This window comes from Coloeus monedula, assembly GCF_965178545.1.
Source record: "Coloeus monedula genome assembly, chromosome: 5".
Taxonomy (NCBI): Eukaryota; Metazoa; Chordata; class Aves; order Passeriformes; family Corvidae; genus Coloeus; species Coloeus monedula.
The window spans coordinates 26,506,917-26,579,005 of NC_138785.1; the positions used below are offsets into that span (position 1 = coordinate 26,506,917).

General features: G+C 37.5%; 2 protein-coding genes across 2 annotated transcripts in view; both read right to left on the reverse strand.

The window, feature by feature from the left end:
* Positions 1-1,883: 1,883 nt before the first annotated feature.
* GUCY1B1 (guanylate cyclase 1 soluble subunit beta 1) lies at positions 1,884-44,334 on the reverse strand. Its single transcript, XM_082282248.1, has 14 exons — positions 44,271-44,334; positions 43,949-44,022; positions 28,336-28,436; positions 27,197-27,315; positions 22,544-22,741; positions 13,694-13,924; positions 13,090-13,206; positions 12,121-12,254; positions 11,123-11,320; positions 9,223-9,460; positions 8,261-8,401; positions 6,959-7,113; positions 6,516-6,642; positions 1,884-3,203 (listed from the first exon to the last, which is right to left on the reverse strand). Exons 1-14 carry the CDS (start codon positions 44,271-44,273, stop codon positions 3,180-3,182), a joined length of 1,860 nt encoding a protein of 619 aa, XP_082138374.1. The 5' UTR covers positions 44,274-44,334; the 3' UTR covers positions 1,884-3,179.
* Positions 44,335-51,350: 7,016 nt separating this feature from the next.
* Positions 51,351-72,089, reverse strand: part of GUCY1A1 (guanylate cyclase 1 soluble subunit alpha 1) — a 35,844-nt gene continuing 15,105 nt past the window's right edge. Inside the window, exons 2-9 of the mRNA XM_082281242.1 lie at positions 64,988-65,403; positions 61,956-62,017; positions 60,328-60,386; positions 58,805-59,514; positions 56,883-57,368; positions 56,231-56,374; positions 54,216-54,370; positions 51,351-52,274 (exon numbers count right to left, since the gene is read on the reverse strand). Coding sequence (XP_082137368.1) covers positions 52,073-52,274; positions 54,216-54,370; positions 56,231-56,374; positions 56,883-57,368; positions 58,805-59,514; positions 60,328-60,386; positions 61,956-62,017; positions 64,988-65,236 — 2,067 coding nt within the window. The 5' untranslated portion in view covers positions 65,237-65,403 and the 3' untranslated portion in view covers positions 51,351-52,072. The remainder of the gene's footprint in view (positions 52,275-54,215; positions 54,371-56,230; positions 56,375-56,882; positions 57,369-58,804; positions 59,515-60,327; positions 60,387-61,955; positions 62,018-64,987; positions 65,404-72,089) is intronic.

A 72,089-nucleotide genomic window follows, 5' to 3' on the forward strand; every position in this document is an offset into this window, starting at 1 on the left:
ATTGTAGTGCACAACTGCCTGCAGCACACTCATTTAATAGCTTTAGATTTTACTAGAGGTTTGTTCAAAGCAAAGGTTCTGGGGCCTCCAGCATCACCCACTTTTTATTCATATCAGATGCTAGCACATCCCTTCCTATTTCCTTCTTGTACATACGATTGTCTTTCAAAAGTGAGCTTGGAACCAGTCAGTTCATATGCAAATCATATGATTTGCACTACCACCTTAAACACTGGAACCAAGTAATAAAAAAACCTCACATGTGTCCCTCCTGGAGGATGGCCTGTACAGAGAATCACAGTTTGGAAAACAACTCTAAGACCATTGAGTCCAGCTGTTAATTTAGCACTGCTGTGTTCACTGCTAAACCACACTCCCAAGTGCTGCATCTGTGTGCCCTTTGAACATTTCCAGGGATGGTGATTCCACCATGTCCCTGGGCAGCCTGTTCCAGTGCCTGACCACCCTTTCAGTGAAGACATTTTTGTGATAATCCTGTAAGCAGATATCCAAATGAGCATCTCATCCATTGTTTATCATTTTGTTTAAAAAAAAAAAATCAAAGATGAAGTTATGTTCCCAGAGGTTGTTCCTACCAAACACTGAATCAGCAGTTTGGAAGCCGACTGCAGGGCCCACTTTAAGACAACAGTGGAGTCACAGAGTCCCCTGCACAGCCAAAGCACAAACACCACCGAAAATCAATTTGCCTTGCCTGTCTGAATTCAAAGGAATGCATAAGATCCAGGAGACTGAAAATAACTAAGCATTCCATAATTTGCAATTTCATGGCTGATTTCCCCTTTCTTCTCCTTGTTCCTTTTTTTTTTTACAAAAAATACCAGAATAAAATACATCCATTTATAAAGACCTTTGAAACAGACTTTGGTAATTGCTCTGCCTCATGTTTCAGCTGGAGAGCTTCTATTGGAAAGGCAAATCTCTACAATTAAATATAAGAGGCAGTAGAACACACATAAAAGAACTAAATACCTGCAGAAGTGTTTAACTGTTAGCTGAGAGTAATATTTAACCAAACTATAAATTTAGTAGTTGAATGCAGCATTTAAGACCAGTTTTAGTAACAGAAGTGGTTAAGCGCCTAAACTGAACTGAGATAAAAAGCTCCTACATGAACACAATATGAGCTATTATTCTATGCTTTAAGAAACTGGTTACGTTACAAAGTAGCTTAATAGGAGCATTAATATTTTGAAATTATTAAGAAGGTACAATATAAACCCAGAGCATTATTTAAGTTTTCTGGCACACCATCTTCCATTAGCTTGAAGTGCGATACAGAATTTCAGTTTCTTCAGAGGCATTTGCATGAATTACATCAACACACAACCACAGCTGTCACAAATCCCATGTACTTCAGAGTTTTTGTAAGCTTGAACAACTTGATCAATCCAAATTACTCCTGTGTATCTATCTGAGTGAGGGCAACCTCTGATGGTGTGCTGGGATGTGTTGCTGTCCGACAGTGAGACGATGGGGAAGCAAGTATGTGGTTTCCTCTCTTCATTTCCCATTCCTAAAGGAAATCTGGTTGATAAAGTACATCCTGCTCCCAAGTGTATGGCTAATCATTTTTGATTGTTAAATATCATCCAAGAGTTTCAAAGGAAGGTGTATGGATTTTTGTCACTTCAACTACTATTTCTGAAGCATTAACCTAAACATTTTGAACACTACTTTAATTTGAGGATGTGATCCATTAACCTGAATGTGTGAGACACTTGGTAATTTACAAACATCGGAATGATGACTCAACAATTTATTTAAATTCAAACTGCAAATTATTTAATGGAGAAAATACTTGCTTTTGATATCAAACAATGAAGTTTTTTACCAAAAGAAAATCCCAAGATTTCTAGAAGTCAGTGGAAAAAATAATTTATTGCAATTTCTTTTGCACATTAACATGAAACATTTATACATATATATTCTGTGCTAGTAAGATATACTAGATATAGACAATTTTTATACACAAAGTAATTGCACTATCCTATTTTATAATGCAAATATTCAGAAATGATCAGTCATATAAGAACAGATACTATTCACATAAAAATGTACTATATATTAAAGTTATGGAAGGTCTATGCATCTGAAACCTTGTCCACTTTTACTAACTATCAGCTGATGAAACACACCATGTCCCTTTCCAAGCTTTACATCCCTTAATTATGTCATGATGCCTAGAACATTACCAGGTCCTCTCAAGGAATAAAATTAGATCATTTCTGAAATTAGAGAGACCAAACCAAAAGGCAACCATGTCAACCACGTCCCAGCAGCATGCCTTTCAACTCCAGGGGCTACATCAGATGAGAATCAATGCACTACAAGTGGTCTGAAATTGTCCAGTAATCTATTATTAATATGACAATTTAATTTAGTTTATATAAATCAATGAGAAATACATTGCAAGTGAACAGCATTTCAGTAGAAGTACATTGGCACATGCTTCAAATGGCAGTATCAGAAACACAGCCGTCCCCTTTCAATACAGAAGATGTCTACAGTGTCCACAAAGGGAAAATGCAGGATGATATCAAATGAGAACCCTTTTTCTAACCAGGAATTTAAAGAGCATCAAGTGTTATTCACAAAACGAATGGGAAGCATGGTAATAGCAGAACTAAATCTGATAACATTTATACAATAATTTTTATAATGCCACTTCAGGTATTATTATTAAATACAGTTCCTTAGGTTCATTGTTCTGCCTATCAACTGAAATACCTATCTTTCCAGAAATGTCATTAATTCACATAACCACAGTACTTCAGAGATGAAGATGAAGATACGAAGCATCAGATTGAAGTCATTAGTTGTGGTGTGCATACTACATGGTTTCGTTCAATATTATCTGGTGGTAGGAATGGTCACATGACTGACATGCAAAAATGCATATCAAAAAAAGGAAAGCTTGAAATACATGCTCATAGCAGAGATATAACAGTACCAAACAATAAGGACAAAAAATTAGCAAGCAAGCCTGGAGAAAAATGGTAAGTATGACTTCAGGAGTAGGGCAAAAGACAATGGTATTGCACATGGCAGTGGGAGATATAATGTGAAATAACATCCATAACACAACCTTACTGCCTGGCACTCTATTTGGAGACAGTATTGCACCCTATCCAGCATCCTCTTCCTCTTCCCTCAGCTCAGGAAGCATCTTGCTTTGTTTCCTTGAGAGCATGCAAGCAGAATTTGAGAAGTAAGGAATTTTCTTTGAAGCAACAAGGTGGGTTAATGCAGTGACAAAATACATTTTACAACTTGCAACCAGTATCGATAAATAATAATAATAATAATAAAAAAAGCATAGGTAGTGCATGTATTTCTTTCGTATGTATTTTATGTAGGAATGAAACAATTCCTACATGCCCTGGTGAACTATCAACTCTGACAGAGACATTTCAACTTGATCCCAACAGTAACATGGGAACGGGGCAGAAGAGAAAGATACTAGAAAATGGAGAGGAATGAAAATTGCAGTCATACATTTGAGGCTCTCGGCAAGATTTATTTTTTACAACAAATCTGTTTCTCAAGAGAGAAACTTCAGCTGAACCTCTGTTAAAATAATAAAGATGGTAATAAATCTTATAACACGCAAACAAGCAGATGCAAAATGAGTAATTGGTCACAGCTGCTTTGTTCTATGTGCTTCTGATGCAATTCTACATTTTGCTGTACTGGTATCATGGAAGAGATAGAAGTGGCAAAGAAGTGAAGGAGCAGCACTCCAAACCAACACTTATTCTTGTAAATTAGGTCTTTCTCAGAAATAACTGCTGTTCATGGGGACTGATATTAGAGATGTCAACCCAGGAATCAAGTTTGAGGCATGCTGAGCTGCTTCAACCCTACCATTTCCTACAGGCCTAGTAGAGCAAAAGCATATTTTAAGCCTTGGTTTCACATCTCTTATGGCATCTGTAAATATTTTGTCCTTTTTCCTCACCATGTATTTATTACCAGTCTTCAGAGCAAAAGATTACTCTGATAGATTTGCAAATGCTGAGCTAATAACTCTAAAGGATATAATGAAAAGAAAAATACATCACTAATGTGCATTGATCCTAGACTAAAGGTAATGGAGGTAGAAAACTTCACAGTAAAAGCATAATTATTAGAAGTATCTTTAGGATGATTTAAGAAGTATTTTCATATTTACTTCTATATGGCACTTCTTGCAATATTCTGGAGTGACCTCTCAGAAGTTTACAATTAGTTTCTGAATATATGGTAACATGCCATATTTATTGTTATGTACAGTCCCCCTGAAATAAATGGTACTGCACACAATAATATATTAGCATTCTGAAAAACTTCTGGAAAGAAAATCAAGACTACATCTGTGACTAAAGCAAAGTGATTACTTTAAAGCGATCAAATATAGAAAGCTGGTTATCTGATTTCTGCTTTTGGATTAAAACTATTATGCACAGCCTTTAAAGTACCAGAAAAAAAAACATTGTGAGTACCTTCACACAAGAAATTGCAAACAGTTCAGAAAATCTTAAAAGAATAAAACTTTGTGCATTTTTTGTGTATGGACAGATTAAATTGTGCAGGGAATGAAAAAGAATCGAAAGATTAGAGGATTGTATTATTTCACTTTTCAAAATCACCTCTGACAAAATGATTATCAGTTCACATCGTCACATCAATGCATTTTTCTAATCTATGCTCCAAAACTTAGTACACTTTAGAAGAGACACCTGTCACGGGGGAAGTCGTTCTGCCTCTAAGAATTACATCTATATCTGAATTTCAGAATTAACAAAAACTAACAAAATTAGAAAGACCTTTTGAGTGTGCTCAAACTGTGAGTCTTAAGTGCTCCTGAAAATCAGGCTCACAGTGTTTCTTGGTCAGGTTTATTCCTGCCCCCATGTCTCCCGCTACAAAGCTCAATTACTGGATAATTGTATTAGCAAGTGCCTCTCAGGACTGCTGTGAGGATTAACAAAACCAACTGTTGTACAAGATCTCTGAAAGGCAATTGCAATATTTAAAGTCTTAAACTACACAAACCTTATATTCATATTAAACATGTGTTAGGCTGAAACAAGGAAAATACCCACCTGACTCAGTACCTCTCTGAAACTTACATTTAAAATTATAACGTGCCTTGCTACAAATGATAGGACATTTATATTGCAGAAAAAAAGGTGAAAGGTGTTTAATTAAAATATATTTTAAATACAACAATAGATTTGAAATAATGGTAGCCATGTGAAATTATAGTTATCTTACTGCAGAATAAGAATAGAAAAGTATTCTCAAAAGTGGCACCCAGAATATAATTTTAAGTAATATATATTAAAATACAGGATTAAAATGCAGGGTTAATACTGGGAGTTACCATTAAAAAGTCAGTGTTCATATACTTGGGTACCAGTAGTAATAAATCTGGATTAAATCTCCTAAAAAGCCTAAAGGTTTAACAGCCTAAATTATTTTTTCAGAAGTACATGAGTATTCGGACACATAATTAATTTCCTCTGACTTACAAGAATTATTTCAGCCAAGGTAATTGATGACTTTCATTATTTTAGTCAAGTGTGTTTTTAAGATTAAATACATTAGCTGAAAACTCATTCTTTTTGTATTGCTTCAGGGCAAAATTCAAGCTATGTAAATCACTTTTATCTTTTTTTCTTCCTGTTGACAATGGATGGAATGTATGCACCCGCTCAGCTATGGCAAAGCAGCTGGCATACCGTAACCTCATTGTCTAAGTTTGTAACACACTTTGAGTCTAGATCTCACTGGCTTTTACTGAAATTCTGCATAATACATGCCCACAATTCTGAAACTGAGGCACAAGCTTAAAGGGCCCTCAGTGCTTGAAGAGCTTTGCCCTCAGTGCTTGAAGAGCTTTACCCTACCTCATTTTGAGGACTTTGGCTCATATGTCATTTACAAGAAGTAGTTTTCACCCTGTGTATTTCTGAAGTGGGACCTCTGCCATGCAACAGTCTGAACAAGCAGATGCCATCTGGGGTTAAGAGACCACCATACACATTAGGTGTAAATTTGCTTGCAAGTAGTTGCTTGACTGTTGCCTAAATATTTGAAGGCACATTTTTTCACCCACTGCAAGAAAGCACATGGCAAATTTTGAAGTGCTGATAACCAGACATGTCAGCTAAACAGAAACTGACATTATACTGCAAAATCTAGTACAGTGCAGAAATCTGTAAGAGGGAGATATAAATATTTAAACACTTGGCATTCCCTCAAGGACTTTTGAAATCAAAAGTATTCTTTCAGGAACCGCACAAACTGCAAAGACAAATAATCAAGGACTTTCAAGTACTGTCAAGATAGTAAATGTGTTAATGAAAGAGCGTTGCACAAAACTCTTCATTTTTTTTCTACGGAACATTTAGTTTTGAAAATGTAAATGGATCTCAGTGGTTTAGATTAAATTTTTAATGTTTACACCTTGTTTGAAAAGAACAAAATTACACTCTAGTTACTCATACCTCTGTCTCTGTACTCTTTCTGGACAAAAACCAAACCTGCATTGGCTCTTTTTTGCCCTTCATAGAAACTGGACCCCTGTACTCCAGGTGGAACTGAGGATCTGAATTTTCTGGTGTCATGAGACACCTGAAATTGAAAGAGAAAACATGTAAATGAATGCACTTTACATGTACACCACACACTATGTAAAATATTAAACTTGCTACAGGTATGTGAGCAAACTATCAAAAGATTCAAATCTATCTCTACATCATTATTATGTTTGCATGCCAGTAATTGTGTATCATAATGCAGTTTGCCAAACAGTTTCATGAGAAGTCAGATACTTAAATAATGTTTGCAAGAGGACTGTCACTTTCAACTCCAAAAAAACTTTTATGGTATGCTGACAAAGTGAATTATTTTAAGATGTCAACACCAATAAAAATAATACATCACTCACCTGTAAGTATATTCAGAGACATTGATCTTTCCCTTTTCTCCAGTAGTTTCTGTCCTGCTTGTTAGATTCACAGTATTTCCAAAGAGACAGTACCGTGGCATCCTTTGACCTATGACACCTGTGACTACCTCACCAGTATGGATTCCTATTGTTATCTTTAGAGAGAAAAAATTAAGTTTGAATATTCAAAATTGATGTAAGTAATCTGATGCTTCTGACTATATACAGGGTATATGTCATTTTTATCTATTAGAGTTTATTTTTCCAATGTGCTACTCCTGCTTCTTCAAAGCCTTTCATTCTGTGGGTTTTGTCACTTCTTTGTTTTTTAACTTTAGTACAGTGTCGTGCCTCTGACTTCCACATGAATAATCAAACTCTGTAATTTTCCAGCATGCACCCTGCTGTTATTATGTACTGTGAAAACAAAGAAAAAAGGTGGGCAGAGAGGCATACTCTGAAGGTCTGTGTTTAGTGAGTGCTCAGAAGGTGCAGAAATGGATGGCATAGGTCAAGAAAAAAAGATGTTTCTCAAAGGAAAAATCATGGTATTTTGTATTCAGAAGCTCAAGAGATAGGACAGGGAGAAGCTTGTTCTTGTAGCATGGTACAGTTAATGTAAAGCCCCAAATCACTTCTCACTGCTTTCCTCCATGATAAGTGAACTACACAGCTCTAAGCTAGGTGATAGAATGGTAACATTCATGTAAATAGAAATATGCATTGCAATCAATCATTTTCTGCTCACAACCTTCTGATGAGGACAGTCAATGCTGCTTGCCCAGTTCTGTTATCAGTGCCACAACATCTCCGTAAAGTCCCACAATGTGTGAACTTCCACTAATACACACTAGTGTCAGCAGTCATTGCTGTAACTGTCTATGGAACTGTACTGCTCTTTTTAATGCAATAATTTCTCATTCTGACAGGAGGATCTGAGATGTAATCAAAAATATCAGGGAGGGAATATTATTCTTTTGTTCATTGAGTTGAAGAAGACTCAACAGATTTTTCTTGATGCACAATAGGAATTCATTGATTATATTGAAATGATCAGAAAACTGACATAAATTATGTGGACCTAAATTAGTCCTTTACCTTTCAAAGCACAATAGGCATTTTAAGGTCTGGGAACTGCACATGTCACAGCTACATGTGACTTCTCACATTATTTGTACAAATCAGTCTCAAAATCTAACAATAACAAAGCTTGCACAGACTGGGACTAGAGCATTATCGTATTTCAAAGCATTATCATCCTATCAAAGAACGGGTTTTCCGTTCAAGCCCACATTTACTAACCTGTACAGGCTCACCATCTACTTGAACTTGGCCTGCTATTTCCATCATATCCAAAGCCAGGTGGCAGATAGATCGTGCATGATGCATGCAAGGCTCTGGTAGACCACTCACTGTCATATACTTGTCCCCAACTGTTTCCACCTATAAAGACAGATTTTTTTCAATTATTATTATGCCTTTTGGAGTACTAGAATTGATGTACTGCTTCCTTCAAGACTGCTTGTCCTTTCAAATAGTTCCCTTTCATTCAAATCACCCTAATTACTGTCATCTGTGCTTGTTATTGAAGAGAATTGATTGTAAACCCACCATGCAAAAACTTACATTGACACTGTGATTGTGTAAACCTGAGTCTCTCTTCTGGTGTCTTCTCAATGAAACTGAGCTTTATGTTTGTTCTGACTCACAGCCTTGATTCACACAGTACAGGCCATAAAATTCAGTTCTAGTAAAAGCCAGGAAATGAACTTCAAAGATATAAACACACAAGCAAACACATGGACATATGTATGGGTTATATATATATCTCTCTCTGTACCTTCCTGCTACCAGCCACATTTGCAACTACACCTCACTCCTAATGAAGGAATGAAATTCACATTGAGTAACTGAGTAATAAATTACGATTTACAACTAGAAGACCCAGGAACAGGACTGAAAAACTTAAAGCACAAGGTCAGAAGAACCACAGATGTCTTGTATAAGTTCACATATGCTAAATGTGGAAGTATATTTGTATGTGCACCTAATGGGTAACTGCAGAAATCGTAATGAGAACTTAGCACTTTATGTTCCCTCACACATTTAGAGATAACCAACATACTCTTCTGTAGACATCTAATATCAGACTGAGAACATACGGGTTTTTTTAAAATGCCTAAAATCCAAGAAAAGACTGGAAAATTTACGATAGTAAATTATTGAAAAGTAACAGATTAGATACTTTAAAAATCTATGCTTACCTTATAAACAAATGGATTCCTTCGTGAATCAGTCAGAATATCAAATCTTGTGTAAAGATCATTTAAAAGGTTGACAATTTTCATGGCTCCCTCTCCAGAGGCGTGTTTACTACAAAAGGCATTGAATCCCACAATGCCACTGAACAGAATGGTGACATTGTCGTAGCGCTTGGCTGGAACAGGACGCTTGTGTCTCAGCTCATTTGCCACTGATGGCGGTAGAACAGAGTACAGTAATCTACACAGGTAAGGAAAGAAAGGCACAAACAAAACAGAGAGAATGTGAAGAAAGGTGTTTTCAGCACCACTCTTCATATATTAACTTCCTACCCCCCCCCCAGGGCTTATAATATACTTCCATCATCAAAAAGCAAGAGAAAAGATGTTTACTGAAGAATATGTTATTTGGAAAACAGGAACTGATCTACATCAGCATGCCATTTCAAACACACATTAATGCATCTAAATTATCAACAAAATGAGACATATATTACTAATTCTTCTGACATGATCTGTTAATAGTGTCTTGGATCATTCAGCTTATTTAGTATGTTTTTGCTCACAGAACCATAAAAACTGCTAAAAAGACCATGAAGAGGATCAAACAGTTGTTCCACCTCTGATCAATTCATGCATTCTAAATGCTTACTCCCTGTTGAGCATGCTGCTTTTACGGTTAGAGTGTCTTTAATTACTAGTCTATATGACATATTAACACTTGTTCATATTATAAGTTAAACAAATAAAATCCAATCACACACAGAAATTCACCCTATTCTCATGTGTATTCCTTCAACTTTCTAACTGCTATCTTAAGGTCCATTTCCCTCCTGACACACCTAAGTGGACAAGCTGAAGATCCCTGACTGTTTCACAAATCTTGAACATCATTTTGTACACAGCCTCCTGCACAAACCCTCATTAGTTGCCTTTTTGGCAAGTTCACTACTGCATGAGTTATAATTAGTGAATACTTTTGGCACATCATACAGTAACTGACACTGTCTGTTCCAGCAGCTGCCATGAAGGCTAGAATTCCTGACGATAAAATGACTTTTTAAAGCAAGCCAAAAGGCATGAAGAGGAAAAGATACTTCTTATGCTTTGTTTTCTCTGGTTCTCCTGTCCATCCCTTTTTCCATACTCCATTACAGAAAAAATGTATCTGTCAATAGAATTAATACAGAGATGGGACTATGTTTTATAAATGAACCCCACACTACTTTTCACACAAGCTTTTGTTTAATTTGCCAGTCATTGCTGAGCTGAGATGCCAGAGAGTAATGGCCCTTGAATTTGACTTTATAGTTACCTGCAGAATTGGATTTGGGGCCCAGTGCACACTTACTGTTATGTGTTAGTTTTAGGTACTTATATCTAGATAAACCCAAATTCATTTCTACAAGTAACTATAATCAAATTCATAGCATTAGGCCATTGCAAAATTTCAGCTTTACACGAACTATTTTCAAGATTTATAAATTATGTTTTTCTGTTCTGTTAACCTGTCCCAGAAAGACAAATTTGGTTTACTGAACTCTGTCAAACAACAGCACTTGGGCATTCATCAAATTCACCTTTGCTACAGTGACTGCATATAAGTTTCCAAAATTTTAAGTAACTCACAAATAAAAAAGAATTGTCAGCTCACTTTTTGTAACTTTTCTTATCAGGGAGGGAGCCATCAAAACATCTAGGCATATAATGGCCTAGACTGTGGGTGACATTTGACAACCTAAATAAAGAAATACCCTATTAAATGTTCTTTCTTGACTCCAAAATTACCAGTCCTGATTATCTCTGATAATCCTTACAAGATTCTGTTATTTTTTAAAGAGGGTAGCTATAAATAATATATTGCTTTGAGTGTTTCAGCTCAAAATCGGGATTTGGTTCTTACGTGTCTGTCTTTTTCTTTTCATCTTCCAGTGCACGCAGTGTGTGCTGCAGTCTGTCAGTGAGGATCTCGAGCTCCTGAGTCAGTTTATATTCCTCTCTGAACTGCTCTCCCAAAAGAACCAGATCACGGGTAGCATCGTGCAGTGGAATATCACTCAGATATAAACCTCTCCTGGTTAAATCATCCAAGTTCATCACACTGCAAAGCAGAGAAGTATATAATAATATGGATAAAATTAAACTTGACAGAGGAGCATTTAAAATTCAAACAGCAGAGTCTGCTGAATAACAGTAGAAAGCTGAAGCTTCTGAACTTGTGATGAGCTGAACAACATATCCCTTCTACGAAACACCTTATTTGTGATCATTCATGTTAACCCATGGCTCTTGATTTTTGCATTTAAATACAGAACTCTTATGAGTTCCATGAGCATATCAAATGTATGTACTACAGCACACAAATTAAAGTGAGATTATGTAAAGGTAGGCTCTCTGCCTTCTGTCATCATCCCCTCTCTCCTCTTTACACAGGAGGTTAATGCATCGTAACTGTATAATCCGATGTGTTAGTTTAACATGCTCTTAGCTAAAGGATCTTTCCATTCAATCCTCCATTCCAACCACTTATCACTGATCTATTATAATAAAACTACTGCAAATATACATGAACCCACATAGAAAACCAAATCATTGTAACATTTCTTAGCACTCTCTGAGTAAAAAACAAAGGATGAAACTTGAAAAAAAAAAAAAGGAATATGAGGAATAACAATTTGTACAAACTGGGCCAGAGCAACCCAATATTTATATTGAGTATTTAATAATCAGTCAAGTTCCAATGTTTAAATGCTCCTACCTCTTTTAGTATAAACACATCGAAACCAATTAAATCAATATTCAAACCAACTAGTCTCTGTCGTACTACTCTCATAAGTGTTCTTAAAATTAGTAATTGTAAAATGGAAACCAGTATTATAGAACTCTCTAGGTTTGAAGTACCTTGGTGAACAAAGAAAGAGAATGCTGTCTGCTTCAGGCAAGTAGATCATTTGACCTTTCAGCCGTAAGCAGCTGATTTCTGTGCCAGTCAGTTCATCTTCACACTCCAACTTTTCCACATCCAACAGCCCCTCCTGGTGATGAAAAGTCACAACTGTGTAAGGGCAATGGTGTGTTATGCACCAGGCCTAGTATATAAGTGCATTCACTATGAAGGCAGTGAGAATATTTGGAATAGACTTACAGCCTACACTAAACCCTGATTAATTTCTTATTTGAACACCACGCACTACCTGTATTTTAATGCTGCTATTTGCTACCTTAAAGACACAAAGCATAGTATCTTTCTTTACATTCATGTTCATAATTCCTTGTTTTCTTCCACATTATTTCTTAATAGTTTTGACAATAGTATTGCCTATTCTGTGAAGTTCTATCTGTGCCTGTGACCATCTCTAAGAAATCATCCTGGTTTCTCTCAGGTAGTTTTCTTTAAATAACCAGGCTCCTTAATGTAGTAGGTGTTACTCTACATGCTGCATCTGTTCCTATCACCTGCCTCATCTCCTGCTCTCTTTAGAGAAAAGGGTACAGATCTGTGTACGAACGTACGGGCCCAAGCAAGAACACATTTCATATTTGTCTGCCACACTGTTACGAAGCAAAAGTAAATGTAATTATCTTTCTTTCTACATTTACTTTGATACAATGCCATATACTAGACTAGCCCCTTGCAGAGAAAGCATCAGACATGAAGTACATTTACTTCACCATTCCTATAAAACATTCTGCTCTACAACTACACACAAATTCATACCTGTGACTCTCTCTTGGCTCAAGACTCAAAAGGGGCTGAGCATATTACTGTGCAGAGAATTTTCTCTGAAGAATTCTGAGCTTTCTGCACTTATCTCTCCAAAACACACTTCCTTTACTTAAAGAAAAGCTGGGAAAATATTCTGTAGTTACCTTAGTTCTCAGTACGAAGACTGTATTGATATGGGAGAGGATCCCATGGAAGCTAATATCAATATGAGGCCGGACCAAGGAGAAAACTGACAACAGACTGCAATTTCCTGGCTGTAGCTAGAATATTAAAAAACAGCAAAAAGAAAAGAAAAATATTGTTATGCTTTATAATAAAAATATACAATATTTTAAATATATTATATATTATATATTATATATAAAATTATATATAATTATAAACATATATATTATTTATATATATTTTATATAATATAGAGCAATTATATTCCATTTTCTTAGCTGACAACACTGAATGGAAGAGAATATATACTTTATGCATTTCCCCATTAAATCACAAAGATTTTAAATTATTCTCTTACTGCCTATGGACATGACCATAAGGAACAAAGCTGTTACAGAATTAGGCTATTTTCAAGTCCTTTTTCAAACAAGAGAAGCACAATTTAGTAAATATTATACACTTACATGGGAATGCTGTTTAGACAGAGAATCCTAAATCTATTTTATTCATCTTTATAATTACCCTGTGAAGCATCTATCACTATGAATTTCTATGGTTATCCATGCGTAAGAATCATCTAACCTGTGGAAGGACTCTGTATATAGCATTGCCACATTGTGTGACCACCAGATCTCTGTCAAATATGATGTGGAAAGGAAATGCCTTGCAGAAAGTATAGGGACTGATGCGAGACTCTTGGGTACCATTTTCTTCAAATCTGTCAAGGTCCTCATAGTAGTCTTCTTCTTTAGACTCTTTCTCTTCAATTAAAAATTGAATGTGGTCACACTCCTCATTTCTCTGTTGAATAACCTAGAGAAATGAAGAAAAAATGAAAAATTGAAAACTCTGCTACTCATTAGTAAGTGAAATGCTACTATGAAGACAGGAATGTATTTAGAGGAGAAAGGTAAGCTCAAGAATTATATTCGCCTCTTTAAAAATACTGTATTGTAATAAGAATTTCTGATTTTGTAGTCTTTGTAATTCCAGGTGAATAATTATGCCTTTGCTTAGCCACAGTTGCTCTCTGCAAGAGCAACATATTGAAGATCACCCAAATACAATCTATTAAGTCCGAGTAAAATGCAAACCCTGAAATGAGGAGTCAAGGCTCAGGTTACGCTTGCTTTTTTACTGGTACTAGCCAGAAAAAGAGGGTGGCCACTTGCCCTGAAATGAACCTGAGGTGAGTCTTGAATCACACAGAACACTCGAAAACTTACTTTGATCACAACTGTTTGTAAGATCTATAACACAACAGCAAAGAGTGCTGACTGTTTAGTGATGACTAAATAGTGCTAAGAGGGTGGGCATGACAACGACAGCAAGAAGAAAAGTGGATAGAGCAGATGTTAGAATACACAGTCCTTACACATTCCAGCAGATTGCAAGATCAGAGCCAACAGACGAAACTAAAAGCAACTACAATCTTCTCTGGGCTGTATTCCCTGTTAAAGGAAATGACAGCAAAACTAGAATAATCCACATCAGTGGAATATCAAAAAGGTGTCTTTAACACAGCATTTCACACTTCAGTAATTTTACTCGAAGTTAGTAAAAAATATGAAATTAATAGGGATTATTTTGTTTGCAGTGAGAGTCACATATGGCAATATAATTTAAGCTAATAACTAGTAGAATAACATCATTTACCCTGAGAAACCAAATTCACCTCTTCTCGAATTTAATTAGACTTAATGATTGGAAAAAACCAATTCTGTTTACACAGTACTGTTTAGCAGCGACTTTCTGGAACATGTTCTGATTCTACTTTTATGTAGAGTCTGATCCTAAAGTCACTGAAGCCAAAAAAAAAGATTTCTTAAAATCTTTAAAGCATCCTGATTTTGCCCTTTATACATAGTCTTAACCACAGAGATTAACAGCTACAATTTGAAAACAGAACACATATGCACAAACACTGCGATCGATCCCTCAGATGTTAAGTTTATTAAGTATTTGTTCTCCAAAAACAGTAGTTGCTAAAAATGCTGGGTTGTAGAGTGCTGATACCTTTATTTGTTCCTATACAAATGGAGGAGTATAAAACAACAAAACAATATTTTATTGATAAATTATGTTTAATTTAAGGTGGCAGTGTTCTTTAATTTACAAATTGACCACTTATTTGAAGGAAAGAGATGCTTTTCTGGAGGACAGTTTAGAGCAAGAGCCTGATTTAGGTGCTCCATAGCTGTGTGCTGCATTACTCTTCTCTTTCTGTTGCTTATGTAAGTAACTTAGAGAAAGATCAGCTTACTAAATTTACCAGCTAATGTAGGTACCCAATGCCGGATGTACAAATAGATTCAAATGTGGAGGATGATCAAATCTAACTGCCTCAAGAAACTGTACTGGTAATCCATATCCCAGTGTGTGACAAGGAGAAGTGGGAAATTATGAGCTAATAAGGGGTAAGCCTCAGAAAAAATATATGGTGATCATCTGAGGAAAACACATTAAGTGGGTTTGTCTAGGAGAATGGACTCCTAGTTCTCTGAATTCAGGGTTTAAAGGTTTTCCATGTCTTTCACTTCCTTTAAGTCATTATCCCTGAAATTGTGAGAGACTGTGGTCAATATTGAAGATTAACAGAATGCAGTTAAGAGTCTTAGTTCTTATTTTCTATCACCCCTACAGGTTTTATTTTAATAGTACTGTTATCGTGGCCAGAGATAGCTGAGATTACGCACAGAAACCTTTTTCAAATCGTGAAGATTATCTCTAGAACTGATCTATACTTCCTGATCATTTCCAGTCTCGGATCTTACTTCAAAGTGTTGCTCTCGCCACAAATGGAAAAAAAACCTTGCATACTTTGGATGAAAACTTCATTCAGCAAAGCTGATTTTAAAGTATCTAATCATTTCGAAGGAAATGTTCATATTAACAGCACATCACTTTCCAGAGATATTATCTCCTTATAGCCATCTCACTCACTGCACTCTAGTATTCTGTTACCAACCTGTACTTACAGATTTTTTCTGCAATCGTGCAGCACCTAACAGGTTGTTTCTAATAACTCCCCATTTTATTTCATTTATTAGAAATGAATGATGCATCAGTAAACAAAACTCGGGTTTAGATTAAAGAAATCACCTATAAAAATAGAACTGCTACATCCTTCAAGATGTCTGACTAGTTTGAGCCGTGACCCTCTGCAGATCCTACAAGCTAACACAGTGACAAAGTCAGCCCTCACACAGGCTGTGCTGTTTTCCTAACCTTTATAGATTAGAACTATAAAGTAACGTGCCAGTAACAGTGCAAAGCTACAAATTTCCCAAGCATCTTCAAGTTCATTTGAAACACTGTTTTTGACATCTAGAAATGCTTGCTGTATTAGTGCAACATGTTAGTGCAGCAAATGAATACAGGGCCAAACACATGGACACGTGTCAGATCTACAAGACAGACACAGCGTCAGCTGCACACTCCGGATAAACATGATATGCTGTGGACATGGCTGGTTTATGGAATTTTATTCTCATCATTCATGCACAGACACTTATTAACAGACACTTTAAGCATACTCCTCTCCAGGCTAAGAAATCTAATGATGCATCCCTAATTAACTTCCCAATGGATATGCAATTTCATGATGTCTTTTCTGCTCACACAACTTATGAACCATCTAATCTTCCTATCTCATTACTTCACCCACCTTGTCAGCAAATTTAAAATAAGCCCTTTTGACCATTAACATAAAATGTTAAATTCTGTTCCTTCACACCTGTACCTATAGATCCAACCTAACTGGCCAGATATTTGTCTGGAATAAGGACCTGCCCTAGATACTCTGCTCAGCTAACTAGAATAGAACTTTTCTACTGTTTCAGTCTGCAAGCAAAGTTTGCAAGCCACACAATTTCAGTATCATTTAAATATTGTTGAAGAAGCATCTGATAAATGCTTGACAAATGAAAGTTCAGTGACAAAGCAACAAAGCCAGCAATCAAGTCTAATTCTTCCTCCTGCTGCAGTCTTAGCTGGTGAAGTGACATCAGTTCACAACATCTAAGAGCTCAATCACCATAGTAACTGCAGTTAAAACTGAAGAGAGAAACCACTCTCCTGGTTTCAAAGAGAATATATAACATCTAACTGCTAACCTGCCTGTGCTTTCCAGAAGATCTACCTTGAGTTTGTCCTTGCTAATCACGTGAAAACTCAAACCAATATTTCACAGAATGACAATTCAGAGGTAAGTTATTTTTAAATGAGTGTTGTTTAATGTATTTGGTGAGTTTCACACAAGATACTAAATCAAGCAGTATCGCTGTGATACAGAATATATAATGAGCACATGCTATCTGTTAAGCTGTCACTGATGTGTCTACAAGACAAGACTCAATTCTGTAGATCTGAGCATATCCCCAGGACACACTCATATCTCAGCATGGCAGGACAGAATGTCCTTGGACAGAGATCTTTTCTGATGAGATTGTGAAGATTAATACAAAAACAGGGGGGGTTTTGCCTTTAAAGGTCAATACAGAATGAAATTCTTGATCTCTTCTGATCAAAACTGACTATGCAATGCTGCTTAACAAAGTTCACTGCAGCTGTTTCAGAATGATCCCAAGACAAAGGAGTTCACTAGAAATGGCACCATTTTTAGTTTTGCATACCCAAAGTTACAACTGTGGGGATATCTTCACTTGGCAGCTGGTTTCAGTGCTGACTGTCTCACTTCACCAAACCACTGTGCCTGGAGATAGTGAAGTTTCCAGCTACCCTTGTGCCAAAATTAGAGGCTGATCATGCTCCATGATTGACTTATCTTCACGCACAGCTAGCATTTTAATGTGTGGACCAGTACTGCTTGTCCTCCATGACAAGTACCCAAGTAATTTTTAGATCAGCTCTCCTGCTGGTCACGTCTTCACTTTGCCTTTTACATTGCCATTAGTAAGTCTGAAATTACCATCTTGTCAAGGACTTCCCCTGGTCTTTTCTCATTTTACACTGTACACCATCTTCTCTATGTGAAAGATTTTGACAGTCTGCTCTCAGATAATAACAGAACTGCAAAAGTCTGCTCTCCAAACAGATTTTTGGGCTTTGTTGGATTATGTACAACATTCTTTGTTGACCCCTATCATTAGCAGCCTTGAGGGAATCCCTGTTCTGACTTCACCTTCACAGGTCACCCTCATTTATAATATACAAACAACCTCTGACAAGTGAAGCAAGAGAAGGCATAGCCAGTAGGCTGCTAACAAATCTCATGACTAAGTTTGTCACCGACATTGTGATGATGTTTTAGTTCTCATAATGAGACTGGCAGAACATGAATATTCTTAGTGTGTCCACAAAGCAACAATTTTTGAGACAATACCTGCTGCAAAAATTATAGTCTTGGTTCTATTTGGCTCTATTTGGATTACCATATCAGAGAAGATAAGGCAAATTGGATTTGACCTAATTAACCAATTAATGTCAACTTGGGCTTTCCTGAACTATTCAACTGGAATTTTGAATCCAAATTCAAAACAAATTGCTTTCCTTTCAGTGCTAACAACGTCCGACAGAAACAAACTGCCAGGTTTTTTTCCCTCCCTTGCCTTCCACACACACATACTCTAGCTGTTAAAAGAGAATGCACATTTCCTGACAGACACCCTTCTACAAAAAGGAAGCCCTCTGTATTTCAGAAGATATATATATATATATATATATATAGATATAGATATATATATGCATGCATATATATAAAATTGCTCTGTGTGAAACTGAAGAAAGGGAATAAAATGAAAACTTTTTTTTCTGTTTAGCTATTTCTCCACCCAAAGAAACAATTTGGGACAAAAAAAAGAACAGTATTTTTCCTAATATTTAGTTTCCTCTTGTGATCATTAGTTGGTTTTCTCTGCCGGTGGAGGAAGGCGATCCTTCCCCTCTCCTCAGCACTGGAAAGGCCACACCTGGAGTGCAGTGTCCAGTTGTGGGCTCCTCAGTACAAGAGAGATACAGAGCTACGAGACAGAGTCCACTCCCTCTAGGGAGGTCTGCTAAGATGATCAAGGCACTGGAGCATCTCCTAGAAGAGGAAAAGGCTGAGAGAGTTGACCCTGTTCAGCCTGGAGAAGATATGGCTCAGGAGGATCTCATCCATGCACACAAATATCTGAAGGGAAGATGCAGAGAGGATGAAGCCAGGCTCTCTTCAGTGGTGTCCAGTGCCAGGACAAGATGCAATGGGCACAAACTGAAAGGCAATGTTGCCTCAACATAAGGAAACAGTTTTCAACCATGAGATGGAGCACTGGCACCTGTTGTCCAAAGAATTTGCAGAGTCTCCATCCCTACAGATAGCTGAAAGATGTCTGAACATAACATGGAACAACTGGCTCTAGGTGGCCAGGCATGAGCAGGTGAGGTTGAACAAAATTACCTCCAGTGGTCCCTTCCAACCTCAGCCATTCTGAAACCCATGAAACAAAATCTAACCACTTAATGGAACAAAACCAGTATTATCAAAAACAATTAAGATCTGCTACCAACTTTACAGAGACTTGTAATATATTAGACAAATTCAAACGAAGTTTCATGAAAATACAGACTTAGAAGCATGTATTCTCTGAAGCAGATTTATGTAAGCCTTTGTTCAAAATAGATGGAGAAGAAAAGTTGGATAATGAAGTACTAAACATCAAATTGCAGATATCAACTTCATACTAATATAAAGAGAATTGCAGAACCTACTGAGTCAGTCCTCTGTTGAATTGTTATGTAAATGCTTTGGATAAAGAAATTTGAAAGGACAACTCAAGAATCTCTTTTTGCAACTCAGAAGATGACTCCTGTAATAACACTGGAAACTTTGGGCTAGGCACTGAGGTTTTTACTGGATCCAAAAAAACCCCATTCTTCCTTAAGACAATGCTAACTGAAGTCCAAACCAAAATTTTTACAGTAGAGGCACTGATTGGTCCACTTAAACTGAAGGAATTAAAAGCAATTCCATCATTTTTCTGTGCTGTGCTATTTCAAACAATGCACTGCAAACATGCTAAGACAAAAAAGCATTAATTTACTAAATTATGAGGCAAGGAATGGAGATGAAAGAAGTTGGTCTGTTTTTTCTCCTATTCTCAATATTTTGAACAGTAAAACTATCTAGTTATTACAACAGCAGACTTGACTTTAGAACCTTCACTCCGTATCATTCATGATTCATAGCTGACCTGTGGAGTAATGGAGGAATACTTTTATTGTCTGTGTGGATAAGCTGCAAGTTTCAGCACTCTCACCTTAGAGAATCAATTCTCTGCTTATCTACCACTGAAGTTTCTGAGTACCTGTGGAGTACAGCAGTATGTAATGTCTTAGAGATGTCAAGACATAGGCTTTATTAACCAGGAGAGACACGAAAAAGTTCAGGGTTAAGGGAACCTGACTTTCTACCAGGGAAAAGGTTAAAATTGGGGTAACAGACAAAGTAAGACAATATATGCTTTCTTCAGTTCAGAGTGCCTATTTTTTAGGCACCTATGTACTTTTTTACCTCAGACAGTCTAGAAGAACAGTGTAGATTTAAATTAGACTTTGCGTCCATTTACAGTCGGTTTGACTAATACTATTAAATATCTATTGACTTACAATACAACACTAAAATTTCCAGAAAAGCCTAAAAAAGTCAAATTAAAATAAGAAGTAAATACATAATAAATACCTAAATCTCTTTGGAACATTTAGTATTTGTGAGAAGTTCTAGATGGATATTAATACAATTTTCTCAGCAAAGTAACCTTCAGATTGAGAGCACAGTTTATCAAAAGTTTGTGCTGCCAGCTGGTTTGGACAACCCAAATTTCTCCTCTGCCCCATGGATCACTTTTGCCTCTGTGCGGCCCTCTGAGAGACAGAACACTGAACCATGGAAAGGAACACATGAAGGTGAAAAAAAAAATCCATAAAAAACCCCTGTTGTTTCGCACCCAGTTCATTTCCTCAGTACAGTTTATTTTATAACTTGGCACCAGCTGGAGAGACACAGCCGAAGAAGCTGCTGTAGGACAAGCTTGAGCACTGAGAGAACAGGGACTGCTTAAGCTGCCTGTGCTACCAAAAGAAATGCTTGCTTGTCAAGCAACAGCTTCAGCCCTTTCGCAGCCAACTTTCCAACATGGTCCTTCTTGTCTCTCTCAACACTTCAAATAAACAGGGATCTAAAAAGAGCATTGTTTTGATTCTGTTGTATCCTTCTGTATCTGATTACTAACACCTGCTGCAAAAGTTTGAACTGTGGTTTTCTACAAAACAGAATCTAAACAAGGACACAAGTATATCACTACACTATACACAACTAGACATCTACTATAAACCTGAGCTAGCTTAATAGGAAACCTAAAAGGTAAACACTCCAATATAGCAGTACAAATATCTTTGTCACTGGATTGCTTGCAAATCTCTTATCCAAGCAAAGTCATATTTTTGTGATAAAATTGTGAAAGGATTTCCTGAGCAAGAATACAAAGAAACTGGGCTAAAAATGTAGTATGACTAGGAAATATTTTAAAAACCCCAAGGAATGCTTGCTGTACCTGCTTAGATTCTTTTCTACTTGATGAAAGGAATTTTATGTCACTGCAGTATTTCTAAGATAAAAACACTTTCATTTTTTGTTTCCCCCTCCGTATGTATCTACACCTTTGACCAAACTCTGATTTTATACTACTACATATGCAAGGCCTGATCAATTAAATCTTTCTGTTGCCTGTATGGGCAAAGCAGAAGCCTCTTTCCCATTTCACAAGTGACTTAGCAGAAATGACATTACATAAACTCTGTGACTGAGGAACATTTTCTCACTTCTGGGGCTGTAGGTGCATATCCAGTCACAATTCCATGCAATGATAGCATGAAGCCCACAAACACGTCTTGTTTCTGGGAAGGACCTGGCATGCTGGCTGGGAGGAAAACACTGCTTGCCAGGCAGGCCTCATCAATGCACATCAGCCTCACAGTCAGCACACTGATGAAGAATCTAGGACACAAAGATGAAATGTCCATATTCTCACAGAACGCAGCTGACGGTAAGAAATATATGCCAAATATAAAATAACGCATATATAAAATATCCCAAATATAAAATAAAGGGGGGAAAAAGCACCTCAAACAAGCCAGTATCTAATTTCTTTACATGTCCTCTTTACAAACTTTCTCTGAATAAGGGGATATTGTTCTGCACTGTTCCCAGTTGGGTCTGCCTGCAAATTAGTGCTGGCCTTCTCAGTACATGGCTAATGTGTCCTTCAAGCAACACAAATGATGATGGCTGTTCCTAAGAGTCAGTACTGATGCCACTTTTTCACAGAAGAGAGCAACAGTGAAAATTACTGTTTGCCATCACTTCACTTTTGATTTTCTTGATTTTTTCCTACTGACATAATTTTTCAGTGTGTGTATCACTTCAGGCATTACCTTCATATCTATTTCTGTACCATGGATCTGTTGAGCTACTGTTTTGATGATTCCAATGACAATATCCTGAAGACCTTCTCTTTCTGAGTAGTAATGCAGAATGAGTCCCTTTCCCTTCTCCGCGTCGGTGCATCTGAAGGAAGGCGCTCGCATACCCGGGTAAATAGTAGCGAGGTGGTCATGCAAAGCATCCAGGTTCTGGAACAAGATTTTAAAAACATGATTATAAGGCATTCACTTATTATTTCTGAAGAAAGTAAGTACGTATTTTGTCTAATCTGAACAGTCCCTTTCTCCTACTGCTCATACTTCCAGGCTTTCGCCTTTTTCTCTGTAGAACTGTCATCACAGCAGGCTTTTCAGGTAGCCTGAAATGTTCTTTCTATCTACCATGCTAATTTCTGAACAATGAATGGCATAAAAATTAGGACCATTATAAATTACTCCAGATAGTAAGAAGTCATGCTTGTTTATGCTGTATTTTGAAACATTCAGATGATTAAAGACCTTCTGTGTGTTTCTCAGTCTGCTACTCCATCCAGTTTCATTCCTTCCAATTCTAGCCTCTATAATCTCCTCTTCAAATATTAATTCAGGAGTCAAATACAAAAAAGCATGTCTGAATAAACATAAATCTTTCTCCTTATTATCAATAAAAAAGCCTAGTTCTGACACTGTAATAACGAAGTTTACAGGGCCTGACAAAGTTTCAAATTCTAAAGTAAAGATTTAAATGCTTGAAAGACCAACCTCAAATACATATTTTCTTTGACAGTAATTGAAAAACTCCACAGAGTAAACAGAAATATTACAGCTGCTGTAATAATGTATCAGATAAAGTTGTTCAGGAAAGGGAAGAGATTTTTTTTTCCCTGCCACTGTCCTGGACATCTCAGGTATTTAACTTTAAATCTTAACCAGACAAACTGTGATCTGGAAAGCTGAATTATAGACTAATAGGCATACCTAATAAGGACATTAAAGAGAAGAGTGAGATCAAAATCACACTTAAAACACAACAGTAGATTCAACTTTGATTGCGAAGCAATCATCAAGGCTCCAAGTTGCTATTTACTGTACATTTAACATAGAGCAACCTAGTTTGCAGGATAGTGTTACAACCCACAATTTATTATTTATGTTGTAAAATTCATACAACTCCTTCACATCTTAACTCCAGAACATTACTGCATATTTAAAATGCTGTTCTCTCACTGCCCTGCAAATAACTGCTACCACAAGGCTTTGCATATTGTTTGTTTTCTGCCAACATCGGAAGTGAGGTGAAAATATTTTCAGTGTGCTGTCTGGGAAATTCTCCACCTTTCATGAGCATCTGTCGATCACCAAATTTGTGGAAGCATACTGAACTTGATTTCATGTGAGTTGTGAAGTGCTTGAACAGCTGCCTCTTCTCCTGGAGACCTCCAGAGAAAATGACACTCTTAGCAATGAATTCCGTGGGATGCACTTAGCCTGGAATTTCCTCCTTCAGTTTTTTAGCTTGTTTCAAATTCATGTTTTTGTTGCTATATCAACATCTCCAAATTAGAACTTGAAGAGGCAACAATCTGGGAGTCAATTCATTCCAGCTGCTAGTGGGCATTGACAAGAAAACATAGTGTTTGAAGGCAAATTCTGTAAGAACCTTGCAGGGTTCAACCCAGTGAAATTGGAAGAGACTGCTTTGAAAAAGAGTGTGGATGAGAACAGAGCAAGAGAGATGACTGGCTCTGAAAGACTGAGCTGCCATCTCCTTAACTGGATGCAGGACTGCAGTTTCAGTACATATGCCTCAGAAACAGCCGGGATATATCGACCTTTTAGAAAAAATCTCTTAGGGAGATACATGGGAACAGATGATAATCTTCCAGTTACACAGTCACCAGCTGAAGAATTTCGAATGGGGAATGGCCAATGTCAAGGACAGAATTTTTGTAAGATGGTTGTCTTAAGTATTAACATTTAAGTCTGGCACAAGTGTGACTAACAACTGGCAGTAGCCCCATTCTGCAAAACCACTTTGCCACCCTTCTACTCCTTTACTGCTGACTTTGTCAGAGCAGTGTCACAGGAGAAGTCCATGGGATATGTCCTTCAGTTTTTACTCTCTAATCTTCCAGAGTGGGGGACTTACAGCTCACTGTGTTCAAAACCTCACTCCAACACATAGTCAAGGAGTAGACATGTTTTTCCAGATCAAGGAGCTGAAATCACTCCCAGATCTAGACATTGTCATTGTTACTCCTACTCCTAATTTTTTGCTGGTTTTGATCCATTCTAAATTGATATTGCAGCTTCTGAAAGAACAAATTTCTTTTTTATAGTATGTTCACCTGCTGTGAGGCAGAGGTGCACTCAGGTGCAAATTATAATAGGCTAAGGTTGCCTTAATAATAAGCCATGAATTCTTGGCTCCTAGACTGCTCAGATGCATGCCAGAGCTTGTGCTGGAACCAAAGAACTAATTCTAGAGCTTTGAGGAACAGGGATCAGCTCCATGGTGAAACACAAGGGAATCTCCAGGCAAGAACAAGCAGTCATACTAAATGAGGCTGACCTGGTCTGTCTAAAAGTGACAGTTGTGGCTGGCACCTGAAATACAAAGACATGCTGTTCAGTGCTGTGTGGTACACAGCACCTGGAAACTTATCTAAAAGAGGAGTTCATCCCCTGAATTTTATTGCACTGTAATCATGAAAACCTGAACAGTCATGTAAATAATTCCTTAAATGAGAGAACTAACCACTACTCCAGTCTTTGATTTTCATTCAGTAAAAAGCTACTGAACTGAACCTAAAAGCATGCTTTGGGTTTCCTAGGAAGTCCTCTTTTCACACTGCTTCTCTTTGGCACAGTGTCTTTCAACATGACTTGCAAATCTTCCATGCTTGTGTTTTTCACAGAAAGTATAAATATTTGATTTAGTTGCCCTTTTTATTTTCCACTGTCATGAAGCTTGAAGTACCTGTGTTTCAACTATGAATAAACTAAATTTTCTTGAGATGTCAAAGGGAACAGAACATAAATGAGATTAATTTTCACATATTTTAAAAAGCTGCAGCTCTCAATTATTTTGTATAGATCCTGGACTCAGTATACATTTCAAGAAGCACCTTTTGGAACTCTATTATGTATTTTAAGAATCTGAGAAAAGTTTGGGACATTAAATGGATTCTGCACCTATTTTTTAACAGGTATATAAAGTAGTTTCCTGACCTAATATTTGTTGGAAGATGCAAAAGTAATAAATCACAGCTAATGTTAATTTTCCATTGTAATAAAAAGCTAAAAAGTACACTTCTGGCACAGCTACTAATACATTAGCCCTGTTAATATTTAGAGAAGCATTTAATAGCCAATGTAATCTGTTAACACTGAAATTCAAACAAAGCTTAAAATGCTGTCATTAGAAGAATACAAATGTAAGCTGTTTCCACTTTTATAGATGTTTGGTGTGCATAACAAACGTGTCCAGTCCTTTCACCAGCATATGTGGTAAGAAATGACAAGAGAAGTGTATTATATGGAAAAGGGCATGAGGGAAAGGAAACAGTATCTGTATTTCTGGCCCATATATGAGTAACCGAAGTGATGATACAATGGGCCAGCTACATCTTTTTTTTCCTCCTCTCCGGTTCTTGCTCAACGTTAACCACAACTTCAGTACATGAGTTATCTTCAGAAATTACTTTTATCTGAAGGCTTGCTTTGAGAGCAGCCTGTCAATGAAGCTATAAAATACAAAGGATGTCACATCCCATAGACAGACTGTGGTTTGCTGATCACTCAGATATGCACATGTTGGAACATCCACATACCCTGTCTGCCCAGCAACTACAGTCCACGGGATTTGTACAAGAAGACTGAGTTGACTGCATCTAGGATGCTCAGGAATGATGCAGATTTTGGGACAGTGAGACACACAAGCAAATATTCAAGTAATCCAGCAAACTATGATTCTTTTTCCCTTAATGCTGGAGAGATTATAAGGGTACAGATGACAAGAGGCTGCTATATTTTCAGAGAAAATCAATAGTTTTGACAGTCAGCTTTTGGGCAATCTCCAGTTCAACACTTTTAACCTCATTACAGTACAGAGTCTCTCCAAGAGTGATACAGATCACAAACCTTAAATACGAAATGCTTACTGCAGTAAACAATCTTCAGGTGACAAAAAAGGGAAGGCCATTTTTCTACACTTAGAAATAACACTTTAGCAAAGACCCTACATTTCTTCCATGCTATTATAAAATAATTTTCATTTTGTTTTCATGATGTTCTGCAGTTAGGAAAGCACATGAATTGACTTAAAAACTGCTTCTTTATCCCACCCTCAGTACATGGATGAAGGATAACATCTTAAGAGATAAGCTGTTATGAGCCCTAGCTCTGTATGTAACATACTATTAGAAATATCCAGTGTCTATAATTAGTCAGAAATAACGGAATAAATACCCCACAAATCTGAAGATCACATTTTCTGTTACTATAAACAAGGTAAGTCTTTTCACTTAACACACACCACCCCCCCAATTTGTTGCATATGAATACTCTTGCTCAAAATTTCTCTTTGGAACTTCAAATTAAATTTCTGTTGACTGGGCCATGATTCTGTCTGGTATCTGAAAAAATTTGGCACAAAATTCTTACCTGCAAAAACTCTCTGACATTTGAGCCCAAGACACGTAGAATTGTATCATAACCAGATTCTTGACAAAACACAAAAAACATCTTCCCAAACATTTGAAGAATTTCCCCAGCATTTAGATCTAGTTAAAACAGGAAAATATGATTCAGTCCCAACACTGTATTTCATGCACTTGCTTATTTCATTACTCTTATATTCACAAACAAGACAGTATCTAAACACTACCTAGATCCAGTAGGTCAAGAACAAAGTAAGATTCAGGATTCATATGGCAAATACTGAGTATCCAATACAGGAATTTCACTAGGATTTACCAATTACCATTATTACTTCACCACATTGTACATTTCACACACATATGGCATTTAGATTCTGATACAGAAAAATGAATCACTTCTTGAAAATAAAGAAACTTGGTTGTTAGTAGTGCTTGCCTCAGCAGAGTTAATTCTAATTTACAATAGCATGAAACCACATCAGCTGCTCCAATTCAACATTACTACAGTCATCAGTCTTATAGATTCTTGGCTAATTACTGATGCAGAACAATTTCATACCGTACCGCACTTGGGTCTGCAGATAAAATAACGCTGATGGGCATATTTCTACCTTCTAAATTCCAGACCAGAGCTTCAATGATTGAAAATGAATGCAACCCAAATCAATGGCTGATATGCAATTAAATGAAATGTGTCCATGCCACATACATTTCTGTAACTCAGCATTGTTCTTTAGAGATCAAGGATTCATTCATTCATTAATTCATTCACTGCTCTTGCAGCAGTGGTTGAAACTTGGGTGTACTGGAAGGCAGCTGCAGTAGGATTTTACTTCAGGACTGCTTTGTAACACTGCCCATGCTCTGTGGATGAGGAATATTTCTCCAGTTTAAGATGGAATACTTCAGAAGTAATAGAAATAATTTCAAGGAATAAAAGGAATAAAATTTTCTTAAGAGAAATAAAAGAAATACAATTCTTTATTCTAAGATTTAAAAAAAAAAATCCTCTCTTTGACCAATACTCCATTTTCACTTCCTCTGTGCTAAATCCTGTTCTTCTCTGCTACACAGATTTGGGGGGCAGGAGGGGTATTACCTTTTTTGTGATGAATGGGCAAAGAAGATATCTGTACTACTTACTAAGGACCTTGCTTGCAGCTGCAACAAGGTCATAGGTTTTGGAATCATCGTAGATTATTCTGACCAGAAACTGTCCCTCTTCATCCAGCTGTGCCTCCTTCCTAAAGAGAAAACAGAATAAAATCTTTTTGCTTGAGGGAAAAGCACCATATGGATAAAAGTCTTTTAAATAAAATAAGTTTGTAGAGTTATTTAAGACAAAAAATTAGAAATAAATTTGTTCCATACCTCAGTCATTAGTGTACAACGCAAATATTTCAGACCATGAGTGTTCTATAAATAATAATTAGCTATAAGAAAATAAACATGATTTTTAAGTACAGAGCCTCAAAAAGAAGTTGCTATACTAATAAAGACACAATCTGCATTTTAAAATAACAAAATATCCAATACTACAGCCCATGATGGGCTCTTTAAACACTTTTTAAGCTTTTTCATTCCATCACATTTCAATTACACTTTACTTACAAAAGGCGTGGGATGTTTCTAACAACCATTTGCACATATGTCCAAAGCTGAATTTAAAATACAGATACAGGTACCAAATCAAGTATCTTTTTTCAGAATTCTGCACATGCCCAGTAGATAGGAAGAAAAAGGATGCTAGGATATTGCAAGGCCTTGTTCTCACATTGCACATCAATTCTCATGTGTAAAGTGTCACTACTTAGCTAAAGCACAATAAAAATACGCATTTCTTCACTAAAGGAAACAACTCTCAACCCCGGGTTTAAGACAAGACTCATACATACGTCCTGTGCACATTTACTACTGCTACTAAGTAAAAAACCAAAACAAAGTAACTACTTTGTTTTTCAGGGTCACGTACTATTCTCTAAAACATGAACAGCAGCTTGTCCAAAAGGCAGCACAACTCTGTAGGCTGTATTTTTTTACTGAGGAAAAGAAGATGATCCCCCAGACAATGAATGAACTGTTGTGCCTTCCAAGCTTTGCATTTGGCACAAGTGAGCTACTAGGGAGGGCCCACGAGTGCCTTCCTCCCTATTTCACCCCATCTGCATGGCACAGGAGCCAGACCACTCATGCTGCAGAAGTGGCCAAGTCCCAGCTCTAGGGAAAAGGACAGGGAGCACCCTCATGGGCAGGCAGACCCCAGGACACTGAAGAGCCAGCTGCCCATGTGGTTGGTCCTGCTGTGCACAGAGCATGCCAATGGCCATGGCCCTGTCTCTGCCCAGCTTCAAGTAAAGTAATATTCTGTATTTGTTCTTATTTCCCTTGCAAATTTTCCTTCAACAGAAGAGGAGATGTGCAGAGGGGCCTGATGTGCTCTCTGATGAAGTCGTGCCCTGTTTGTTGAAGTCCTCATGTGGAAAATGAGCACAGCCTCCTTTCTCAGTATGTTTTTTAAAATAGGTGGTCACCTCCTGTGGTGCCACCTACAATGACTCTCTATAGACACAGCATACTTCACAGAAATAGTGACAGAAGAGGAGACATTTGTAAGTACTCATGCTCTAATTGATGTACCTAGAATATATTTTGGCTCAGCAAAACTCATATGATGATGCCATCATTAGTATATTTGCAGGTGGAGGGTCATAGCTACCTCATTAAAAAGAAATTATACCCTTTCATCTAAATGCATCTCTGTCCTGCAGTTCATTTCAGGAAGTCAAGAGAAAGGCAAAGAGACAGGAAAGCCTTGAAGTGAATTACTGAATCACATCTTATGTCACACCAAAAAAAAAACCCAAAGAGTACAAAATGTTGCTCTACAGAAAAAACCCCCTTAGAATTAGAAAAACTATAAAAAAGGCAGATTATGAGGTAGGTTTGAAAAAAAATCTAAGCACAAGGGATGCAAATGAAGACATTCATCAACTTGGTAGTATAATTATTTTTCTAATGTACAAATGAAAGAGGAGAATGAGTAATCAGTTACTTACTAGTACCATGGTAATGAGGAGCTTTTAGCAGAGTTTGACAGAAGTGCTCTTTGAGATAAGGCTCAAGCCTACAGAGCCAATATTTCTAACTTCTGAATTTCTCTTGGTCACCAGAGGAATAATAAAAACCTACAAAAAGCAAAATTCTAAATCTACTATGTAAAATCCTGCAGTCCCTTTTACATCAAGTTCTTTCTCTCCATTATCATAACATAATCAACCATAAATTAAAACCAAATTCTTTGACTGTAACTCAGGTTTTGATTTTCTAAAGCGGTGTCATTTATTTAAAAATTAATTAATACAAAATAATAATGTCTGCAGAACAATTCAAGCATTTACAGATATAGTGGAATTATCCATCCATAGAAACAGAAATATTTCCTCTGGTACTCAAAGGGGAGAGGTCTGAGAATTAAGTACTCTTGTTGATCTTAAAACTGCTAGATGGCAAATGGTACTGCTGAGAAGGACTGATTCCAATCTCATAAGGCAGTATTCTACTGACCTAAGTGAAAAGACTCATCATTTAACCCTCCAGTTTGTAATCACCAGTCTTTGATAACCTGTTCACTTAATGGATATCTGGAAGCTATTATTTTCTTTTTACTCTTCATCTTCCTTTAATCTTGCTCCTCACATTCTTCCCACTGTCCAAAAATTACACAACATTGTTTCTATATTTCAAAAATATATTATTTATTAATAACTGAAGTAACTGTTACTTGAAATAACCATTTTTATACTCATTCTAAGAACAATGAACTGAAAACAAGCTAAGCAATTTTCCTACAGGAATATGACAAGGCTATAGGGGACATGAGACTAAATATCCCTCATAATTCTACATAAAAGGAACGTCGTTCTCTAGCCAATGACCTAAAAAATATTGTAATAACCTTAATTAAGCAGGGTCTTAAGCAGGAGGAGAGCTGGAGTTGTTAGTGGGAAATGATGTCTTGAAACATAAGAGATCAGTCAGGGACAAGAAGGTAAAGTTTACATTTCCTAAGAACAGAATTGAAATGAATATGAGAAAAGAAAACCATTTTGATTCTTTGATTCTCATAACATGGTATGAAACTACAAGTCAGCTACAGTTTGGAGGGATGTTTGCAAAGGGTGAACAAACTTTCCCACATCTCGGATACATGCTGTGCTTTCTTTTAGTCTCTCTGATCTGAGCCAAACCACAAAGGATAGCACACACATCTGGAAAACCAATGAACATCCTCAAAAATACTGCATACTTGCACAGTCCAGTAGACACAGTTTTTCTGTGTGAGAACTTTCTCTATGAAAAATTGTCCCAGTTTGATGATGTTGGTATCTCTTTCAAAACTTCTTACATTTCTTTCTAACTACATTGACTGGAACTTTTCCTGTTTACTTCTCTGTGCCAAGCCATTATTCTTTTTTCTAATTCTATTTGTCTTTAGTTTATTTTGTCAAAGATTTTCTTCAGTATCTGCAATTTCTCTGAGCCACCACCTTTTAAAATCACCACTGGTTAGTTCAGTGCCTATTCCATTTAATTATTTTAACTATTTATTTTCGAGTATACTCTAGATCCTTTGGATCACTCAGAACCCATCTGAGCAGCACTACTCATGTACTTCCCATTAAAAAATAATTTTAAGTAAGCAAAATTTTCTAGAAAACTTGTCAAAGTAAATAGTTACTCCTGCAGGGGAGTAAATATACTTCTCAGTCAAAATCATGCAGGCAAAAACTTATTTGCTTATTCTACAAATATGGCAAATACTATGACAATGTCTAATCCAAGCCTGTGTCAAAATATAAACTGCTTTTTTAAGATCCATGCTTGAAAATGATTAAATTTCAGAACATTCTTCTTCCTTTCCAAGTCAATTCCTTCTCCATGCCTCCAAGATCTGTTGTGCTGGTACATCCTAGCAATTTAGATAGGTGCTGAGCTGAAATAAAATTCAGTTAGGTATCTGGTTTTCTGTATTATTTTTCTGCTAGATGAATTTCCCTGTCTGCTCCATCACCGGTTCACAGAAGCTGGTGTGCATACAGACAATACATAGCCAGAGTGATTGTGGACAGGCTTCTGAAGCCCTTCTGCCTCCCTCAGTAGTCTGACAGCAGTGAGAGCTTCCAAATGCTTTCTCTCTGAAGTACTAGTCTTAAGACTACATGTGATGAGAAAATGCTGCAGTGAGTTCATCCAAGATGGCCAGTGCAAAGGGAAAGCACTCCTATTTTTACAGAGGCACTGGTCCTTTATCAAGTCTACAGAACAGCAGGTCCTCTAATCAGTGTGTCTGAGACAGCATCACAGCTATCAGCACCAAAGAGGCCGACCATGACTGACCAGAGGCTGCTGACCCCAGCAGCCCAGGAAATGGAGCAGTATCATTCAGGTGAATGGGCAATACCTAAAATTTCCTCATGGCTGCAGTCTTCCCTCCTAATTAAGTGACCCTACCTGATTTCTCAAAGCTGCCTGCACGAAGGAAATGGTTCTACAACAAGGCTCATATGAAGAAATATATGATAGTGTTGTGAAAACTGTTATAATACTAAGAGTGAGGCTGCTTTGTCAGCTCTGCAGAGCTGCTGTGGTTGGCTGTCCATCATGAGTAATTCCCTTACATTTGTATTTGGCTGACCACATTTCAGAGAAAACTTCATAATCCATAGCTTTACAAAAAACTGTGGCATTTCCCTTGAAATGTTTTGCTGCAATCATTAGTTACAGTTTTTTACCAGATAAAATTATGGGAGGAAATTAGCATAGTTCTAATGTTTTCTGCAGACTGTGGTGTTTGATCACAAAGACATTAACAGCAATAACATATTGGTGGCTTTCTTAAGAACTTGAGTGGAAATAAGCCAAAAGCAACAAGCTCTGGCAAATTCCCAAGCCCTGCTTAATTCTTTAATGAAACAACAGTATTACAGTAGCAAACTTTCAACTTTTATATGCCTGTTCTTTCAAAATAACTTCCAAGTCAAATAGAACAGAATTCACAATTAATGCCTCATTTACATTCATAGAGACAAAATAAGTGTGGGGTTTGCTCCCCTGTAAATTTATGTTCAAAATGTTAACACACCCTGGGATTTTAATGCTCTTGCCCAAACCGACTCCTGTCACCTGAGATGTGATATTTCAGGGTTCAAAACTTACATCCTATGACATGCCTGTCCTAACTCCTACAGTCTGGCAGCCCTTTTTATTTACTCTAGACTAATTTTGAATGACTACACAGAGCTATTTCAATTGTGGGAAACAAAGATTCCAGCCCAGACTTTTCTAAAATGCTTTTGTTTTCCTCCAGAATGTTTCTATTACCCAGGTTAATGTGAGGCAGTTTACTTGGGCAAGAGAAGAACCTTAGCCATTGCACCATGGAAAATAACAGCTATACAGAGGATATTTTTCACATACAGATTTGGCCTTGAAATCAGTGGAAAAATTCCTATTGAATAGATCAAAGCAGGATCAAGTCCTAAAACAGCCTTTCCTCCATCAGTCTGCTAACACCCCCCAAACTGCTGTTGACTCAGGAGCACAGAACAGCATTACAGGTGATAGCGTACAATGGTCCCTTTGAAAATCTTCTCCATTGTGCAACTAGTTCAGTATTTGTAAACACAGTACTAATGTTCAAAGGTAATGTTAATAATTCACTGAAATGGCTGAAATGCTATGTGTGGACAAATAATCTGAGAAAAAACTGTTCTTAAAATCAGAACAGATCCTGCACTTCAGATTTTTACTCCAAAGATTGCACACATTTTTGTTTCTCATAGAGGTTTGAGGTAGTAAAGATTTCTTTTGCCATCTTTGGAGATTTTACAGCAACACAGCTGGACAAGATGTCACACCAGGCTGGTCTTACTTATATAGCCCATTCTGCACAAAGTGAGTTTCAATGTAGTTTTGCAATCAGACTGTCCTATTTAAAGTGAATTTGCATAAATCATAATCAAGAAGATTGCTGCCGACAAAACCTTCTTATTCCTGTGAAGTATCACTTGCTATTCTGCCTCTGTCAGTCAAAAAGCTGAAATCTTAAAAAATTCTTACAGAAAAAGAACCCTCCCTATTTGCATGCAGCAAATATTGAGAAAAAAATGTGGTAGAAGACCCCATGGAACAATTACTTTGCATCCTGAAGATGCACAGGCTTCTCTGTGATACATTATTACTTAGAAGCTGTTAGTATTACTTTAAGAGATCATCCAGTGTCCCAAATGCACAACTGGATCTCTTCCTATCAAAACTCAGACCGAAGTGTGCACACTGGGTGTGTCACCTCAAACACACCAAAACAGTCGCTAGTTCCAAACCCACCTCCAGGACTTCTTCCATGATACGTATTGTTTCTGTTGGGACTTTTGCCACCATTGTGCTTCAGTTCTCTTGGTGTACCAAGGATGGAAAAAGTGCTTGTTAAATTGAAGAGATCAGTCAAAACAATCTTAATGACAAAATAACACTACTGCACTTAGAAACACAGCATGGTTCTGATCTCACTGATAGGAGCAAGTCAAGTTTAATTCCGTTCCAAGAGTAGACTCTTAAACAGGATTACATGGGTCAGAACTAGAGATGGTATCTGTGAAACCAGAATCGTTGTCTTTGTACCTCATTTAAATTAAAATAGCAAACTCACTGCTCATTATATTACTTCACAGACAGTTGGTCTTTTCAAAATGCTTCTCATCGTTTTTTCATGTACTTCACAAAGATGCTTTACTAAAAATTATTACAAATATTGTGCCAGTCTTCTGAAAAGGAAAAAAAACAAAATAGACTTGTGCATGTTGTGGATGGTCCAAAGATATTTTAAAACACCCAGCTGGGAAGAACATAAATTATATTAAGTTACAAGATTAAATAAAAACGGGAATCTGTCCAGGAAAATTATGTTCTGGGTAAAGTAAATAGGTGTATTTATAGACTTCACAGTTCTGAGCTATTTCCCAGTTTTACAGGCTGGATATGGGAGTGTTTAATGTAGGTTTTCAAAACAAGATAATACTAGAAGATACAGTTAACAAAAGTACAAGTTCCTCGCTGCTACTACAAATACTAAAAATATTATTAAAAATATAAAGCCAGTATTATTTTGCTTCCTTTTACGTAAGTGGTCTAAAAGGAATGGTATTTACAAAATACTCTTTCATGCATTTCATTTATAAGAGTGAATGATGTGTTTATAGCACCTGTTATCCTGGCACGTCCAAAAGCACTTAATTCTGGGAAAACTGCAAAGTACCTGAGAGATACTGCAAGAACACTCACACAAGGTTTCATAACATGGCACTATTTCCTTTTAGCCAACTAATTCCCAGAGGAATTAAAGAATTTGGCATCCACTCAGTTTAACTCCTAACCTTCAAGCAGGTCCCTCCGCTGTGAGGAACTGAAAGAGCAGGCAGTATACTGTCCTGACCCTAGGAAGCTTGTAAATATTAACCTCCATACCCATGAAGAATCATCTATTCAGCATCACTTAAAAAAAAATTATAATGATATAATTATACTGATTAGAATTTTGGGATAGTATGAAATAAGGACTTAAAAACAAACTACAAAAAATGTTACTTTCTGGGTAAAAACCCACTAATGTTAAAATGTATTTGGATTAAAAAGAAATAATCTATTGTCATTTCACCACTAATGTCTTTCCAAAGTGTCTTTCTCACATCTACTTACAGGCAATCTGTATTTTTTTCAAAATTGTTATGAGACTGGTTGAACGGAACACTGCCTTCAGCACTGGGTAAACCCACAAGGTGCTAAAAGAGGCTGCAAAACCTCCATTTTCTTGCTTTTTCCCAGATCACTGCATTATTTACAACTGAGAACTACATGATCCAAAATAAGAATGGATTCACAATCTAAACTCTAGTGAATACTCTATTTTTTTCACCAGTGTTCATTGTGACAAGACAGTTAATATAATTAACAAAGTCTGCAACACTTTTGAGCATGAAAGAATCAGTAAATTCAGGTAAACTGTAAAGCAAGCATTCCTTACAATAATTAGTTGTGGGCTGGGAAAGGGAAATACCAAGCAAGCTCCCAGCAGTTCAACAAAGAAGGAAAGAAGAGTCACAGGGGACTGACAGCCACCATTGCAGCATACAGGTATATGTGTCTATGTGGCAAACTCCAAAACCCACTTGTTCACCACTCAGACTTCTACAGTTCCTGGGAGGAGAAGTACAGAAGAAAGGAAGAGGAAAGCCAGAATTCTGATGGGAGAAATCCCAAAGGCATTAATAGGATGAAACAAAATTGAAGTCCAAGACACATCCAAACCTACACTTTGAAATTTACAAGGAGGTTGGCACCAGGGTTCTCCTGCAAATCAGCCCCCTTGACAAGAAATACCAAAGATAACTGGAAGTCTCTTCACTTGCTTCCACTACAGATGACTACTAAGAGAAGTGCCACACGTCACATTTTGTACAGATATTTGATTCTTATTTCCTGTTTAGTTTGCATTTTTATTGCCCAGGCCACATGGCGATTATGTAGACATAATATGCACATGCACATGCACATATGAGTGCACATCAATATTTATATGCGTATGTGCCTACATATACAAATAGAGTTTCTCCAAAAACTCTACATTCCAAGCTCATGATTATCCAACTCCTCTCCTACCAGAAGTGTTATCACTGCAGACAGATTGTTACAGACTATGGTACTGGTTTACGTGCTTTTTAAAGGGCTGCCCTATTCATAGAAACTACAGTCAGCTGAAAACTTGAAAAGCACTTTCCAGAACAGTTACAAAGAAATAAAACATGTCTCATAAAGAGCCATAGGCGTCTGGCAAACGTTTTTTTTGTAGTTTAGTGAAAGCAGGAAAGATGAACTCAGGTCCACTCACAGCAACATTAGAGCAGTTTGCCCCAAGCAACATTTCCCTCTCTGTTCCTGAGCCTGTATGACACAACATACCAGCCACACCCATGAGCCCACAGAACCTGCTCCTTTTCCTCCAGGCTTCCAGTTCTTTCAGTACTGAGGCTAGGTCCTACTCCACTAATGTGCAGCTATTTCATATTTTATTTTATCCCATTCCTCAATATATAGCAGTTTGCAAATCCAGTTCTGAAGAGAGAATTATTCCTTTATAATAAGTCTTCCTGTGGAATTGATCTCTACGCTAATTGCATGCAGAAGCATTAATTAGCTCTCCAACAATCTCATGAGGCCAATTAGACCATTTCCATTTAAAATAGGCAGGAACACCACAGATCAAAAAGGTTTCATTCATTTAGGGTGCCTGGTATGCGACAGGTGGTTCTGGTTTTTTAGGGTACTCAGCACTTCTTATGCTCAAAACACAATTTTCATGGACTTTACAGACTACCAGCATCAGACCTACAAGTTATCTAAATTCCCACACATCTTAAGAACTTGCTACTGCAACTTAAAACAGTGTTTCACTAGAGCTTTTGTACGTATTTTCCTAGGTTTCTGCAAAGGCAAACTACACTGTAGTATGAGCTATTACTACATCCAAACGTTGTGCTAAGCAGTAGGCCAAAATCTTGATTCTCACAGAATCTGTCAACAAATATAAGTTGTGTTTTGATACACTAGTAAAAAGAAAAAAACACCTCTGACAAAGTGACATTCTGAACTCAGCATACAGACACAGTCAGCCAAGCTAGACATTCTCTGCAGCTAACAAAACTTTTTATTATTTGCTTTGTTTAAGTAGCATAAAAACAGACAATTTTTGCTATGTGAGAAATTCCCAGGAAACAGTGCAATCCAAGTTCATCTCCTGTAAAAAATTATAAAACATATTCTGAAAGGCATTTCATATTTATTTTATATTATTTACTATTATAGAATATCACTACAAATATAATTAATCAGAATAGCACATCCTGTCAATGAGTTCCTCATTATCTAAATGCTAGTGAAAGTCTGTGGAATACAATTTTTAAATACACATAAATGAATAAAAGCATCTACCTTTCCTGACTTAAGTGGACAACCTACAATACTACTAATAAACCTAACTGCTAGGAATGCCTTTGAAAATTTACCCAAAAACATGTATTCTTAAACCACCTACATTTCACTGCAAAAGCTACACCAAGTCACTAAAGTCTGACTATGTTAACCTTCACCAACAGGATGCAGAAGTTTCTGTCTGTTTCATTTTCTACAGGCAAATAATAGTCCTGCAGTTTATTTCACTCTCCCAAATGGTACAGTCTTCTACAACTTCAGCTGAATCCAGTTTGAAACTGAGCAGAGAAACTTTCACTTCCCTTTTCCACACTGCACCAGGATAATTTCTCAATCCTCAGTGTTTCACCATTTTAACCATAACAGGAGACTTACAGAAAAAAAAAACTTTTAAGAGCCTTTAGCCTTGGTAGGTGATAATCTGTGAAGCTTGGGGAACAAAAGTTTCCTTCCTCCTAGGACAAGCTATCGACTTTTGCTCTTCTTTTGTGTGCACTTCCAGATCACTGAGTCCATGTAAAGTTTGTGCCACCCAGAAGGCTCCCCAGACCTGGAGTCTTGGCATTTAAGAGTGTGAACAGCACATGCCATCCTAACCCTCCAAAGAAGGACAAAACACGGCACACGCAGGAAGCTGCCTTAATTCTATATTAAGCATGGAGGACCAGGGATATAAGGCTATCACTTGATTTAGATGTGCCACACTGAGGTACAGACAGCAAACAATACATGGCTGTTGGGGAAAAAATGCGTTTTTCTACTATGCAAGTTTGAACACTTCTCTAGAATCAAATAAAAAGTGTTTTCACCTCAGGGTAGTTACTTTTAGCAAACACTGAGTTTCAACTTCCATCCTAGTTTTTCCAGGCTACATGTTTTTGTGGGGACTTCTACCATAAAAACAGAAGGAAGATGAAGACTGCAGCTGATTGGTTGGGCCATTTCATTTCCCAAATCCACATATTTTTGTGGGATACCTGTTTGGGAAAAATACTAATTTACTCTACAGGCTTGAGATGAAGCATTTTAATGCATTTCTTAATTAGATATTTGACTTCTCATTCATTTTCTTGGCAGTATGTTTGAAAGTGTCACAGTTTGAGCATCTAACCTGGCCTCAATTCAGATTTAGAAGCCCGTGGGAAAATCCTGTATTCATTTAATCAAACACAGAGGAATAGTGTTGTGAAACACAGGAAAAAAGACTCTGTACATATTCCCTGCTGACATTGCTCTAGCTCCCACATATTGACCTGGAACTGTTTCAAGAAGACATCCCTGTCAATGCTTGTTACACAATTAAACCCTTAGAGCTGCTGAATGGAGTGATCAGAATTTCACATATATTTATCGGCTGTTCAGCTCAGCCATATGTGATACCTGTTGCAGAAGCGCTCATATTTTATCATGTTAGAGGCCTCTTTTAAAAAGGTACTATCATACACCATAAAAATATGCCCACTATAGAAACATACTAGGGAAGACAATTTCTTAAGCCGTGGAAGTTTTCATTTTGACAATATGAGTAATCTCTGTATTGTTTTGGACAGGTACATGGACAGTAATTCCAGGTGCACTAATGATCGTGTTCACACGCTACTGTACCACCCAGAAGTACAAATTTGACCTTAAACAGACATGAGCACAGAACTGCATGTATGTGGGAATAGTCAGGCCTGACAATTTTCAGTTTATGTTGGCTGCAGAGGACTTGAAGATATCTAATGCCAAAGGAATCTTGAGAACCACCCTTGAGAACCAGCCATTGCAACTGTGGCCACACAATCAAAAGCAGCCCTCTGGATGTAACAAGTGAAAAATAAAGGATTCAGAAAAGGTTTTCTTTCAGGTATGGAAGGAACAAATGAAAAGTGTTTTCTCAGCAAAAGTGTGCTTAACAGCTCTATATCAACTGTTTATTGACTAGTAACTCTTTGCAGAGCAAGTGAAGTACTGATCACAGGAGCCTGTCTCCATTGCACTGCAGGTCTTAACTCTCCCCTTCCAAGGACTGAAATAGTGAACGACAATGAGCAGTGCATGTGCAGCTTACAACGGCCAGTAAGCAAAAGAAATGACTATGCTGAATCATCTTAATTTCCACCAAGAAAAATCTGCTACTGCAGAATTCAGCAACTACAGAAGGACTTTCCTCTCACTCCCTCTTGTTCATCCAGCTTTGCTAAATCCCTCTAATGATTCTAGGGCTTCATCATGAAAACCCTGTTCATTAGTTCAAATTCTCAGTTCTGCGAGTGGCAGTCAGAGAAAAACCAAGAAGCAAATTTTTGAGACTTTGCTGTTGAGAAAATGAGTAAAGGCTCTATAAATCAAGATAAACTTTCACCACTTACATGCCTTTTGAATTCAACCTATTTGGGATCCAGAATGCTGGTTCAGAAACAGGAGGCTGTGAACCATTTTGTCAAGCATTTTAATTCTAGCTCTTTAGGAAAGCCAAGCCCTGTATCAAAGGATATACTGTAATTTTTCCATTAACTCAGTGCCTCATTATATGATGTGTAAAAGAAGTCTGGTGTTTAGTTATGCTTTCTTTTTAAAGTGGATGAAAATAACATGGAGTCTAACCTTCCCGAGAATTCCACTCTGGGCCAATAAAACACTGTATCTATTTCTGATAGATCATGGTTTCACAAGAATGCTGAAAAATCAACAAAATAGCAGACACAGAGAGTTGAAATTATCATTCTGACTCAGTTAACGGTAAGTGATGGCAATGAAAACACCACTCTCATAAGAGCATCTAATTCAACTATTTGGGTACCCAAATTCTCTATATAAGAACTTCATTCAACATCACTTTTGACTACACAAGCTACAGAAGAGTTTCCATGTTTCAGATGAAGAGCACCCTCTAAATTCAGTATTTACCATTTTTAAATGCACTTTTTTTGACAAATGACCTGATTTCATTATTTCAACTTATTTGGTTCTATGTTTTCTTTTCCCTTCTATCAATATTAAGTACAAATTCACCTGCTGGCATTTGAGAATCACTCAGCAATCACAACCCACCACTCTGCAGTGCTGATTCACATCTTCTGCGGTGCCTTCAGAGAGAACAAAATAGCAGTATGTGATCAGCTCAACATTAAAAAACACCAAAACCAAAAAAGTTTAGATAAGAAATTTTGTATTGAACTACCCAGAGGCCTCTCTACTTCACAAAAATGCCGATGTTTCATTGCAAATTCAACCTCACTAACAGTGCAAAGCTCCTCTTGGTTTTTTGAAACAGCCAAAGACTGTTTACTTCAGTAATTACTTCTCCAGTCATCAGTGATTCAGCCGATTCAACTCAGCACGCCACAACACTGGTTTGTACTTTCCTGCTGTTTCCTAAATGCATAACAATTCTAACAAAACCTTTGCAAGAAGTTTGTATTTGCTTATAAAAGATAAAACATCCAATCTCTTCCCCAACATCACTTGGCTACCAGTTGACACTACCATTCCCTCAGTCAGCACCACTATAATCTGTTCCAGTGAGGGTTGATTTACTGGTTTCTAAACTCTAGGATACACTGCTGAGAAATCCTGCTGAGTAAATACCCCATTGCGTACACTCTTCACATAAGGAGCTACGGCAGCTGCTGCATACACGCTGGCTCCTTCTTGGAGACCACATCCCAATCCTCTGCTGGGTAGTGTCATGCCAGTTTCCTTCCAGAGAGCCATCTTCTTGTGAGCTAATAGCAGAGCCTACCTGCTGGGCTGCTACAAGACAGAAATGTTTCTCATCTGCAAAGCAGAAACAGGACCTACCAGCTTCCTGAATTTTCACAGCTGAAAAGCACTTAGAAAAGTATTTCATATATTTCTATCCAATTTCTCCAAAACTTTATATGAGTAATATTCCTCATGGGCTTTAGTTATCTTCAGTATTCTATTCAGTGTTTGTAAAATCTAAAGAGATGGGATGCCTCAGGAATTATGGCTGGTCAGGCACTAGAAGATGAAACTGTATCTTCTCTGATGGATTGATCTTAAACACAAATACATATTCAGTGGGTAATTTGGACAAAAGGCGGTCCATGATACTTAACAGCATCTTGATAAGGGATGCCATGCCAAGAAAGAATGAACATCATCTTTTATATATTTTTTTATTTATTAATTTTACTTTTCACAGAAAATGATGCACGTGTCACTATTTTATTGCCTCTTAATTTACATATGTCATTAAAATAAATCAAACCATAGGAATTCAAAATAGACCACTGTGTTTAGAAATATTCAGTACGTAAGTAAAAAAAATGCCTCACTTATAGCACAAAACTTTGTGGCATACACTGAAGGTTCATCTATGTTATGCAAAGAATGGGATTTGCCAACAGTAATTTACAGAGTACCAGTCAAGGATCAATGGAACAAAGAATGCCTGCTGAATCACAACTGTGGACTCACCTTTGGTGATTTTAAAGACTCAGCTAGACTAGCTCAGCCCTGACCTAGTGCCAGTAACAATCCAGATTGGAACAGAAACTGGACTAGATGACCTCCAGAGACCCCTTCCAGAGGATATTTCTATGATTCTCTGATTTCATGGTACTGTGCAAGGTTACCACATTCTTAACGAATGATTTTATGAAAAAAATGTATCATGGTAACAAAAATCTCATAGTCAATACTGTCCTTTAACTCCAAAAATTGTATAATGACAACAGCAATATATTATAAAATCAACATTAACACTGACATATTAAAATTGGCCCAAAATAAATGCAACAGGAGATATAGAAGGCATCCAGTTGAAAGAGGATCACTTCCTCCAAGTTGGATAATCGACTTCTGCCTTATCAAGAAATCATATTAAACCCTTTCTTCTGACAACATGTTGCCTAAAGCCTGATGAAGCAAGTCTACAACTCTGCAAGCTTTTACGTCCTTTTAAAAATTTTTGTTGCAGTTTTGCCCAGCTATTAATACTACTATTTTTAAGGTAAATAGAATTTTGTTTGCACGCTCATTTCAAACTTTTAGTGCAATCTCACAACTGATCAAAGGTTTAAAGTGAAGGCAGTCAGCTCGTTAGAAAAATGCTATACTGCCAGAAGAGCAAGGGTTGGGCACAAGAAATCAGATTCAAGAAATGAAGCCAAAAACCATTCTTTTACTTGCATTCTTGTACATATTTCTCTGTGACGATTTTGATTTCAAGCTGAGGACATTACCAAAATCTGACAGTAGTTTCAGACAGTGTTTATTAAATAAACACTGTCTCTCAATTCCTTCAGGGATGCAAAGGGATGCAACTGTTGCACGGTTCACCTGGTGGCTTGATGCAAGGATGGGCATCCGTGTTTTCGGGGCATTTTGCCTGCACATTACTCCGGCCACATACCCTGTATAACCGAGGGACCGCGGGGATCAATGCCATCCCCGCTGCGGCTCCTGGACACCGGGAAAGATGGAACAAGGCGGGTCTTGGAGGCGTTAAGGGAGGCCGCGAGCGGGACGAGGCGCGGCAGGAGGCGCGCTGTTCTTGTCACGGCTGGGAGCCGCGTCCTGCACGCCTCTGCCGGCCCGCAGACCTGCGGGTACCGCTGCCGGTGCCGCCGCCAGCCACTGCGGGCCCGCAGACCCGCCCGGCCCCGGCCCCGCGCGCCCCCGCGGACACGCGCGCCCACAGACACACAGACACGCACAGACACACGGACGGGCGCACACAAACACACACACAGACACTTACTTGATGTCCTCCCAGACGGCGGGGCCGTAGTTGCGGATGACGAGCAGCTCCAGGGCGTGATTGACGAAGCCGTACTGCGGGGCAGAGCGAAGCGACGGCACGGTCAGGCAGCGGGCGGCAGGGAGCCCCTTCCCCCCGGCCGCAGCATCGCACCCCACCCTTCCCATCACCCCGGCGGGAAGCGACGCCACCGAAACATCACCCCATCTCCCCCCGAAACACAGGGCTGGGGCCCGGCTTCCCGCTTCCCAAGTGGATTCAGCCTCCTCCGTCCCACCACGGGCCCGGTGCCGGGCACGGCGGGCGCCCCGGCGGAGCTCACCATGGTGCCACCGCCGCCGCCGCCGCCGCCAGCAGAGGATGGGCCCAGCCGCCTCACCACCTCCCCCGGCCGCCACCGCCCCGAGTGGCACCCGCCGGCAGCCAATGGCGAGGGCGATCGCTGCCCGGGGGGCCAATGGCGGGCGCGGCCGCCGCGCTCTCCTCCAATCAGAGGCGGGGCAGGACTGCGAGGGGCCGAGGGCCGCGCGGGGGCGGGCGGGTGCTGCGGGCCGGCGCCGGCCGCGGCTGAGGGGCGGCCGCTGACCGTGCCCGGCGCGGAGCCGGGCATCGAGCCCGGTGTCGGGCCCGTTCCTGCACGTACCCATCCTGCAAGCAGTGCTTGGGTGTAGGGCAACGCGTGCTCGCCCTGGTGCCACTTCCCTCTGCATTCGCAAGAATGCTTCAGTTGGTTCTTGTACCGATGCAACCACTTAACTTTTAGGAAGACAAATGTCCCCAAAAAAGGGAAGAATCTGAGCGACGAAGTGGTCGTAGGCATTTCTGCTCCTGTGCATTCATTTCTCAAAGGCCAGTGGAGTTAAAAGCATAATAATGGGTGCTTTCATTAATGGGGGTTTTCGTGTGTTTTTGAGTCCCTGTCAGGTGTCAGTGAGAATAAACACTGCGATGTATCAGTAACCTACTGAATATGGACTCTTAGAGGCCTCTCTAAGTAGGGCATGACCCTTACAACAGGACGTTTTGAGCAGAGGCAATATGCCAAGGCCAGTTTGGAAATAACACACTCTATCATATGTTATCATATACAAGGAATAAAAAACTACAGCACTTGAAAAACCCATATAGTTTAAAGCCCTTTGTACAATCGAAAGACCTGGCCCCAGCGTATGAAGTAAAAACTCTAAGGAGAGCAGCGATTTTTTTTTACTTGTTTAAGAAGAAACAAAATATATTAGAGAGATTATTCGTTTATCTAGGAGGATAAGGGTACTTCGTGGACTACTAGTGTAGTAGCTTTTGGGCAGAAATCTTGTTACATTAAGCCATAAACACTAATCAATCCAGATGGATTCTAAATGTAGGTAAAATTACAGAATTCAGATCTTAGTAAGATAGTGCAAAATAAGTATAAAATTTGAACTGTTCACATAGTTCTTGAAAAAAAAAAAAAAAATGAAGCATTGATGTTGGAAATTCCATGTAAATAAGTTAAAAAATGGCAGCCTGTAAAATCTTTTGAAATTTCAACTACTGCCTGGTGAACTTTTGAATCTCTGTTAAGATCTTTCAAAAATTCTAGTAGCTGAGGACACAAGTGGATAGGCATTAGAAATTTGGCAAAGTCATCTCAGTAGGCATTCCAAAAACAGCAGAGGGAAACCCTGCTTTCAGGTAGTGTAGGCAGAATAATCAATTCTATTTAGCACAGTCCAAATCTACTGGGAAAACAGATTTTAGATTTTGTAAAAGGATGACTGAGAACAAAAGCTTCAATATAACCAGTTAGAATCAGACAAGTAAGATGTTAATTTTGAAGAGAGGAAAGAAAATAGTTAAAGAAATTAACCAAACTACTCCAAACTACTGAATATATATGTGTAGAAAACCAAACAAAAACTGAAGAGATGCAAATCTCTAAAAATCTCTTCCATTTTCAGGAAACTGGCAATAGAAATAATGTAATAAATCATACTGTTGGAACCAGACCAAAGGTTATGCTTTCCCACAGCTAAATAGCGGTTGTCACCAATTATCTAAGATTTGAACATGTCAGGTCACTATCTACTTTTCCTGTTTGGTAGGAAGTAAAGTTTGGGAAAATGGGAAAATGCATCCTACTATACAAATGTTGTAATTACATCTCTGTGTGCCTACTGCTGGTAGTGAATCTACAATACGAGAAGACCTAAGACAACATCTGGGACTTTTGCCCTCCGGTGTTGCTGGAGTCTTCTCCTTCACGCACTTGTAAAACTGTTTTGAGGATACAAATATCAAGGAACTCCTGGCAGCACATCCCAGGCAGGAAACAAGTTGACTATATTGAGAATAGGTGTAAAAAATTATCCCCATTCTTCACAGGTTTCAAGGGAATCCACTTGCTCTGTCTGTATATGGGGTAAGCCCTCATGCTCATCAAGTATTAGAGAGATTACATGAAGTTATTTTTGGTTATGGTTTTCAGAATGTAGATTATCCTGGTGATTTTGTATATCTGAATGAAACTTTTTCAAAAGTGCTGATATCTACAAGGGTCAAAATTGCCTTAGACAGATATGAAATTGCCTTTCTTCTGATTTGGTTCAGGCTTGGTAGGTTGTGTTTGCAGGCTGTTCTTGTGATTAACCCATTATAATACAAATGGATGTTCTAGCCAAGGTGAGATTTGTAAAATGTGAAGTGAAAGCATCATGGGCAGAGTAAAAGCAGGCACTGATTGATTTAGTTTTCTAAAATAGGGGTCTCCTTTTAAAAGTTTGGAAGATGCTGAATTAAAGAATTCAACCCAGTGATTTCCTGAGAAGGACAAACCTCCATTCCAGATACCTGCTCAATCAAGGTTCAAGGCCCAGCCGTGTCAGTATCAGGACTGCTAGGGCACATGCATTATGCACATCACACAAACATTTGGACTGTATCTGATGCACTTCCATAAAGCCTGCAGCTTATTTCACCACAGCACAAAATCATATTCCCATTTGGGGACCCTCATGCACTAGATATGTGCTGTACACGGTTAAGTGGTGTTTTATTTTAACATTCTTCCTGATTTGAGATGCTGACTTCATCTGGCAATTTTTGGTGAGATTCACGAAAGCAAGAAGTAGCATAGGATCCTTTTATGTTGTGTGAAAGAGCAGTTGCTGAGACAGTAGGTTTGGGAAAACTGCTAGCTGGCCAAGAACATCTACATTCAGCTTAATATGGTTTGTGTTAATACACAAGCACTATAAAACAAAGGAAGTATTTTAATAAGTTGCATTTTTTACTTTGGAGTCTGCTTTTACAGTTCATTTTGTTACTGAAATCCTGAATAAAAAAGCTCCCTTATATGGTATTGCTGGATTTCACTTACTGAAGATGGAGTTACATTACTGACATTGGACTGAATTGCAGGTATTTCCTCGTTATGGTCTGAGACGTGACATTTGGAATTTTCATAATAATACTTCTCAGATGCAGAAACACCCTCAAGTTCATTTCAGCAAGATTCATTATTTCTATTATTTCTACTATACCACTCTACACTGTTCTACTATACCATTATATGAATTTTTCAGTACTGGTATTGACAAGCTATGATGAAACACCCCTCAATATGTCCATGGTGTTCTGTAATGCAGTAGCATGTGTACATCTGCAATCAGTGGAAATCAGTTCATTTTCACATGCTTGTAGTCCAAAGCTCCTGGGAATGCCTTTGTCCTTGATATTTCTTTGGCAGGTTTTGTTTGGGCTGAAAAATCTGAAGAGCGGAAATGTATCTATGTCTGAATCCACCCCTTTTCACACCCTTGGGAGGCTGCTGCATGTATTCTCTTGATTATTTCCCACTACGTGCTGCTATGTGTGCAAGAAATGCATTTGCTATAGTGGCACAAAAATTTGTCATTTTGTGCTCAAAAAATGAGAAGCAAGTTTAGCACAGATCTTCAAAGGCCATCTTCTAATGGGGTTGCAAAGCAATGTGCTCATTTCCATTTTTATTAGGAAACCACTGGCTTGACTTTGCTTTCAGCATCAAAAATCTGCTGAAGCAGATGAGACACACAACTTTATAAGGTTGTTTACTTCGTTTCAGATTCTTTCACAGTTTATTATTTCTTTGACTGGCTTTCCAGCTTCATGTTCCACCCTAACTGCATATTTAACATTCAGATCCTACTGCTTGTGCTCAGGAGAGTGTATGTATCTTTAAACTGTTGCATCTCAACGTAGCAAAGGTTCCAGAATCATTTAATATCTTTCCTCTTTTATTTGTGTTTCAGTATCAGAGCAATGCTCAGTAACATAAGACAGTGACTTTTACTCTTTTTACTCTCCCTCCATGCTCTGCAAAAAAGGACTGCTAATGAACACATGCAAATGAGATTGGAAATCTTAAAAAAAAAAAAACAAAACAAAAAAAAACCAAACCTTAATCTGATTATTTTCTTCCTATGCAGTTGTGAGCAGTCACACCATCAGAGGTGGTTTTAGCATCTCAAAAGACTGTTGTGGCACACACCTTGCAGACTTTAGAAGCAGAAAAGCAAGTCCTAGCTCTCATTTCAGAGAGTGAAATTTGGTTCCTGCCAAGCTCACTTATAAACTGGAGTAGAGCTTTGAAAGCAACTCAGTACCTTGTACACTCTATGGCAAACAGCCACAAAAGTCATTGCTGTTGCAGGAAGCAAATCTCCCACTGCTTTTGCAGAACAATGAGCAGGCATTAAAAAAATGGTAGCAGCTAGAGTGGTGTGCTAGGCTGTAGGATGGGTGGGGTTTGCAAAAGCGTCCTCTTGCCAGGATTCAAGAGCAATTCCCTTAATTCTGGTGGCTTTAAGTTGGAAATACTGATTTTGCCCGCTGTACTATTAATTGCAGCTGTTTCTGAAAAGATTGCAAAAGAAAATGATGGGAGAAATAAACTGGGTTTGGGGGAGGTCTGAATTCTGCCTTCACAAGATTTCTCAGGAAGAAGTAGCTCTGTCCCAAGGGTTCAATTATATGTGCGCTTCACTGTTCTGTCAGATTCTGTGACTCCCTTTGCTCTGCTTTTGCACAGTAGTTCAGAGAGAAAGAAAGCATTAGCTCCACACTAATTACACTTCCTCTGACACCAGCAATGTAAATTTTTTCCAACATCTCCCTGAAATTATATCAGGTCATGACTGAATGAAATAAAATTAGTTGAATTCTTTTGGTATAGCTTTCACTTTAGCTATGTCACTGTTAAGATTCAAAGGACCCAGTTTTTATTTCAAGGGCCACTTACACTTCTTTGGCAAAGAAACTGCAGCGTGATAAAAATGTATCTTCCATCACAAAGCGTAAGTGTGAACAGAAATCAGCCATGCAGAATCATCATGAACTATTAAAATAAAATTTCACATGTAACAAAACTGTTTCTGGACATAGTACTAAGGAATTTTTATATAAGTAGCATTGCATAGTCTCTGAAAATTCCCACATTATACTACAGAAGGCATCAACTTAAAAACAACTCTATTATTTTCTTCCAAAGTGTCCCAGTATTGCATCAGTGAAATTGCCTTCCTTCCATTTATCTCCACAATTCCTTTTTTTCAATTTAAGTAAAAAGATTAGTTAAAAAGTGAAAGGACTATTTTAGATCTAAGTAAAAAGATCAATTAAAATAACTGTCCCTTATTAAATACATGTTTATTCAGCAAAAAAAAATTTAAACAGATGAACAGCTTCAGTGAGACCTAGATACTAAATTACGCTTAAAGCTAAGTGGAATTATGGGGGCTTTTGTCAAACAGGTCTGAACACAAGTACATTTTAAAGCACTTTCTTCAATCATTGTCTTAAATATGTGACTAAATTTTATTTACTTCACTGGGACTCAAGCATGTTGCTTTTTGTGTACACTTAATCACCTTATCAGAATTCTTCCCAGAAGGTTGACACCACTAAGGAAGGTATCAAGAACTGCCATGATGAACAGCCTATCTAATGACAGATTCATACAGAATTTGGCTTTGAGCATGGCCATCATCCAGTCCAGCAACAGTTGTCTTCTAGGGACAAAAGGAAATTCCCTCCTAAGCATGCCCTCCATTCAGTAGATTCGAGAAAGAAATGCTTTTTATTGACAAGCCTATTTAACAGGGATGGAGAGATTCATGCTGACCTCAATCATTACTGGTTTAATAACATAAGCCTACTGAATGGTCAGTTTTCAAATACTGCCACATTGTTATATCAAGGAGCACCCACATGGCACTGCTAGTAATGTCTGGGTATTTATCTCAACAGAATAGAATTTTCTAACCAATATTGGAAACATCAGTCTCCAAGATTCACATAGTTCTTGTTTCCTTGAAACACTGCAGTCTAAAGTGTTCCAAATACATGTGCTTGTATGTGTGTATATATATATGGTGTGTGGAAGACGTGTTTATATATAACACACTTTCTGGTTCCATTTTTGTGCCACAGAACTATTTCTAAGCATCCTCAATGGATATAGAGACCTCACGAAGGATTCAATGTTTCAAGTTTTGTTCAAATGCTCCTTACAGGAAATCTGAATTGAAAAATGGTTTTAAAATGTTCTTAATTCTATATTCTTATAGGGACTTTTCTCAAGACTCTGATGGTACATATATGAGTTTATACCAAATACCAGTAGGACAAAATGGTATATTGAGCTTCAGAATGTACCAGTCAAGATCAGAAAATGAAAGAAATAGCACCTTAGTCTAATGTAATTGTTCCCTGTAAATATTAAGATTAAAAATCTGATTTAGTGGCAAGTGGTTTGAAGAGATTTTAATGGCTTGATATGCCAGACCCCAAGAGCTGAAGAGGTTAGAATAATAACTAATAATACTTGATACTGCTGGGAGTAGTAGTATGTGTGTAAGCTGTGCAGTTCTCCAGGCTGCAGCTGGGATCAAACTACAGCACAGAGGAATTTCTGGGCAGATGGATCTGCTAGTCAGCGAGGCGGAATCCTGAACTCAGAACTCTTAGCGAACTCTATTCTGCCTGCTCCAGAGGCAAAGCCTTTAGAATTCTCCACTCATATTCCATTATCCACAACAGAAAAGCTTGTTCTGTAGTAGTATTAATCTTTGTAAATGTGTTCATATGTGAATCTTTGTAGATGTGTTTGAAAGCATTTCTGTTCACCTGAAGATTCCCCTGGCAACTTTAGAGTGAGCATGTGATGGGCATTTCCCTAACACATCACACCCATGTTTCATCCTCAAATAAGGATCGGAGCTTTAAGCTGATGTTCTTCCATTTCATACAGTCTGACTGGAATTTCATTTCTAAGCAAACATTCCAAAGCATATTTTATTACAGTTCTGTTAAAACATTTCAAATTTAAATGACAACAAAAAGAAAACATTTATTGCTGTAATACATAATAACAAGTGGATATTATTATTTTTAAGTATTTTAAAAACCCTTAGAACTAAAATAGTTTGATGATTACAGAGATATTAGTATGTGATTATACAGTGTTTTAATCTATATTCATTTTATACACAATGTTCATGAAACAGTAAGCAGCAACTCTGCTATGCATGTGTATCAGCTACAATCAGCAGCCTGATCCAGAAAATGCTGAGCACCCTCATATTTTGACCAGTCAATGTGAGAAGATGGTCAGCAGCTTCTAGGATGGGGCCCAAATGATGCACTGGAAGGAGTATGTGATGGCAATGACAATATTTTAATGGACATTTTCTTATGGAATCTCTAAGAAAATTTTTATAGTCATTGATAAGCACCAGCTCACAACACTGCATGTGGCTGCATCACTTGCACATTACATTTCCTGACAAACTGCATATACAATACATCTAGAATTCTCAGTATAGAGAGAACTGTAGCACTTACAAATTACCACAGGGAAAATACAGTTTATAGTAGCATTTCCAACAGTGACATTGCAACATTACTTTAGCGACTATGTTCCTTATGCAAAGGAAAAATAAAAAGTAGTCAGTGACATACTTCCTGAAATTTTAATACTGGCTTTCAGGTGTTAACAATCTAAAGTGCTTTCATGTTTCATACAGTTTTAAAAATTTTCAATTTATACAAAAAAAAAAATCCAAATATTTATAAATTTATTCTATACATTTGTGAATGAACAATTTAGTCTATTCCTGTTTCCTCACCGAAAAAATTTGCATTGCCATCTCCCAAATCTCGCTTTTGAAACCAAGTCTGTGAGTTTGTTCCTTGAATATAAGCATCCAGAAAATAGCAAATTCCAGGGATATCACTGGGAAAATTTGGTGGAAGCTCCTCTCTTGAGCGTGGTGTGAACACAAAACCTGGGTATTCCTTTAACAACCTAGAACAAAAATGAATCAGTCACTAATAAGTGCAGATATTCAATAATTCTTCATGAATGCCAGGGAGACTCCAATTCAATTTTTATAGTTATTTACTGAAAATATAAAAAATAATGTTTACTTGGTAACCTTGATAACCTATAAACTTATGCGTCACTGCAAATAGCAGAATCGCCTCTTTTTTTGTCTTGTCAATGTTTTGCAAGTAGGTGCTATGTTTGTTGTAAATATTTTCAAAAATTATTTAGTGCTGAAAGCTAGCTCATATCTGCACATCAAATGCACCATAATTAATGCTTCATAGAATGGAATACTGTCAACCTTATTAATTAAACTATTCAGACCCTCTTACCAATTCTAATATTACTTCCTTTTTCACAGATTGAAACAGAGAGTGCTAATTTGTAGGGATAAATATTGATAACTTGTATCTAAGTTTTCAAACAATTACTGCAATATACAGGAGTTGTGCAAGGTACCATAATGTTATCAGTGTGTCTTTAGAATTGGTGAATGAATCAAAACTTAAAAAACACCAAAAAGGAGGTTAACACCTCATTCACTCAGAAAAAAAAAGAAACTCCACAACAACAACAGTTGATCTGTTAATCAAATTGCCTATTTTCTAGGGGTATCATTCAAAATGATTTTCCATATGAATGGAATGGAAAAACAGTCAGTGTTGGCCAGCACTGCTATGTTGACATACATAAGCACTGGCAATGCTAATGCTCTCTTTGTGTTTTCAGAGTGCACGATCAAAAGGGTTACTTTCTGTGTGCTCTAATACCTGTGCTACTTTTTCTAAATCACCTATCCAAGATCATCTAAAGCTTGGCACCCTGTATGTCACATAACACATGCTGCAGGGGATGTCAGGATCCTGTGCCAAATGCTCTGCCTGATGTTGAATGCAGAACCTTGCCACAAGGCATTATAAGATACTACAAGCTGAGTAGGAACAACAGACTACAGTCCAGGCTACAGTGAAGGTAGCAGAGTTTCCTTAAAAGATAAAAAAAATTTATAATTTTGCTTATTTTACCCAGCCAGCCATATCACTTCCTTCTAGTAGATTCACTCTTTACAGTACATTCTTACAGAATTTTTGGAAGAAACAATAATGTCTGTCAGCTGAGTGACATAAAATTCAGACCTGGACCTGGAGTTCAGATGTCGACTGTTGTTACCATCACATTCAAACAGTTTCCTATTGTCTTGCCTGGCATCTACAAGACACGATTACTTGGCCATTACTTGCAACATGATTTGCAAGGTGATTTTGAAGTACAATTAAACAGACAATATAAAGAGAGTGTTAGGTTTGAAGGACAAAGGAAAGATGCTGTATTTCCCATGGAAGGGCCTGCCAGCTGTCTGCATAATCATGGACTACATGTTACTAAAAATACCTGATCTGAGTTCCGTACTAACAGATCTAAACTGAACTGAAAGACCTGTAGAAACTAAACACTGGTGTTTCTGATTCATTGCAATCTATTCAGTCATCCTTCCTAACCAAAGGAGAATGAAGATGTGTAGGGTGATGTTTAACCATTCTCCAGTGAGGTTGTTGTTTTCAAGGGCACCTACAGCCAGTTTGGCATGCAGTTCACCATGAAAGCTTGAAGAGCAAGCTATATGAGAGAAGAAGGAAGAAAAAGCAAGATATATACAGCTGTGGTGTAAGAGGCAAAGTTGGCCCAGATGGTCAATGTCTGAAAAACAAGAATCAGTTGTTCTGTTTCACCTTTTTTCTTGCTGCTGCTGGTTGAAGTCTGACTATTAATAACTGTGGCGCATTCATGAGGAGTCAGATAAAAAGAAAAAATGGAAAATATGTAGCAGTACTTCAAGGAAAAACAAAAAACAACGGGAAGATAATAGACTACTACAGTAACTACTGCAGGTGGACATTTTACATACATTGAGCACTGTACCTGTAAGTTGTTGGGCTGACATTTATTTTTCTAGGTATACTGCAAGACTCAAACTTATTGGCAAGGGTTACATTATTTCCAAAAAGGCAATAACGAGGCATTTTAACCCCAACAACTCCAGCAAAGACGGATCCAGAATGAAGGCCAATACGCATCTTTAAACAAAAGAAAGAAAACAGCATTAATAGGTTAAATAGAATTATTAAAGTCAATCTTATAAATTATTCTTCAATTAAAAAAAAAAAAAGAAAGCAAGCAAGCTACTAAAATAAACGGAGCTAGCAGAGCCTCCTTAAAATATCTGTACTCTGGTCATTACTGCTCATGGAGAGGGAACTAGCTGAAGTTTATCTTGCATTGCATTTTTAGTAAGTAATCCTACCATATCAAAATATGATTGTGAACTGCTGTGAACTTAGCTCATACTCAGATTTTTGACTCTTACTTAGCTGATGCTGCTTTCTGTGGTTCTTTTTGGTGGTTTTTTTTTTGAGGTGTGTTCTTTCTCTCATGTGTATTACACAAGTGTAGAGATGTTTTCTTCAGAATAGCATTCTGACACAATAATGGCACGATGTCAGAAAGCTTGTACGTCTACTGTGCGTGCTACTCTTTACATATCCAGAGAGTATCATACCATTATGAAGAAGTTACAATTTCTAACTTTGAGTGTAAAAGCAGAAAAATCTGCAACAAGACCAAAATTCACCAACACAGTAAAGATGGCTGAAATATGTTCATGGAAATATAAGTCTGATTCAAAGTATGTCATTTGTGGTCACACCTTTTTTTTTCTTTGACAATTGATACGTAAAATGGCAGAAGAATGTGTGACAAATTTATTGATTTGATTAGTAATAATAATAATAGCCAATGATTTCATGAAGCATTTAATTAAAAGAGATGCATGCTTTCATTAAAAATAGATAGTTTCCGTCTAAGAAGCCTCTGTTAGGTACACAATACAACTTTTTTCTCCTTATTTTAAAATTAATTTTAAAAATGTAGTAGTAGCATTTGCATGTAAATGATAAACTTGTTATAATATTGTCAGGATGTTTCCAGATTTTTTAAGTGTAACTTAATTTGATACTGCAAAATACAAAAAGAAAAACATTTATTTATAATACAATACTGCTGTTCTCTGTGATAAATGTGGAGCATATAATCCTCTTAATAACCATTTTCTTTGTCTTGGAATACAGATATTCCTTTATCTAAAATTAAAAAAAAAAAAGCATTAAGCTTTCTGGAAGAACAAATGAATAGATAAATGTTAAAAATGAGCAAATGGAAGACATAATGAATTGAGACACCACTATTAAAAATACCAGTACGTCATTCCAGGCCATTTGAACTTAGCTGAAAGTCCACATCATTTTTCATGCATACAGGCCTTTCTTTTTCCTTCTCAGTGAGAGATAATCCTACATGAAAATTTCAGTACATGTGTAAATTCCCATTGAAAGGAAGCCATAAATATAATTACCACTGAACTTAACAGTTGCTTTGACAGCATTAACACCATCATCTTATGGTGGTTCAGTATCTGACTGTAAAACAAGAACAGCAATGGAATCCTTTAAAGATGCGTCAATTACTACAATCAGAACGTCTTTGGGCATTCATATTCATAGCTTCTGCGTCAAAAGACTTGGAAGATTTGGAAAGAGGATTAGTCATTTCCTTAGAAAAGAGAATATTCCATGACACCGACAGATTTATTGCTACTGAGACAAAAACTGCAGCGTGTCAGATTGCACCTATTGACTTCACTGCATTTGTCTTTTGGGTTGATTTTCAGATCTCTATTTCATCTTTACCGCTCCGCAAAACTCTCATCCACAGAACTGAAAAGGTCAGCTTCTCCAGCCACCGTCACTTGATTCCCCAAATTAATGGGGAGTCTGAGTTAACGCAATGATGTGAAATTTCTTTGAGACAAAATCCCAGAAAGCAATTAAACAAACAAAAATGCTCACTTTAACCAAATAAAATACAATAAAATATATGACCTTGATAGGCTCTCCATGGGGAGACACCACCTCGTCTGACAGTTCCATCATCTTAAGGGCCATCAGTGCTATCTGAACAGCATGTGTTTCACTTTCTTTGTGTAAGCCTCCAGCAACACAGTAGGCATCTCCAATAGTCTCAACCTAAAACAGGCATACATATTTCTTACTGTTAAACTGTTTGAAAAATATAAAAGAACAGCCAATATATCTTCAGTACTAGTTGCAGCTACATACAATTCTCGACCAAGTCTTATTTTCCCTGCAAAATTATTTAAGAACTGGACAAATCTTGCAGTATCATGCAAAAGGAAAAATTGCACAATTTATATTTATTGCTGGGCATAATTCTAAAATACTTTTCCTTTTTCATTTACTGTCAGGCACCCATAGCTACATTAAACACCTATTTACTCCAGAGTCACAGCACTGTCATTGAACTTAATTTTTAAAATTAACTTTTAAGTTTTGACAGGTTTCTCTCTTGGCTGAATGAAAAATTGTTCATGCTGATTTTTGTTTTATGATTTTTCTTTCATTTAAAAAAGGTTTATGGCAAAATAATTTTTTGACCTCTATTATCTGCTGTCTCATTTAGTCTTAATTTCCTTCCCTGCCCCAGAATCCCATAGAAAAGCAATGAATTGTGTACCTTGTAGACATCCAGTTCTCCACATTGGTAATCAAAGCGAGTATAAAGCTCATTAAGCATGGTGATAACCTGCATAGGTGAGCATTGGGAACAGATGGCAGTGAACCCAACAATGTCAGAAAAAAGCATTGTGACATTATTAAATTTCTTGGCTTGTACAACTTGTCCCTGCCACAGCTGCTGAGCAACCTCTCCAGGAAAAATTGAAAACAGAAGATCTACAGTCTTCTTCTTCTCTTCTTCAAGTGCTTGATGAGCCTGCTCAAGGGTTGCTTTTAGCTTTCCTAACCTCTTCTTCAGTCCATCCTGGGCTCTAGCCTGCTCTCCTATCAGAACAACATCTCTTAAAGCATTGTGAATGGGAATATCAGAGAGGTACAATCCACGTCCTGTAAAATCTTCTAGTCTATCCACACAGGGGGATCCCAAGAATAGAATGGCACTGGATTCAAAAATATAGATCATTTGGCCTTTAAGGTCCATTACCTGAAACAGTTAAAGAAACAAGAATTCATGCAACACATGCATGGTGATGATTTAAAAGCAAGAAGTTTTAGAGAAAATACATTTTGCTAAAATGTAAGAAAATCAAGACTGGTTCATAGTCCTTACATTTTCATTTAGTTGCTTAGAGAAAGCATGGGGTGCTGAATCACAGAGCCACCAAATAAGTTCATTTTTATTCAGCCCTCTGGTACAAAAGGACCCCCAACTTAAGGATAAACACCTAGCTGTGTTTATCTTAGGGAGAAAAGAAAACCAAAAAGAATAATTCTGTGCATTTTCAGCAATTGATAAAATGTGTGACTACAGTGGCCTATGATTTTCTACTAATAACTAGTTCATGCATCACTTTCTCCACAAGATAAAGTGGGAAAATCTGCTTAAGTTTTATCATAGGGTGTTCAGTACTCACTGCAATTTAAAATTAAAGGCATAAATGTCAGAAATATCCAATTTTAATGGTCTAACAAGGAAAATATTTTGTGTTTTTATATCCCTTCTGTAGTCTGTTGTGTAATGTGTAAGGTGCTGCAGAGCTTAGCTTAACATGGCTTTGAAAGACCACTCTTGCAATAAAATCTGTTCCCTACTACCAGACGTTTGCATATGCAAGTATATGTAAAATCAAAGCCAAGTCTACTACCCCTTGTAATCATTCTATGCAGAAATGGATCTGCAATGAAGTAGCTACAGTTTTTAATAGTAGCTACATTAGTAACTGGGTAAAAGAGACCATTCTTCATTTAAGTTTTTGGAGAGTTGAGTCTGAACTGGTAACTCATCCTAGAGTGCCTCAGGTGTATATAAGCTGGAATTCAGCTGGGACCAGGAACAAATAAAAACAGTCACTGAATACTCAGTGTTTTTTACTGTCCCAGGTCATTTGTCACACACCCAGCTTCAGCAAAGATAGTTGTAATCCCATCAGCTGAAACTAAGTGGAACCTTTGGTGATCGTATCTCATGAAAACATCACAGTATCAAAGATACCAACATAGCAAAGGCTGAATGATCACAGAAAACATCAATTTCTTTCCCCCAAATCCCTATAGCTGTTTCCAGATTACTCAGGGGTGTTTTGTTAAAGCTATACCTGCCACTGTCCCTGTGCTGGAGATGCCCTTATTCTCAGCAGCATGGCATATCACTGGCTTTATCTCAGTATTTCAAATTATTAAAATAAAATCAAATTTTCAGTCAGATTTTACTTGTGTAAAAGTCCTAAAGCAAAATTTTGACTGAACATAGGCTTCAGAATCTGAATTACATTTGAGTACCCTAATTAAATCATTATTATACAGTTGTATCAGATGTTCAGAGGTAGAAAATGCAAAATGCACCATGTTTTGTGGCTATTTTAACTCCATCTGAAGAAAACAAATTCCTCATAGATGTAATGGTGATAAAAAGTCTCTTACCATGGACGGTTTCATATCAGTATTATCCCATCTTCTAACTCGTACAGTAAACTGCATATTTAGCATTGTCATTATTGCACTAAAAGTGCAGCTTACTTTGGGGGTAAGAATTTCGAAATACTCTTCAAAATTGGGCTTAGCTTGAAATTCTCTCCTGGTCAAAAGTCTTCTTATCCCATTTCCAATTTGAAGAACTGACATATCCTTGTCAAACATAAAATGAAATGGGAAAGTCTTACAGAACATAGAGGCAGGAATCACAAGTGAAGACTGTGGTTTACATGGAGATAAGGACGGTTTTGCACTTTTGACTTGTATAGAATACAGCAAATAAGGCTGATTAGCAAACTCAGTGCAGTCGTTATGGAAACAAGGAGGCATGAGCATCACTTCCACCTCAGTTTCATACAAAATATGAGCTGCTGCTTTAATGATACCAGGTAGAATAAGACTTGTGATTTTCTTAGGAAAGAAATAATAAACATTTAAGAAGTCCTGATCTTTCTCCAGGCATAATATGGAGGCATCTTCAAGTCTGTCCTTTTTTCCTGCTTCTTGGCTGTGGCCACTCTGCTTCAGCAGAGTAGTGAAACTATTCAAGAAGTCCTTAAGGGTCCCTCCAATAACCCCTAATATGTGTTCATCCTCTTCATAGCATATTTTGAATAGCTCTTCACCAAGAGATTCCCGTAGAGATTCCACGGGAACACCTGCACGGAACCACATTTTAGTCAGAACTGCACTCATGATCCAGAATCACAGGCCATTTTTTCATCCACATTTTTTTCATCCTAGGCCAAAGCAAACTATCAATATCCTTCCCTGATCCAGCATTGACACCCAAGGGCATTCTCATTTAGGAATCCTGGAATCAAGGCCTGGAAATGGGGGGACAATTTGCTGTAGTTTAGAAAGATCCACGATTCGGTGTTCTTTGTAGAGATGTAGACAAAACAAATGCAAGTTTTGGCACAAGATTTAACTCAACTCCCTTAGACTGATATAAAGGAGTAAAATAAGAATTTTAAAAATTAACATAAGAATAAAATAGGATCTGTAGATATAAGTACTATGCCTGATCCAGTACATTGAATGACCCTAGGAATATTCTGGAGCACTGAGGCCAATTGGCACCGAATGGCTTACAACTTCCCTAGTAAATTTGTTTTAACTGGATAGCTTCATGCAAACCGACTGTTGGGAATGTTCCAATTCCCCAGCTGTTACTGGGAATCCTTTGAAAAAGTATTGTCTCTCACAGCCCAACTATGTGCCTGGACCAGTTTAACAGTTTAAGTGTACAGAAGACCATATTTCAGTTGCAGAAAAGGCTAATTTACTATAACAGATGTTACATATTACAAATTACAGAGTTCTCTTCTGACACGCAACAGTCCTTCAGAATATGAAGTAACATATTAGTAACAAGACTAATTTATCTAAAGTATATTACTTTCTATATATATATAGCATATATAATCTATTTATTTATTTTTATATATTATTCAACAAGCTTACATTACCTGCTGCATTAGCATGATCACTGATTATTTTTTCAAAATCTTCTCTATCAGCAGTTTTTCTGCAAAGATTATAAAAATATAAATAAAACCCCTAAATACTTACAATAGAAGTGGTAAAAATAGTAAGTACAGAAGTTACCTACCTTGTCTTTAAAGTGTTATTATTATTAATTCAAAAGGGGGTCTTGGTAGGATCTTAGATTATCCTGTGCATTTCTGGTAAATTAAAGCTTTGGTGGGCTGAGCTCAAATTATGGATTTAGGCCAAATGCTATTGCATGTAACAGTCCTGTTCTTTGTTTGGTTTGTGTTTTTTTCTTGAAGCCAAAACCATATTTCCTAACATATTGTATAATATAATTGGGATTTATATTCAAGCATTCTTTGGAATTACATTGCATTTAATTTAAAAGAGGTGCGAATGTATTTCTGCTTTGAGAGGAAATACCAATAACAACTATTAACTTCAAAATTACTTTTTCATTGGTAGTATCACAGATATTTGACACAAACCTGCAGCTCCGAGTTCTCTGAGGACAATAAATGTCAACCTGAATGTTTGACTCACAGTTATGAGAATGACATATAGCTTAGATTATTAGATTTATTGCTTCATATAAGCAATAATCTCCTAATACATGCTGTCTGAATTTCATCACTTGGAATACCATAGGTATATTTATATGCAAAAGCAATACAGACATTTAGATTTGTTTTACATTTGTATTATTGCCTCATTCCGAATATCACAGTAATTTTTTCTTTTCAAGTAATACTCCAGGGAAGGAACACATAATTAAAGAATGGGAAAACACTCATAGCAATAAGCCAGTCAGCAACTGCAAAGCACATCTGACCCGCTATCTTTGGTTCAGTCAATGCATGTAAAGTGCTTTAAAAATATCAAGTATAATTTAAAAGATACACTGCAATTATCTATTCTTACCATGGTGAGCAACAGTGTAGTTTCCAACTTGATTATTTTTCTTCACTTCAGAAAGCAGATTTAAATGGATGGGCTTATTTTTTCAGATGCATTCAATAAAGTGAATCCTCAGTGTATCATGAGATGCTAAGAAATTCTCACTCCCCACAAGGCTCAAATGATTAATATTGGAATAGTACTAAGAAGTGCTGAAAATTGAGCTGAGTTCCTCAGAAACAGAAACCAGAAGCCAAGTAAGCTCAGGAAAACATCCATGTCAGTATCTATAGTGTATGAGTGTTCACTCATACAGTGTATCAGATTTTGTTTAATACTGATTGTATTTAAAACTCTTTTCCTGGGATCTTAGAAACAGTGGGCTAGATCCATATACAACCATATCTATCGTTCCATCTATGCCAAGCAGTCTCTGAGTTCCTCCAAAGTTCTTGCCTGTTTCCCTGTACAATTTGCCCATTAAGACAACTTTGTGAGTGATATAAATATTTGTGAATATTTTAAAATAAGCGAAATCATTACTAGCTTACATTACATGAAATATTACACACTAATTTGACAAGATAACTGAAAACAAATTCCAGAAGTCTTGATTCCCGGTCACCACCCCATTCCTAGTCCTTATGAACTATCTGAAAAACATTTTTGCAGTGAAGTTAGTTACAAACCCATTACACTTACATACCTGGTTTCTTTTATTCTGTGTTTTGCTAGGGTTCTCTGCAGTGCAAGATTTAGCCTTTCAAACTGGGGAAAAAAATACATATGTCATATGTACCTATGTCACTGATGAAAATTTAATCATGAGATAACATTTTTATACAAAGAATTACTTTTCCATCCTTGGGACTAATGACTTTTTTCAAGACACTATTGTTGTTAGAAACAGTATGTCACTTCTGTGGTTACAGGGTTTACTTTATGTTCATCTCTTCAGCTTCAGTCCTTCTATAATTAAGCCCCTCAGCTCATGTGCACCAGCAGTTGTGTATTTTAAATACAGTGATATTCTTTACTTCCAAGTTTTCAGATGGCAATAAAGACAGTGCTGCTAAGAAATAAGTATAACTAACACACCTTTCTATTATAACACATCTTCCCCCCAGAAAATACGCAGTACTATGAATACAAAATGCATAAAAAAAAATCTTTTCAGTTTAAGATAGATACTCCTAACAGAAAAAGCCGCTTATATTCTGCATTATGCCCAAAGCAAAACAGTTAAAAGTAAATCTTACAGCAAATAGCTTTTCTTGGAATATGAATAGTTGGACTTTTTCAGGGCAATTTCCCCATTTTCAGCGCAATTTTCTATTGTGTCAAGACAGAAATTGAAAAAGGTGACAGTTTCAAATGCAGCTATAAAAGATCAGTGTAACATTCTATGCCTCAGATTACCTGCTTTTATGTTTTCAAGACTATAGCATTTCAAGACAATGTTAGAACCATTCTTCTAAAGAAAAAGAATAATTTTGGCTGTGTATGCCACAACCCCAAATATCCTCCAGATGAAAATCTAGTCACTGTAGATATCCTTTGTAAAAGGATTATCTAATAAAGACATTTTAGAGCATAATGAGTATTTGCCTTAAATTACTTCAATCCCATGATTCCATATCCCTTCTGCAGCTCCTAACTAGAACAGATGGAACATTTTCTAAATATGCATATTTCAAATTTTTAGGGCCAGTAAAGCTGTCATATGTATGTAGTCTCTGATATTCAAAACCCAAACTTCCCACACAGACAGGGTCATAGAATAGTACTATACTGGCATGATAGAATTTGGCCATGAGGCTTCCTGTGGCCTGGCTTTTCTTTGGTTCTCGTTCCCTGAAGCAACAAGCAGCTTTTACTGCATCTTTTACTTTTTGTATTTTCAGGAGGAAAGTTTGCACAACTAAAGAAAAAATCATGTGAAAGCAAGGCAGTATATTCTGGAAATGTTTTCCATGCAAAAATCTAAAGTGAATTAGATATGTATAGGTATATATCTATCTATGCATATACAATATACCATACCATGTATATGAATACAACATAAATTACATCTGTGTAGAAACTGATACAGCAAGTGGAATGCCATTCAATTCATTACTTATATATGAGCAATGTTCTCTATATTTCTGTAAGGGAAGAAGAAAATAAAACAACAACAGGCACTACATTATATCTCAAATTTAATCAAAAAGTTGTGTGGATGCAGTGTCCTGGATTTCCATGCATAGCTCGCTGTTTCCATGAGAAGTTCATGAATCAATAGGGGTCATGATGCAGCCCTGTTTTGGAGCTTCCGGTAGGAAGGAAGATGATGTTACTCAATGGTGTTTAAGTAAGGTACTGTGAAGTATCTAAGCAATGAAAAATGTTTCTAAACAAGCAAAACCCTTTTATGGAAAACTAGGATTAGGAAGATGCTTATGGCTTTACCCCAAACCAGCATGAGAACATGGACAAAGTTCTAATAAATATGAGTAGAATAATTGTAAATAGCAGCAACAATAACTTTGAACTTAAATGGTTCCTAGGGTACATGGTCATAATATCATCACTTTGCCAAGCTTTTGTCCCAACTGATGAACTAGCCTATCATGATTATGTAATAGGTAACTGCATACATTTATACCACTCTTTAAAGAGAAAAAAAAATACTTGTTATTAAAATTCCCACCCACAACTATATACTAGAAAAGGAATACAGCAATCATGACACCCTGGAAAGGGTGCTTTGCCAGTTCAATTTTGGCTTAAAAGTTTTATTCTTTATAAATTCAAAGATCAGTTTAAAGGTTTAAAGGGATGAATTCCACCTGTGTAAGTGCAGCCAAGGTAAAAAGGGGTTTTCCAAAACTTAGTTACCTAGAGGTTTAGTAAATGGGTAATAGATGAAGAGCTGCATAACCATTATCTGCAAATAGATTTAACAAAACTCCAGCCCTTTAAGTAAGGTACACTGAATATCCAAGTAATGGAATTGTAATTAAATAACTATACAGGACTGACCATTTGCTATTGGTATTCCCAACATTTGTCAGTCAGTTCCTTCAAACTTTCCGCTGAATTTGAGACAAGGCCAAGAGTTGAATGTTATGGAGCTACATTTTTCATGTTCTTTTTACAGAGATAAACCATGGTATTCATCTCCACTCAAGCAAGCCTGCACTGGACCTGTTCTCAAGTTGAGCAGAGACATAAGAATATCTTTGTGGTAAACATGAACAGTAATGTTTTTAAAAATAGTATGACAGGAGGTTAGCATCATAGCAGATGGAAACAGCTATTTTAATTTTTTTGCGATAATGACTAATGCACTTAGCAGTTTGGATTCAGTTAAGTGAACTGATGAGATGACCACATAATTTACATAATTAGGTAACAAGGCAGAATTTCTATTACTATATCTCTGTGTAAAAAAATGCTACAGAAATAGCTGGATTTAAAAATTTAAAATTAAGAAGACCAGTAAAAGGTTACAAATACAAGGCAAAAATAGGGGAAATACAGTGGAAGGAATGGTATGTACAAAGTAGATTGTGGCAAAATTATATCCAGAAGGAACGGAAGTAGATTTAAACTATGGAGAACTATGTAAGACCAAAAACTCTGAAGTCAAAACAACTTTCTAAAGGCTTACATCTAAAGGCAGGCATAAAATGCTTTTTTAACATTTACAATTAAATGCTATTAAAGTCTTATTGTTGCGAAGTATCTATTTACCTCAGGAAAGATTAGTTTGCAGATGCTTTCAGTTAGTGTGTGCAGGTACACTCTACTTCTGCTTGTTTTCCGTTGTGGAAGGTTTCCTTGACCATCTTTTTCATGGACTTCTTTGCAGATGGGCAAAGCTGCTCTAGAGCTGTTTTCTGTGCAGTCCTTGTCATGTTCCTCAGTAATGTGACCTTGAGTCAGTAAGGAGAAAGGACATTCTCCTGTGATCTTCAAGTCTTTCAGTTTTGTACAGAACATACTGTACGAAGTCTCTCTCTTGAGATTAGAAGTACTTGGCTTTGTGTTTAATAGTTCTCTTCTGTTTACTAACAAGAGCAGAAGATGCCAGAATAATAGGTTGATAAGGCAACCACTGTGGAAGGTTATTGGTAGCTATAAATCACCACAGGAAAAAACTTGTGCCCCTACAAAACAAGAAAAAAAGAAAAAATTACAAACATTTATTTTCTCTTTTAAATTACCATGATGTGCCAGTTTTATCTTAAGTACACTAAAATAATGGCTTTTTGAGGACTTTGCTCAGGAAAGCACTTAAACTCATGTGCCATTTTGAGCATGTAATATCTACTGACTTCAGTGCTTCAGGTAACTCAAGTTGCATGCACAGTTAAGTTTTGTATGAGTTGGTATTAAAGTGATTAAGGCAGAGGACTTGTCTTATCTGACACATATTTAGTCACATTGATGGATGAGGTTTCTGAAAGAGTGGAATTCCAATGAGGAAAACTTTTAAATTCTTTATAAGTAGCTATTAAAAACTACCTCATATGGCACAATGAAACAGATTAGTTATAAGAATTCTTAGGTCTAAATTTACTTGATGTCCAAGATGTTCTTTATGTAATAGAGAAACGTATGACTGAAGTGTGTGCACTTCTTAAACAACAAACCATCCAAGACCAAAGGTTAGATTCTCTTGTAAAAACAATTGACTGGTGACAACTCACATCTTGGGAATTTGACTACACAACTGCAGTTGCTTGGAAACACCAAGGGATTTTTATGCTTTTGAAGGTGCTGTTTTCCAAACAACACATTAAAAAAACCAGCTGCACTTTTAATTTTAATAACGGTTCCATTTGTTACAGGGCCAAAGCCCAGCTAGAACTTAATCTGGCTACTGCTGTAAAACACAAAAAATGTTTTTACCAATTCATCAGCAACAAAAGGAGGGCCAAGGAGAATCTCCATCCTTTACTGGATGCAGAGGGAAACATAGTGACAAAGGATGAGGAAAAGGCTGAGGTACTTGGTGCCTTCTTTACCTCAGTCTTTAATAGCAAGAACAGTTGCCCTCAGGGTACTAAGGCCCTGTGTTGGAAGACAGAGACAGAGAGCAGAATGATGTCCCTATAAACCAGGAGAAAATGGTCCCTGACATGCTACACAACTTAAGGCACACAAGTCCATAGGACCAGATGGGGTTCACCCAAGGGTATGAAAGGAACTGGCAGAAGAGCTCACCAAATCATCTTCCATTGTTGACCAGCAGTCCTGACCAATTGGGGAGGTCCCAGTTCACAGGAGGTTAGTTAAGTTAACGTCCATCCATGACAAGTCAGAGGGAGGATACACCTTGACAGCCTGACTTCAGTCAGGCTCAGTCAGCCAGGGCAGGTCATGGAGCAGATCATCTTGAGTGCTATGACACAACACATGCAGGACAACCAGGGGATCAGGCACAGCCAGCACGGGTTTAGGAAAGGCAGGTCCTGCCTGACAAGTCTGGTCTCCTTCTATGACAAGGTGACATGCTTGGAGGATGAAGGAAAAGGACATCTACCTAGACCCAAATAAAGCCTCTGACGCCACTTCCCACAACATTCTGGAGAAACTGGCTGCTCATGGCTTGCACGAGCATACCCTTTGCCGGGCAAAGATCTGGCTGGATGGCCAGGCCCAGAGACTGTTGGTGAATGGAGTTCCATTCAGCTGGTAGCCAGTCACTAGCAGGGTTCCCAGGGCTCAGTACTGGGGCCAGCCCTGTTTAATATCTTTATCAATGACCTCGACAATCAATGACCATCAAGTGCACCCTCAGTCAGTTTGCAGGCAGCACAAAACTGCTGCAGATCTGCTGCAGAGGGATCTGGACAGGATGGATCTATGCACTGAGGCAAATGACAGGAGGTTCAACAAGACCAAGTGATGCTTCCTGCCCCTGGGTCACAACAGCCCCATGCAGTGCTACAGGCTGGAGAGAGCGACTGGAAAATTGCCTGGCAGAAAAGGACCAGGTACTGGGGGTGCTGGTCAACAGCCAGCTGAACATGAGCCAGTGTGTTCCCAGGTGGCCAAGAAGGCCAATGGCATTCTGGCCTGTATCAGCAATGGTGTGGCCAGCAGGACCAGGGCAGTGATTTTCCCCCTGTACTGGGCAGTGGTGAGGCTGCACCCTGAATCCTGTGTTCAGTTCTGGGCCCCCTACAAGAAGGACATTGAGGTTCTTGATCATGTCCAGAGAAGGGTCTGGGGTGCAAGTTTTATGAGGAGCAGCTGGGGAAGCTGGGTGTGTTCATCCTGAACAAAAGGAGACTCAGCAAAGACCTTACTGCTTCTACAACTGCCTGAAAGGAGGCTGTAGCAAGGTGAGGGTCAGTCTATTCTCTCAGGTAAGAAGTGACAAGATGAGCAGAAACAGCTTCCAGTTTTAGCAAGGGAGGTTTAGACTGATATTAAGAAAGATTTCTTCACAGAAAGGGTGCTCAAAAATTGGAACAGGCCGCCCAGGGAAGCAGTAGAATCATCATCCTTGGAGGTATTTAAAAGATGTGCAGATGTGGCACTTAGGGACACGGTTTAGTGAAGATGATTTACCTGAAATCTGAAAAAGGTTCATTTATTTCATTTTCTATTGACCGTATCTCATTGAATCAGATCCTCTCATCCTCATATAATACTCTTTAAAAATAATCCTCGAGAGCTTTTGGTGACTCTGGAAGCAGTATTACATTCTTCTCTCTGGAGATAACAACAACTATTTCTTTCAAAGGCACTACGGCTTTAATAAGCCTGTGCACTACACCATTTGTTTCTGCCCCTGAGACACCCCAAGGGCATTTGGGGTCACATGGCAACTGTATCAGGGTTAAAAATAACTAATTCTCTGATACAGGTTATCAGCTGCTGCTTTTGAAACAGCTGGAATGAATGGCACAGCAGAGCAGTGCTGCAGACACAGCACAAATGCCACGGATAAAAGGAGAAATAGGCAGGCGCCACTTTGATTGGACCTGCTACTGCAAAAAATATTTGGCAGCAAAGCCCCTTTTAAAGTATGCTGTAATACTGATGGTGTCAGGCCAGGTTCGAGGGGACATCTATCAAAATTACCGACTTATTTTAAGAATCAATAAACACAATGCTAAGAACAAGAGGCTGAAGAATGTTTAGATAACATTTTATATTTCTGATTTCAGTTTTTACTCAGAAACACATTTGTTTCTGCTGCATGGACATCAGTATGAATATGCTTCATTTTTTATTGCTGAATAACACTCTGTAGAGCAAATAAGGCAGTGAAAAATTTAAAGCAAGAACTATACTCCAAATACATAAATATACATAATACTTTATACTTGTTTTATATATATATATATATGTATAGATATTTTTATTCAGAAGCCACTACATACCCAATATTACTATACTAAGAAAGAAAAGCAGAAAAGAACCGTATTTTCTGTGGTTGGACTGATCTGTGTACTGAAGTAAACATACATATATATATGTACCATTGTCAAAGCTAAACTAAATTATGGCTCTGATGGATCTTACATATATACTCACATGCTCTGCTGGATTTGGGCCTTAAATTTCAAGATAAATTTTGAATTTATAAAATAACTACTAAAACTTCTTAAGTCAAGTATATCAGCACTTTGAAAGGAAAAAACTCTGAAATATATTTTGGTGAAAAAATTTAGAATTAAACATTTAAAACATCTCCCAGGGAATGCAACACTGCAATAGTATATGCTGCTATTTAAACACTCTTTAAAAAAGTTTTTCAGTGAAGAACGTAAGAGTGAATTAATGGCTGAATTAGATAACAACAAATATTTACTGCATTTGCACTGACCTAAGAACAAAGAAAGTGAATCACCCTCAGCAATTACCAATGGTTTTCATGGGTTTTCTGTTTCTTTGGTTTTTTTTTTTTTCCTGCTCATGAAACTATTTCTCTATTTTTAGAAAACAATAATCTGGAACTATTTGGGGTTCACTTCCATGCCAGTATATTGTATTTTAAATAAATTACATTTATTGTGATAGGAAAAATATCCAGGCATGTAGAATCAGTTCTGTAAAGGAAGTGATGGCATCATTTTACACCTGTAAAGTCTGTAGAAGCTGCCAAGTGGGAAGAAGATGGTCATGGGAAAAGACTTTTTCGGGGCAAAATGAGCACTGATGTGAAGATCCCCGAGTTGACAAAGCTGCTGGACATGCAGCTACTGTGTCTGCAGCTTCTTTTTGTGATGCCATCCTTTGCGCTGCAGGACACCTACATTCAGCCTCTTCCTGCCCTGGTGGGGACTGGAATCTTTGCCCTTGATCTGAACATGACCCTGGGCTCCTGCCAGTTGCTATTTATGAACACATTATCATTGATTTCAAGAACATGGGTATCCATGATGTTTCTAGCAATAATGCTGTTGTACAAAGCCAGTATCAGATCTTTAAAGTCAAAATAATGAAGACACAGTTCCTAAAGAAAGTTTTCTGAAGAACCATTTTCTAAGAATCCTGAAGTTCTTGTTTTCTCAGAGACAAACTGTATGGTTCTTTGATAACAGAGATCACAATTCAAAACCATTATCAATTTGACAGGTATAACAATTTTCAAGCAGTGGTCAGTTCAAAACTCTTCCTGACCTCTGCAAGGATAAAACCCCCCAAATCACATCTGCAAATTAACAAAGTGGATAACCTAATTCCATGACACTTCAGAGGATTCAAATACTGAAAAAGAAAAAACCCTCTCTGCATAGACTAGGTCTTCCTTTATTAAAACATCAAGTTTGCATCTGGTATCCTAAGAGCATCTTGCACTTAATTTAAGTAATATTCAGAAAAAAAATCTGTTGTGTTATACAAAAATCTGTCTCACTCAGATGGTAATTAGACAGTGGTGTTAAAGGTCTGACAGGAGAAAGATAATGAATCCCCAGTGTAGAAATTATAAAGAATTTCAGCAGTATAATGGATCTTCAAATGGTACGACAAAGATGATACCACACATCACAGGTTAAGTCAAACACCTGCAGACATGTTTCAGGAATGAGGAACACCAGCTCTCCCATTGTTCACTGTATCTTTAGACATTTTCTGATCATAAAGAAAAGAAACATGAAAAAAGTTTTCTGGTTTTAATTTCTCTCCAAACATTGTTTGAGAGAGCTCATCCCAGGGGAAAAGCAGTGTTTAATGTGGATTCTCCATCTCTGACACATTAATTGATGTCATAGTTACCTTGGGAAACAAATTGAAAATTAAAATTAAATAATCTGCTGTGAGATCTAACTACAAGAAACCAATTTATTTAGTGTCTGACTGAATACAACACGGCACTGTGCCACTCAGAAAAATGAAGATGACTTTACACACTATAGTCATAGCTGCAGAATAACTTAACAGTGCTCAAAACGCTTTGTACAAACATTTCATTCTAAGTTTACATCTACACTTGTCTCACAGTGAAAATGCATTCCTGCATGTTTATTTGTACTAGCTGCTTCTGAATATTTCCTTTATTACAACATTTGTTGACACTGTCCTGCAATACAGATCAATGAATCAATCATACAGTATAACCCCTAATATTAACACATCCATTTATAATAATTAAGCAATACCACTTGTCAACAGTAGCTAAAGGTAGTTTACAATCTTAATTTATGGACATGGCACAAAAATTAAAACCAGCATTAAACACTTTTCTCTTACAACCAGCAGAGTCCTTTGCTCACAGTAAGACAGAATATGGTATGATGATATGCCATTTTTTAAATTTTAAATTATACATATCCCTTTGTTAGATGAACTGCTGCATGTTGAGCAAGAATTTAAAAAAAAAAAAATTAGGGTTTTTTCAGCAGTCAAAAGATACGGCTGACTGAATCTAACTTTCTCTAGTACAAGAGCGATTGCAGCACTTGCAGGAGTGGTGTGGAAGCCTTTGCCTCCACAGAAGCAGCTGTTAACTTCTGCCTTCATGTAAGAAAGAGGCTTGCTATTCCCACTCAGCTCTAATCTCTGTGGGATTCAGAAATCCCTGCCTTTTGCCCCTTGCCAGTCAGTGCCTCTGCAGAGAGCAAGGCAGGAGCCGCTCCTTTTATGCACGGGCAAAACACAACCAGCTTCTAGTGAGACAGGTTAGGACCAAACACCCACCCTATCAGTAGCAGCTCATTTCTGTTTCAGCTGCTCTGCCTATCAGCTGAAAAACACAGCTAAAATAACTAAATCTTGTAATTTTTTCTAAATAATATGCAGTACAATATCTGTATCTTATTTTTTTCTACTTCAAGTGCTGTGGGTAGCAACAAAATCAAAGCCCTGGTGATTGGTCTGTTTCCAAGGATCTTAAGGAGGTTTCTAAAATACTAAGAGTAAACACCTCAAGTCCACATCAATATATAAGCTCATATTTTAAGAAGTCAAAGTAAGTATTTATTAGTCTTATTAAATCCTGTACAAGTAAGTTAATCTTTCATTGGTTGCTTCATTGCTAAACATGTCCAGGGTACACACCCCTCAAAGCATTAATTTGTTTGGGTATTGCATAGGAAAGGAGTTGAGGTCTAGAAACCCCCTAAGGTACATGACCATTCAATCCTAAATCATTACCACCCTTGTGTCAGTGTAGACACTGGCTTTACTTAACTCTACAAAGTAGCTCCTTTCTTTCCTGAAAGATTCTAGGTTTTTTCACAGTACATGTTTTTGCTACCTGAGCAAAGGCAATAACTGATGAAAAGTTGTTATCCTCTCTGTAGATCAGGATAAGACATGATATTGAACAGTGGACTTCACAAGAAATTAGTAGATTCAGCAATCTCAAATTCCACTCCAGCTCCCAAAAGGA

Excerpts from the sequence above, each read along its gene's own strand:
- GUCY1B1 (XM_082282248.1), bottom strand. Across the intron at positions 13,207-13,693 it reads TATACAGAGTCCTTCCACAG|CTACAGCCAGGAAATTGCAG; the intron begins GTTAGATGATTC and ends TTAATATTCTAG. Across the intron at positions 6,643-6,958 it reads GTCTCTGAATATACTTACAG|GTGTCTCATGACACCAGAAA; the intron begins GTGAGTGATGTA and ends TTTCAATTTCAG.